Below are 72,089 nucleotides of genomic sequence, written 5' to 3' on the forward strand. Positions count from 1 at the left end.
GGGATTAGCATCAAAGTTAATAATTCTGAGATAGTAAGGCAGAGAATGGTGGATTTTGAAGTGGAGAAGAATAAAACGGAACCAGAAGAATCAATGTGTGTTTGCTTAGAGTTCCTGGATAGCTTTGATGCACATCAAAGACCATTTGTGGCTACTTTAAACAATATTAATTTTTATTTTATTAGAATAATACTTTTTACATTCCGTTTTTTTAAGCCTAGTTGAACTTTTTTTTTAGTTGAACTTAAGCTGTTAATTCATTTTTATTGTCCCATTTATAAATATAATGAATTGAGCAATCACTCTTAAGAAGGCTTTTGATTACCATTTAATCAACTCATAAAAAAAAAATGAAATATCCTAAATAATCAATCTGATTTACAACTTAATTATAATATTACAAACATATTAAGCTTCATGAATAAGTGTAATATACTTAAATTTCTTTTTAAGAATTTTGAACGGCTAACCTACAAAGCAAGCCTTCCCTTTTACCTAGTCACTTTACTAAATCAGAGTATATTAATCTTATAAATATAGTGAATCCCAAGTTCCCTTAAACATGCTAATTTGTTTACAAACTTGTTCTCTTATGCCTTTCAACTAAAGGTCTCAAGCCAAAATAAATCACTAATTACACATTTTAAACTAGAATCACAAAGTGAATCAGATACACAAACATGCCAAATTCTCTTAACATGCGCTTTAAACACAAAATACATAGATATAATTTAGCCTAAAATTATTACTGTTTGGTTTATTATCTCTACATACAAAATTTTAAGCCTTCCCAGGATTCAACAGTTTACTAATCCAAGAAAATTGCTGGTACTATTCTTGCAAAACCGAGGTGCTTACCGACAAGAGACATTGAGCCAAGACAAGAAATCTGGTGAGATAGGCAATTTCCAAAGATAGCCCCCTCAATGAATCATACTTCTGGGTAGTCACACCTTGTGCAGCCTCTCCTCTCTGAATCTGGACTGGCCCTTTGACTCGCTTAAAACCAAAAGAACTTGGCAGAAGTGAAAGTTTTCTTGTTTCTCCCCTTGCTCTGTCTCTTTGAGTGCTTGCTCGGAGGGAAGCCAGCTGCCACGTAAGACGTATGACCACCCTGAGTCCACCATGCTGTCAGGAAGACAAATCAGCCACGTGGAGCTGCCATGAGCAGAGAGAGAGATCCTGGCCAGCCCCAAGCTGTGCCAGTTCTCTTTCTTTGTCAGACACCACAACCACAACCCTCTAAAGTCAGGATCAATGCACGTTTGCTTAGACAAGGAAGCACTCCCTGTCTGGTACTTTGTCATACTGTCATACTGTGGCTTGCATGTTGCTATGATGCTGGAAGCTATGCCACCGAAATTTCAAATACCATCAAGGTCACCCATGGTGGACAGGTTTCAGTGGAGCTTCCAGACCAAGACAGGCTAGAAATAAAGGCCTGGCAATCTACTTCTGAAAATTAGCCAATGAAAACATGGATCGCAATAGAACATTATCTGATATAGTTCTAGAAGATCAGCCACCTAGGTTAGAAGGTACTAAAAAGGCACAGGGGTAGCAACAATGGACTGGAGCATACCAATGATCGTAACAGTGGAGCAGGGCTGGGAAACGTTTAGGTCTATTGTACCTAAGGTCTCCATTAGTTGGAGCCAACTCAATGGAAAACTAACAACAACAGCGACAAGGAGACTTGCGTCTCTGACAGAGTGTAGGATCCTTTAAGTCAACAGCTTAGGGAAAATAAATTCCCCTGAGGTGGATAGCTTTTGCCTCGATCCCTTTTGGCTCCTGCCAGGAGACCAGGCAGCAGGAAGGCTGCTTTGCCCAAAAGGCATTAGAGCTACAGAGCTTAGAGACTTTAAGCTTCTTAAGGTCTAAGAACCAAAAGATGTATTATTGGCTTCAAAATATGCCAAGAAAGCTAACAAATAGAAAAATATTTCATTGAATGTTCAGTAGTATGTGTTAACTTCATTAAAAGCTGACTTTAATTCTTAAAAAATTTCATTACATTTAAAGAGATTTCAGGTTAGATTATTTTTCACTTTACAAGAATTCCTGAGAATGCATTGTAAGTGCCAAAATATCAGAGCCAATTATAAAGTTAATAACTCACACTCGCAAAACAAAAAATAAGGATATAAAAATACTTTCAATTTTAAATAAAAATTATATTTAATGTAGATTAAGGTATGTTAGATGTTCTTATGATGTGGGATGAAATTTCCACAAATAAGGATACTTTGGTCCTGTTGTTGCTGTTTGCTGCGGCCTAGTCAGCCCCCGATTTATGGTGACCCTGTGCACAATTAATATTGCCCAGCCCTGTGCTGTCCCCATGACGGGTTGTGGATCAGGCCATTGTAATCCACAGGGTTTTTTATATTTACTTATTGTGTCCTAGGTCCTAGTTTTGATATGCCCAAATAGGCTGGTCATGTGAGCTACTTTGATTATTGGCATATCTGACACTCTCACATACTGTCACCAGTTGGTTAGCGCTGTTACTAGGTATGTGAGCCCAGGAGTCTATTTACTTTTCTTGTGTGGATTCAGCTCAGGTGTCTGGGTCACCGGTCACTGACAGTGTGGTGAAGGCTCTCACCTACAGTCCTAGATGGGCAGAGCTACTTAGCGGTGATTGGAGTAGGCCCAGGTATTTGGCTACAGTAGGGGGTTATGTGCTGAGCAAGGCAGGGGGCTGACAGCTGCCCCTGAGTGCTTGGGTGGAAGGCATGTCCTTGTTCCCTAGAGCATATAGGTGGGTGGACTTTGGGCACCCAAGGCCGTTGGCTGTAAGGTCCGGGAGGTATCACTTATTCACAGACTCCTGTCATAGGTGGCTAGGTGGAGGGGGTGGAGCCACCAGTCCTCAGGCCCCTGATGTAGGTAAAGGAGGACTCTGCTTAATTGGTAGGGTGATATCAAATGTCATGAATCTGCCACTTCCCCTTAGCTGCTGCAGTTGAAAATAGGCTTCAGGTATACACCCTGTTGTACTGTGCTAATGAGGGCCTATACTCTTGAAATGGGCCCACACAGGTCTAGGCAGGGGTGAAAGGTGTTTAATGTCCATGAACCCCTTATGCCTGTGCCTAGGCAAAGGGGCTGTGCCTGCCCTGAGTTCCTAGTTTTGGGGAGCTGGCAGATTATTTTTTCCTATTTGTTAATTTGTTCCTTCTTCAAAGCTGGGAGAATGGCTCAGGCGTGACGGGGTTCCCCTTCTGCCTCAGGGGGCATGACGATTGCTGAAGCCTGACCGGGACTGGAGGAGAGTGGGGAGGGGATGGGTAAATGGGACAGAGGTACTTCCCAGAGGGGGAAGGGTTTTTTTGAGCCTTTGAGGTAGATTAGATGCTTCCACTTAACTTTCACAGAATCAGTGCAGCTTCTCCTGGTTCTGGAGGCTTGAGCAGACTCTCCATTGGCCAGTTTCTCCTGGTGTGGAAAATGTGTCCCGGGTGCTACCGCTTACCTCAGCCCTCGCACAGGAGTCGATCCAGCCTGCAGGGTGCCGGCTGGTCAGGGCTGGCAAATCCTTGCTGCTTCTGAACTGTCTCTCCCTCACCCCATGGCTCAGTCCGACTCCTCAACTTTATCTTTGAAGTTCAGGGCCCCTAGGTTGTCATATATAATCAATTCACTTATTTTTTCTGGTCTTTGTTGTAAGAGGGACTACAGGAAGCGTCTGACTACTCGGCCATCTTGGCCCCACCTCCCACAGGGTTTTTATTGGCTAATTTTTAGAAGTGGATCACAAGGCCTTTCTTCCTAATCTTAGTCTGGAAGTTCTGCTGAAACCTGTTCAGCATCATAGTAACACGCAAGCCTCCACTGACAGAAGGGTGGTGGCTGGGCATGAGGTACATCGGCCAGGAATCAAATCCGGGTCTACTTCATGGAAGGTGAGAATTCTACCACTGAACCACCACTGCCCCCACTATAAGGGCCTACTAGGTTCTAAAATAGTCTTAGGGAACCATCATTTTTGCTTTAAAAACAACCCAGGTCCATTTTATATATATAGTCACTCCCGTTCCAGCCCCTCAATTCTCCTCAGCTGTAGGTTATCCTTTCACTACATCTTACAGAATTAGGTCTTAAAAGATGCTGATGAGATTTAGTCCTACCCTTAGGCAGTTAGTATACTATTGCCAGTTTCAGAAATAAGCACAGAGAAGTTGACTGATTTGCCTGTGATCCACAGCTAGGATATGGAAGAGGGACAAGACTGGAAGCCATGTTTCCTGACTCCAACTATCTTCTTCTCCACTTATTTTTCCCTTCAAAGCTCATCGTAATGTTCATTTGACTCACATGCTTAACACTATTGTTGGTGGCAGGAAAGGTCCACGACACAATTGTCCCATTTTCCTGGGACATGGTTCTATACCAGATGGCCAAGAAAGTACCCGCAAAGCCATTTTTTGTTAAAAAAAAAAAAAAAAAAATAGGGAGGACGAAAGCCTACACAGGGAGGATGGAGAAGAGTTTGAGTAAAGAGGTCCAAATGAAAACAAACAAACAAAAAAAAAACTACTTCCTTGTGTTGTCTTGGTTGGCACTCCTAAAGCACATTCTAGTTGGGGTTCAAGTCAGAGGTCAGAGGTCAGAGTAATTTCTGTGATTGGATCCTGGGTGGTAGGAGACAAGGACAGAATATTAGAGACAGGCTAGGCGGTCTTTGGATAATTTGTGTCCTTTCTTCCTTCAAACAAAGCCAGGTTCCCAGAAAAGGCTCTGCTCTTGGTTACTTACACAAACCAAGTCATTAAATTACTTCCTCTGGGATGTTCGCATTTCAGCTGACTTATGTTGGCTGCATGGAAACAGAGCTGAATTTTAGCTCACTGTTACTAATCATGTAAGGCCTCATGTCACGTCTTTGTATTTATTCACACTCCCTTGCATGTTAAAATCTGGCCTTCCCCCCTGCACCAATTCTTTATTGCAAGAATATTTATATTTTAAGGTACCACAAAACCTTTTTGTTAGTGTTGTTGTCGTGTGCTGTCGACTCGATTCCGACTCATAGTGACCCTACATGATACAGTAGAACTGCCCCATAGGGTTTCCTAGGCTGTAATCTTTATGGGAGCAGAGTGCTGGGTCTTTTCTCCTACAGATCCACCAGTGGGTTTGAACTGCCAGCAGCCTGTTATTTGACCACTGCTCTACCAGAGCTCCTTTTCTGTTATTAGCCAGGGTAAAACTTATTAAGTTGAGAAATAAATATGTTCCCAGTAACCGAGCAGTGCTTATTTTCCCAAAGGCACTCTCACCTCTTAAATCATACCATGTAGTCATTTAGTCCTGGCCGGTACCACCAACAGCAGCGAGTTGACTTCCCGCCTCTAGCTTACCCATGGGAAATCTTTTCTGGAGCTCTAAGCAAAAGACAGAAAACCTGTGTGGTCCATGTTTTACGAAGCTAAGAGAAAGTCACACCAAGAAACAGGAAAATAAGAAACAAGCCCTTAAAAGCACTTAAAGGTAAGTAAAAGTCTCCTCCTTTTTGATATTTTGACAGGCAAGACTTAAATTATCCCAGATACCAAGATGAGGTTGGTTTACTTTGCCTTCATGCGCCTTCTTTGATGGCTCTGCCAACCCTCCCTTCTCTCCTTCCCCTTCTGTTGAGAGAGTTCTATTAGTTTCTCCCACCCATCCAGTGCTACCCCTGAGTCTGCCTCTCCCACGTTTCTCAATCTAGCCCACTGGAAGAGCATCCGAAGTGGCTTCCCAATCTGGACTTCCTTCCTTGAACGTGACTTCCACGTGCAGGCCATTATCACTGGAACAGAAGTGCTGAATCCTACCCAGTCATGAGAGCAAGGCTGCCAATTCCCCTTTCCCTGAAGTAACCAGTCAGGCTCCCCATTCTTCACTGCCCTGCAATAACCCCGGGTAGCACTCTTGTGTCAGGCAGAAATAAGACTGGCCATGAAACAATCATTTGTTGTGAGTTTAGTGAAGATGGCACAGATAGGATAGTGAAGAGGCCATTAGGCAACTCTCCTAGATGGAAGCCCGGTCCAGTGACCTAATTTGGGAGCTCAGGCCAGGAGCCTGGAGCACTTTAACAACTCCAGATTTCATAATTCTAGTCCCTTCTGCCCTATTTCCTCCTGTTCCAGGCTCAGCCGATGTGAAACACAGCTGGTCATCATTATTTTCTCCAACAGCAACTCTTCGCGTAGTTGAAAACAGCTCCAGACTTCCCTTCCCGAGATGAAATAATGTCAGATTCTTAAACATTTCCTCCATGTTCTGTTTTCCAACTTTAATCATTCTCAACTCTAAAATCTGATTTGGGGACTTGCTGCTGAATCCATGTCTTTCTTCAGAGACAAATATTCAAATTAGGTAATTTTTAAATTCTTTTTTTTTTTTCTTCTTATTTATTTTTTAACAAGTAAAAAAGAGGTCCCTCTCACCTCTGTCTCTCAGCAGCTCAGCTCCCTGCCCTGGAAGCAGCAACTGGTACTAGTTTCTGGGGGCCCTTTCAAAATGATCGATGCATTTAAAAAATATATCCTCCCAAATGATAGCATATGCATACTGTAATATATGTGTACATTTATAATTTATTTCTTTCACTTAATATATTTTAAGATCTTCCCATATCACTACATACAGAGCTACTTTTAAATAACAGCAAATTGCAATCTATCGGTGTGCCATAATTTATTTAACTCATATATTAAAATTGTTCCCAATATTTTGCTATTACGAACAATGCTGTAATTAATATCCTGTGCATTCGTCACCTTTTGCTTCTAAAAACGTATGTGTAGAATAAATTCTTAGATGCGTTGCTGGGCCAAAGCGTATACTCATTTTTAATTTTGAAAGATACACCATATTGCCCAATTTCCCTCCAGGGAATTGTACCAATACATCCTCCTACCTGAAGCATAAAAGCTAGTTTCCTCACATTCCCATCAGTACTGTTTTCTGATAATGGAACAATGGTACTTCATTGTAGCTTTAGTAGGCATTTCTGTTGCTATGACTGAATCTGAGCTCGAATATCTTTGCATAAGGTTTAAAGCCATATTTCTTCGGACTGTTTGGTCCTATCTTGGTCCATTTTTCTACAGATAATGAAATAATGGTACCTCATAGTTTCATTGTAGCTTTAGTAGGCATTTCTGTTGCTATGACTGAATCTGAGCTCGAATATCTTTGGTTTAAAGGCTTAAAGCCGTATTTGCTGGGACTATCTGGTCCTATCTTTGTCCATTTTTCTAACAGTTTACTAGACTCTTTTATTGCTTTACAGGTGTTCTTTATATACTAAGAAAATTAGCTCTTTGCTCAAAATGTAAGAGAAACAACTTGCTTCCTGGCTTTTCATTTTTATTACGATGGGTTTTGTTTTGTTTCATTTTTGTCACACAGAAATGTTTTAATTTGATGTGGTTGCAGTTTTCAATCTTTTTTGTGTGTGTGACTTCTGGATTCTGTATTATACTCAAATATGCCTTACCAACTCTAAGAAAATTAAAAAAATTAAACAATCCCCCCTTTTTAAAGCATTTTTATGGTTTTATTTTTTATGTTTAAAGTTTTAAACCATGTGGTATTTATTTTGGGATAAGATATGAAAAAGTAATCAATTTTGTTTATTTTTTCCAGGTGTTAACTCAGTTGTTTCAACACCATTTATTACATAATCCAATTCTTTTCCGATGATTTGAAGTATATATATGTACATATATTTATGTATGTATGTATATAAACTTGGCAGCTAACCAAAAGGTTGGCAGTTTGAATCCACCAGCTCCTTGAAAACTCTATGGAGCAGTTCTACTCTGTCCTATGGAGTCCCTATGAGTTGGAATTCACTGGATGACGGCAACTGGTTTGGTTTTTGGTTTTATATATATATATATACACATATAAAACCCATTTGGTTTGTATATATATAAAACAGATTGCTGTCCAGTCAACTCTGACTCACAGGGACCCTATAGGACAGAGTGAAATGACCCCATAAGGCTTCCAAGGAGCAGCTGGTGGATTCGAACTTCTCACCTTTTGGTTAGCAGCTGAGCTCTTAACCACTGCATCACCAGGCCTCTGTGTGTGTATGTGTGTGTGTGTGTGTGTGTACACATGCGCTAAATATACTAAATGTAGATATGTTGTTGTTGTTGTGTGCCATCAAGTTGTCAAGGACAGCCTAGAACTGCCCCATAGAATTTCTTAGGCAGTAATCTTTACAGGAGTGGATTGCCAGGTCTTTTCTCCTGCAGAGCGACTGGTGGGTTCAAATCACCTACCTTTTGGTTATAGCTGAGTGCTTAACTATTGCATCACTAGGGCTCTTAAATCTATATACACACATTCTAAATATATATATATACACACACACTAAAAAATATGCATGCACACACATGTACATGCATACTAAAATTGTATATGTGTATGTATTTTTTTTTATGTATTTGTGTCTATTTTTGTTCCATAGATCTGTCTTTTCATGTCCTAGGCAACACTGTTTTAATTACAGGCAGTTCCTGGATTATGAACTAGTTCCATTCCTAAATCTTTCTTTAAGTCAAATTTGTATATAAATTGGAACAGTTAGGTACAGTTCGTATCCAACGTCAGTTGGTCAAATATATATCTTAGTATACAGTATATAGTGTACCTTTCTATGCATAAAAACATTAAAGAAAACCTTTCAAATACACTAAAACATCTTTAACATAATCATACAGTAATAATAATAATGACATTTTGATGTGTGTTGAAAAGTAGTGCCGTTTGTTATGAACCATTGTATGTTGTATGTATCTTGGATTTTTAATATGATAAGCTTTTCAGGGGTTGCTTTGTAACTGCAGGTTTTATGTAAGTCCAGTAAGTTGTTTGTGACCCAGGGACTGCCTGTACTATAGCTGTATAATGTATTTTAATATCTGGCACAGTTTGTTCTCACACACTGTTCTTCTTTTGCAAGGATCTTCCTTGTCATTCGTGGTTGTTTTTCATGTGACTTTTAGAAGCATGTGAATATTTTTCTTGTTAAAAATGTTTTATTGCTATATTTGTTAGTTTCATGTAAAATGCTGTCTTAGGCTGGGTTTTCTAGAGAAGCAAAACCAGTGAAGCGTATATATATGTGTGTGCGTGTGTATATATATACACACGTGATTTATCCTTAAGATAAATCTCTCTCTCTGTCTCTCTTTCTCTCTATATATATGTAGAGAGAGAGAACGAGAGAGATTTATCATAACGAAATGGCTTATGCAGTTGTAAAGGCTGGCAAGTCCCAAGTCCATAGGTCAGGCATCAGGCTGGAGGCTTCTCCTGACTCACATAGCTGCAAGGGCAGACAAACCCAAGATCAGCAGGTCAGATGGCAGGCCACTGGCTCATGTACTGCAGAGGCTGACGAATCCAAGATCCAAGATCACTGGCTCACAGGCTGCAGAGGCCAATGAATCCCAAAATCAGCAGGCAATATGGGAGGCCACTGGCTCAAGTCCCAAGAATCAGAGGTCAGATGTTAATGGGCTGGATTCAAAATCCAAAGCAAGTGAGTGAGGTTTGCCAGAACAATCATATATGTATATAGGCCACACCCCCAAGGAAACTCTCCTTGCAACTGATTGGCTTATCACATTAGATCACATCATGGAGGATGACCACATCATTACATAACTGCCAAACTACATCATTACATAAGTGCCAAACCACTGAGAACCATGGCCCAGCCAAGCTGACAGAAAACCTTAGCTATCACAATACATTGATTAATTTAGGGATAATAGACATTTTAAGATTTTAAATCATTAATCCTAATCAAGATCATGGTATTCAATTCCATTTGCTCATCTTCTGTTGTGTTGAAAATATAGCTTTAAAGTTTTATACTTATTTGTTGTTAAACTAATTCCTAGATACATGATCGTTTTTGTTGCTGTTTTAAATGGAGGTTTTTTTTTTTTTAATGCTATATTCTAACTCATTGTACATATGAAGGCTGTAGTTTTTTTTGTATACATATTTTTCTCATTCAAAAATTTATACACATATTGTTTTGTGATATGGGTTGCAATCCCCACTATGTGACAACACTCTCCCCTTTCCATCCTGGGTTCCCTGTGACCATTCATCTAGCTCTTGTCCCTTCCTGCCGTCTCGTCTTATTTTTGGGTAGGAGTTGCCCATTTGGTCTTATATATTTGATTGAACTAGGAAGCAGGTTCCTCATGTGTGTTATTGTTTGTTTTATCAACCTGTCTATATCTTTGGCTGAAAAGTAGACTTCAGGAGTGGTTTCAGTTCTGAGTGAGCAGAATGTATGGGGGCCATAGCATAGTTTCGGAGGTTCTTCCAGTCTGTGTTTCCAATAAGGCTGGTCTTTTTTTGTGAATTTAATTTTTTTCTACGTGTTTCTCCCGCTCTGTCTGGGACTCTGTCATGATCTCTGTCAGAGTGGTCGATGGTGATAGCTGTTAGTTCTTCTAGGCTCAGGCTGGGGGAGGCTCTGATTCATGTGGTCTTTTAGTCTTTTGTGATATATTCCTTGTGTCTTTGGTTTTCTTCCTTCTCCTTTGCTCCAGATGGGATGGCACCAATAGATATACCTTAAATGGCTGCTCACAAGCTTTTAAGACCTCAGATACTACTCACCAAAGTGGCATGCAGAACGTTTTCTTTTCAAACTATTTTATGCCAATTAGATTTTTTTGGATATTAATTTCACTGCCAGCCAACATACTGAATTTTGTATTAGTAATAATAAAATTTTAGTTGATCATATTAGGGCTTCGAATAAGTAATCTAGTTTTCATGTAATCATAATTTTCTTCTCCTTCCTAATGTTTATATAACCTTACTTTGTATTTTTTTCTAATTGCGTTGTCTGGAACCACCGGAGAAATGTAATAGTGTAAGAAAAGTAACTGTATGCTCGTATTTTATTAAGAGGCATTTTAAAATAAGAGAGTAAATCCTGCATTTTATTAATTAATTTTTTAGCATTTATGGGGACAATCAGGTGGTTCTTTACTTTTGATCCATTATTGTGAAGTTTATTAAGATTTCCTGATATCGAGCCCATCGTGATATAAACCCATGAAACCATCTGGGCTTGGTGTTTTGAAGGAGGTACCTCTTTAAAAATTATTTCTGCTATGGAAATTGTGTTAGGTTTGGAGTGTCTATCTCTTGTGGGAATTTCTAATTTGTATTTTTTTCTAGAAAAGCATTAGTTTCTTCCAGGTTCTCAAATTTCTGTATATAGAGTTCAACCAAGTAGTCTCTTTGATTATTTATGATGATTTTAATTCCCTCTATATCTGTGATTATTTCCCTAACATCCTTTCTTATTTTATGGATTTATGAATTTTCCTTTTATATGATTAAATTAATCTCTTTAAAGAGCTAAATTTTGGGTTTATTTATTAGTTCTGTTATATTTTTTTTCTTCCTTCCAGACTCATTTTCTGCTTTTATATCTGTGGTTTTCTTGTTTCTCTGTCCCTTAGATTTATATTGTTATTATTGACTAGATGTCTAATTTATTTTCATTATTCCTTGTTTATTAAGATAAATGTTTGACACTATAAAATTTCTTCTGAGCATTGTTTTTTAATGAATTCCCTAAGCTTTGATATGTAGTATTTCATTATTGTTGTTTTCTTGATTCTGTCATTTGGGTTTTTATTTTTCTTTTAGATTCAAGAGTTCTGTGAGACAGTTTTTATTTGTCATCAAACTGTGTGGTTTTGCTTGTTTGTTTCCTAACTTAGTTATTCATTGCTGGTTTATTGTGCTGTGGTCAGAGAATGTTATCTGTGCCATGTTTACTCTTTGGAATTCATTGAGATTTTTTTTGGTGGCCTAGCATTTATGCTCTATTTCTTAACAGTATTCCACGGTGCCATGGGTTGAATTATGTCCTCCCAAAATATCTGTCAACTTGACTAGGTCCTGATTCCCAGTACTGTATGACTGCCTTCCATTTTGTTATCTGATGTGATTTCCCTTTGTATTGTAAATCCTATCACTATGACATAATGTGATGGATTAGTGGCAGTTATATTGATGAGGTCTACGAGATTAGATAGTGTCTTAAGCCAATCTCTATTGAGACGTGGAAGAAAGAAGCAAGCAGAGAGACAGGGGGACCTCATTCCACCAAGAAAGCAGTGCTGGGAGCACAGCACATCCTTTGGACCTGAGGTTCCTGTGCTGAGATGCTCCCAGACCAAGGAATGACTGATGACAAAGACCTTCCTCCAGAGCCGACGGAGAGAGAAAGCCTTCCCCTGGAGCCAGTGCTCTGAATCAGACTTCTAGCCTACTGGATTCTGACAGAATAAACTTCTCTTTTGTTAAAGCCATCCACTTGTGGTATTTCTCTTAGAGCAGCACTAGATAACTATAACACATGGGCACTTGAAAAGATGTTTTCTCTATTTTCAAAAAGAAAATTACAGAGGTAACAAGAAGAATTGTTATTTGTTCATTGTTTAGATCTTCTACACAATTACTGTTGGCACAGTGGTTAGGAGCTCGGCAGCTAACTAAAAGATCGGCAGTTCAACTCCACCAACTGCTCCTTAGAAACCCTATAGGGCAGTTTCTGCTCTGTCCTATATGGTCACTATGAGTCGGATTCAACTCAAGGGCAACGGCTTTTTTGGTTGTATACCATTACCTAATTTTTGGCCACTTGAGTGGCCATATGCTGGAATTAAAATCTTTGACAATCTCTTTTATTTCCTATGGAGTTTGCTTTGTGAATATTGAAGCTATACAGTTTCATGCGTTAATAACTATTAGGTTTTTATTATATATAAAAATGGCATAGGGACAGAGTCTTACCTCCTTTAACTTCACAAGGGAGAAGGAGAATCAAGATCAGTAGCCCAAGGCTGATTCCTGTGAGACAGAGGTCAAACATACCTCCTCTCTCTGCCATCTTTATGAATTCTGACACCAACTACCTCTCCCATGGCACTCTCTACTTCTGTGCTGGGTTTGATAATTCATTGCAATGGCCACACCGAACTCACACAGAGACAGTGCTCATGATTATGGGGTTTATTAGGGAAGTAACAGGTTACAGTTCAGGCTCAGGAACAGTCAGGATACAATTCTTGCATCAGGACAGCCTCTTCCCAGTTGTGCCACAGGCATACCTCTCTCTGACCTCTTGGCCTCAGCCCTGCTCAGGCAAGTGTTACAGAGCTCTTTTAGCTCTGCCGATAAGTGCCTAGGCACCCCACTCCACCAGTATGCCTCAGCCTGAAGACACTTAGCTCTAGCTCCGTGGGTCAGCAAACCTAGTACCACAAAGTGCCCACAGGCACCCTACTTCTCCAGCAAGCCTCCTGCCCAAAGGCACTCAGCTTACTCACTCTGTGGGTCAGGAAGCCCACCTTTCTCTCTCCTGCTGCTGACCTTTCCCACCACTGTTTCTCTGCTACCACTTCTCTGCTGTCTTGTGTTACAGCTCTCTCTCTCTCAGTCTCGTGGTTCCGGGAGCTTCTCAGGGCAGGGATCTGGGGTCCAAAGGACACACTCTGCTCTTGGCTCTCCTTCCTTGGTGGTGCCGAGATCTTTTCTCTCCCATCTCTGGGATGGCTCATTTCAAGCCCAGCGAAATGGCAAAACTGACAAATCCCCTTGTTGGGCCATGATTACCCTATTTGCATGGTTGCTCCCAATCACTTCGGTGGGAGTTACAAGACCATGGTGAGAAAGGTCATGCATTGTGGATTGTACATTTTATTATTAAAAGGTGTCTTTGTCTTATTGAATACTTTTGGCACTGAAAAAAATTTTGTCTGGTATTAAGACTTCACTCTTGTTTTTAGTTTTTAATTGCTTGGCATGCCAACCCTTTTATTCTCAACATTACTGAGTTCCTTTGTTTTAGATATTCCTCTAGTATACTGCACGAAATTGGATTTTTCTTTGTGACAACAGCCAAGAATCATTTGTTTTTATAGGTAAGACATTCACACTTACTGAAATTATAACATGTAGGATGGAATTCCACTTGACTAAAAAACAGTTTCTGGAAAAATATTCAAACTTTTACAATGTATAAGGTATGACAGGTCATAAGGTTTTTTATTCATGAATCTATCCATCAGTTGCTGTCATGTCAATTTGGACTCATATGGACCCTACAGGGCAGAGTAGCACTGTCTCATAGGGTTTCCAAGGATATAAATCTTTAGGGAAGCAGATTACTTCATCTTTTTCCTGTGGAATGGCTGGTGGGTTCGAACCACTGATCTTTTGGTTAGCAGCTGAGTGCTTAACCACTGTACCACCAGGGCTTCTTTTACTCAAGAGTAAAAACCAAAAAAAAAAAAACCAAACCTAGTGCTATCGAGTCAATTCCGACTCATAGCGACCCTATAGGACAGAGTAGAACTGCCCCTTAGGGTTTCCAAGGAGCACCTGGCGGATTCAAACTGCTGACCCTTTGGTTAGCAGCCGTAGAGCTTAACTACTATGCCACCAGGGTTTCCTACTCAAGAGTAGTGAAGAACAATTTTGACGTATTGAACACAAGAATTCTGAGCCGTAATGACTGCTCAGTTTTCTCATGGTTAAAACAAGGCTAATGAATCCCACCTCATAGATTAAATGAGATGTGCAAGTGTTTGACTTAGATATATAGCTACCTTTGTATCAATGGCAATGAAATTATTTTTGACCCATTTAAATTCCCCATTTTTTTTTCTTTTAAATCAAGTATAACATGAATTTGGTTTAAAAATCAAATAGAAGAGAGAAGGACTTATCAAGAAAAATAATTCTCTGCCCCAGTGGTAGCCATTTTGAATCATTTCTAATTTTAGTTCTTTTAGTAATTATCTCCAAATTTCTAAACAATATCTTTACTAAGGTTTTTTTTTTTTTTTTTTTAAGTTAACTTTACACATTATCTATTGACTTTCTGCTGTGGCGGATGGAGGTTTTGCTCACTTACATACACATTCTCTCCCACTCTTTATGCAATCAATGTAGTTATTTCACTTTTTTTGTTACTCTTATTAAAGACCTTAAATCTCTGGTATTAGTTGTCTTTTGCCAAATAACAACTTACCCTAAAATTTAGTGACTTACAACAGCGATAAGCATTTATCTCACACAGTTTCTGTGAGTCAGGTGGATTTGAACTGCCAGCTTTTTGGTTAGCAGCCGTAGCTTTTAACCACTGTGCCACCAGAGTTTCTTGGAATCCAGAAGCAAATTAGCTGGGTGGTTCTTGCCTAAGGTCCCTCTCTTTTATGAGGTGGTAGCCAAGACGTCAACTAGGGCTGCAGTCATCTAAAGACTTGACTGCGGTTTGAGAATTTGCTTCCAAGGTGGCTCACTCACATAGTTGGTGCTGACTGCTGGCAGGAGGCTTCAGTTTTTTGGCATGTGAACTTCTCTGTAGGGCTACTTGAGTGTCTTCTTTACAAGATATTGGCTTCCCTCAGAACAGGTAATCCACGATAGAGCCAGGTGGGAACCTCAGTATCTTTTACCATGTAGTCTTGGAAATCACACACCATCATTTCTGTAAGATCCTCTTGGTTATACAGGTCAGTCCTCTTCAGTGTGGGAAAGAACTACACACGGTCATAAATACCAGAAGTGGGGATTACTAGGGGCCATTTGGGAGGCTGGATTCCACAGACGGCCTTCTGGCCCCCAACGATTCACATTCTTCCCACATGAAAAATACACTCATCCTAAGATGCATCCAAAGTCTGTGTGAGAGTTCCAAAATTGAGGTGTCTGATTGACCCCATCTTCCAAATCAAAAAACCCATCACCGTCGAGAGGAGTCCAACTCATAGCAACCCTATAGCTTTTACTTATTTCCCCTGCAAACATGGAACCCTTAGATGGCCATAAGAACATAACAACGAAAATATTTTTCTCTGTTGTTAAACTAAAGATATGAAAAGAATGTTCCTAAGAGATGCTCTTGACACAAGACCCTTATCAGGAATCCCTTCCCCAGCCCTCAGGAAATGTTTTAAGATAATTACTGGTTTGAGTTGTCTCTCCTCGTGCTTACCTAACCGTGCAAATTTCAATCAGAATGTTGTATTTTACCTCATGAATATGCCCCTGTGACTCCACCATTTTGGAGCATTTGGTTTTGGTTTGTGAGATCAGACATGTCCTTGGTTGAAACTGTCTTGAACCTTCAATAAACCTGTTTGCTTTTATTTTTAACGGAGTACCCGGAGTATGCGTTCTAACTCGCTGACGGTCTTATACCTTTAAATCTCTACTCAAAGACCAGGATCACACCATCTAAATAAGATATAGTTGTAGATATGGTCCCTTGAGTACAAGTACTAGAATGTTGTTTCTCCTAATCTGAAGGCCTGTGAACTAAAGAGATAAGTTATCTGTCCCCACATACTCAACATACAATGGTGGAATAGACATAGAATAACCTCTATATACAGTCTCGTTTTAAAAGGGAGGAGGAGTCCATAAAAATTCTGAAATCCAGTTGGAACTTCTTTATTGGAAACCTCCTTGACTCAGTCCTACTCCTTCCCTGGAATGATTCTCCATGGCTCTTGGTTCTGCCTTCTGGGCTCTTATTGCCACCCTTTGAGTTAGCCTACCTTTTTACTGAAAAGTAGAAAGGTAACCTGTGTTTGCAGATGAATAGTTTCTCTGCTTGCTTCCTGCCTGAAAAGTTTTTTTTTTTGGCGGGGGGAGGAGTGGGGGTGGAATGGGGTCCAATGTTTCTTTTCATTTTGTATTGTTTCTTTTCTGTCTACTCCAATATACTTCCACTATAATTTTCTTATAGAAGGTTCACTGCATTAGACAAAACCAGGCACCCAGGAATTTCTTTGTGATAAGCCCTTTTTTTTCCCTGGCCTGCCAAGACAGTTGAGGGAAAGCACCTTTAAGTTTTTAAGAAAGATCTATTGTTTAAACACCACTTTAGATCTTTCCGAGTTCTTAACCAAAGGGTAACAAAGTGAAGCCATACCCTTTGATTTATCTTCCCTGACAGTGTCCAAGATTGAATCTTTTCCCAGAAGCCATATCTTAATTTTAGCATTGTTTTTCATCTGGAGAGGCTAGAAATTTTCAAAACCATCAAGTCTTGGTTTCTTTTTGTTTAAAGTGCTTTCTCTAGCTTATCTCTTTCTTCTTGCAGTTTACGCTGAACAGTAAGAAAAAAAAAAACTAGGAGACATTTCCAACACTCTACATGGAAATCTCCTTCTCTAGATTATCCACTTTATTAAGTACGTTTTCTGTTTTTCATATTACTGCAGGCAGCAGTGTTGCTATACTTTCTGTCACTACATAACAAGGATTTCCTTTCTTCCAGTTTTCAGCTTCCTTTAAGTCCTTACCTGCGGTCTCCTCCAAGGCCAGCTGAATTCTACTAAAAGTCACTTCAAGGCACTTAGGTTTTCACTAACACTCTTTTAAGTCCTTTCAGCTCCTTCCCATTGCCTGGTTCCCAACCCATTCCCATATTTTAGGTTTTGTTATAGGAGCACCTCAATCCCAGTACCAAAATCTAAATTAGTTATCCATTGTGGCCTAACAAATTGCTCTAAAATTTAGGGGCTAAAAACATCAATAAACCTTTATTATCTCACAGAGCTTTTGTAGATAAGGAATTTGGGAAAGGCTTCACCAGGTGATTCTGGCTTGGATTCTACATGAAGTTGCAGACAAGAAGCCAGCTGAGGCTATAGTCATCTGCAGGTATCTACCCCCAAGATGGCACACTCACATGGATTACAAGTTGGTGTTAGCTGTTGGCAGGAAGCCTCAATTCCTCACCATATAGATTTCTCCATAGGGCTACTTGAGTGTACTTGCTACCTGGCAAATGGCTTCCCCCAATACAAGGGATCCAAGAAAAGCCCTGTAGAAACTGCAGTGTCTTTTCTGACCTATGCTTGGAAGTCACACACCATCATTTCTGCAAGATCCTCTTTATAGATACAGATCAGTGCTATTCAATATAGGAAAGGACCATAGGAAAGGACATGAATCTGGCAGGGATCATTGAAGCAGTCTTAAAAGTTGCTTACTACAACTCGCTTTCTTATTTCTCCAATTATAAGCAACATGTCCTAGGCTACCAATACTAAAATGAAGATACTTGCTTTCCCACACTTCTCTCTGCTGTCATGGACCCTTTCCATCATCAAACTGTTGCCAGTCATCATTTACTTATTCATTGTTAAGGTTAAGAATATTTACATTCTATTCTGAAACCATAATTCACTTCCATGCTTTGTTTATATGTTAATTCTAAAAATAATTTTAAAAAACCCAGTAACTAGCATTTACATTTTTATAACTCTGTAAAAAATGATTACTACAGAGCCACATAGTAAGCAATTATATTCTTTCTTTCCCTTTGGTTCCAATGTCACAATTGCCATGCCATACAAAGGGTAATGTTTAAATTAGTTCTACTTCCTTTTACCCAACAGCTGCTCAAAATTATGCCATTATTAATTTCCTTTTTTATTTAAACCATGACTTTCTTGTACAGTTTTTATTTCCCTAGAGCTTGTCTCATTTTTATCATTGGCAGAAGAAACTTATTCCTTCTTTACCATGTCCTTAAACACTTCCTTGTTCTTACCTTTTCTGTTTATTAATTATCTATTAAGTCAATCTGATTCTTGTGCTATTATGGCTGTATCTATTCAGATGCTTTCAGCCTCAAAAAACAAAAACACGACTCAAACTGAGTTAAATAATACCTGAAAATCTAAGGTAGGATGGCTTTTAGAGTTGGTTAATCCAGTTGCTGAATGAATCAAGTACCTACAGAGATAGTTTCGTGTTCAAGAGGGTTTCCTCATGATTGTAGGGTGGCTGTCTTTGCTTGAGGTACCTGTTACTTATTCACAGCCAATGGAAATAGAGCCACTACCAGAAATCTTTCCAGAAGAACAAGAAGGGGCGTTCCCAGACACCACCCTCTGCCCCGCACCAAACCTTTCTTACTGTCTCAATAGCCTGGATTATTGCTCTGCATGCCCATTCTAGAGCTGGTCACTTAGCAGGAAGATAAGATTATGTTGATAGGCTTATAACAATCAAATCTGCTCCTGATGCTGGAGATTGGCCAGAGTCTCCTAAGTCATATGAGATGAAAAGAAGTCTGAAAAACTGAATAATATCAGGTTACTCTTAGGAACGTGACGGGGTCTATAACTGCTGGACAGGCAACTAATTATAAATATTAGAATAGATGGCTTTTTATTGTCTGTGGAGGTTTTATGTTTGGAAATTTTACAATGATGTCTTAGGACTAGTCCTTTTTCCTTTATCTTACTTGGCACTTTGAATATACCATCACTGCGAGAAGAATGAAGAAGTCTGTCTAGGAAGAAATATAGCCAGAACGCTCCTTGGAAGCAAGAATGGCTAAACTTTGCTTTCATACACTTTGGACATGTTATCAAGAGGGACCAGTTCCTGGAGAAGGACACCATGCTTGGTAAGGTAGAGTTTTGGCAAAAAAGAGGAAGACCCTTGATGAAATGGATCGACACAGTGGCTGCAAAAACGGGCTCAAACATAACAATGATCGTGAGGCTCATGCAGGACCAGGCAGTGTTTCCTTCTGTTGTACATAAGATTGCTGTGGGTCTGAACCAACTTGATGGCATCTAACAACAACAACTTGGCACTTGCAGGAGGAAGATGTGACAGCCTGCTTCTGTAAAGATGTACAGCCTTGGAAACCCTATGGGGCAGTTCTATTCTGTCCTGTAGGGTCACTGTGAGTCAGAATTGACTCAATGACAGTGGGTTTTTGAGTTTTACTTGGCACTTTATAGGTTGTTTCAATTTGAAGTTGTGTGTGTTCCTTCAGCTGCAAAATTTTTTCATTTATTATTTCTTGATTGGAGCCCTGGTGGTGCAGTAGTTAAGTGTTCACTTGCTAACTAAAAGGTCAGCAGTTCAAATCCACCAGCTGTTCCTTGGAAACCCTATGGGACAGTTCTACTCTGTCCTGTCAGGTCACTATGAGTTAGAATCAACTCGATGCCAATTTTTTTTTCCCTTGGTAATTTTTCTCCCATGGTTTTCTCTGTTTTGCCTTTAGGTCAGTTGTCTGATTTGTCTACATCTTTGAGAAGTAAATGACAGTATTATCAAATTCCTAGTTTCAACCCATGTATTCACTTACTGATTCAATCATTTATTAAAATTTCATTAAAATACTACTACATGACAGGTACTGAGCTATGTGTTAATGATAAAAATACAAATAAGATCTTATCCTTGACCTCAGAAGGCATATAGTCTAGTGGGGAAGAAATGCTTTTAAATAAACAAGTGCAATGTTATATATCAAAACCAAAAAACCAAACCTGTTGCCATGGGATAGATTATGACTCATAGCAACCCTATGCTATATATGGAGAATAGAGTGCAGAATAGAGTTGGAATACAGAGGAGGGTGTAGACTATTCAATCAGGCAATGGACAGAAAAGACTTCATAGAGTGATGCCTAAGCTGCATCTTGAAAGATGAACAGGCGCTCACCAGGTGGATGGTGTGCAAGGGATCAGGGCATTCCAGGCTGGAAGAACATAGCGAACATGAGGGAACCACAAGAAGTTTGAGATGGGTTGAGTGTAGCGTATGATAGTGGTGGTGGTATGGAATAAGGATGGAGAACTAAGTGGGAACCAAATCGTGGAGGGCTAAAGAGTTTTGACTTTACTCAGTAGGTAATGGGATGCCATCAAAAGGTTTTAATCAGGAGAGTAGCATGATCATGATTCTGCCACACAGGGGATAGTCCAGAAGGTGTATTGAGACATTAGAGTCCAGGAAACCACTTACAGCACTATCATTACATTTCAAGTGAAATAACAATTACATGATCTAAAGTCACAGAAAAGGGAATAAAGAACTATGAATGATGTGAAGGAGGTCACATTAATAGAACTTAATTAGATATGGAATGAGTGGACGGGATAAGAAAATATCCAGAAAGACAATCAAGTTTTTGGCTAAATGGTTGGACTTTAAGGCCATTCACAGAAGTATTACACACAGAAGAAGGAACAAATTTCCTGGGAGAAGATAGGTCTTTTTGGTGTTGTGTTGAATTTCAGATGCCTGTGAGACATCCAATAGGAGATGTCTAATGGACAGTTGTATATGTTGTATACACACACACACACACACATACCCCTAAAGCACTGGAAAGGCCACAGGGCTACAGATACAGATTTTAGGTGAATCTAGTATATAAATGGTAGGGGGAAGACAAGAGAGTTGATAGGATTGCCCAGGGATTACATATAGAGTTAGGAAAGAAAAAGACCAAGGACAGACTTCTGGGAGCACTAGCATAGTAGTTGCTTGATAAACATATTTTCAGTAAATGAATTTTAACTTTATGTCTTGCTTGACCTGTTTGAAGTATAAACACAGGTATATCACTTTTATTTTTTCAGATAATTATTGAGTTTTCACATGTCTTTATGAGCAGCAAGTCTAGTATTCATTCCAGAAAAATGCCTCTAACATCTAAGTAATCACTTTTCTTTTAGCAGGCACTTTGGCCCCAGTGGTAACAGCATCCATCCAGTTGCTCAAAGCAAAAAAAAAAAATCTCAGAGTCATTTTTAATTCCTCTTTTTACTTTACTTATCTCTATATACCCAGTCCAACAGCAAGTCCTATTGACTCTACCTCTAAAATATACCTTGAATATATTCACTTTTCTCCATTGCCAACTACCACCCAAGTCTAAGTTATGGCTCTTGTCTGGACAGTTGTAATGACCTACAAACTTCCTACTTTTATTCTTGCCTATCTACAATGCACTAAAATGATCTTTAAAAAAATCTTAATTAAGTCCTGTCATTTCCTCTGTTTAAATGCCTCTAGTGGCTTTCCACTGCACTTTGAATAAAGTCTAATGTTCTAGCCACGTGTTTTAAGAACTTCACAATCATTCTTCTCCTTAACTCTTTTTCTGAACTTCGTCTACTACCACTGAACCATGCCCGGCCCCCACCCACCTCCACCTCACTATGCTCCAGGCTTCTGGAAAACACCAAGTTTCTTCTTGGGTTAGGATATTTGCACTGGCTACTCCCAAACCTCACTCTGTCCTTCCTGTCATTTAGGTCTCAGTTTAAATGTTGTCTCTCTGAGTGGCCTTTCTTGACCACCTAAATTAAAATAGCACCTTGTATCATTTCTTCATAGCACACATCACTACCTGCCATCTATCTATGGTCAAAGACAAAATATACCAGACAATTGAGGAGATGCTCTCATTCAAACTATTGCAATAGAGACAATGTTCATTAATTAGGAACGTAAAGAAAAGGAAGGAAGCCTGAGGTTTTAGAGAGGCAGGCAAACCAGGAGGTCATCATGAAGTCTTACGGGAGTCATGAGGAAGAATGGGGACAGGTCTTACCTGAGTCTTTGAGTAAGGGTGGAGGTGAATATGTGAGAGCAAGGTAGTCCTTTGTGGTCAGTCATTTCTCAGAAGGATTACTCAAATATTCTGCTTGGGAGCTTAGGGCTCCAATAAAATTTAACATTGTTTTTCTATCTATCTATCTGTCTGTCTGTCTGTCTGCCTGTCTGCCTGTCTCTCTCTCTCTGTCTATCTATCTCTCTAATCTGTGTCTGTCTTAGTCTATCTAGTGCTACTCTAACAGAAATACCACAAGTGGATGGCTTTAACAAAGAGAAATTTGTTATCTCACAGTCTGGTAGGCTACAACTCCAAATTCATGGCGTCAGCTCCAGGGGAATGCTTTCTCTCTCTGTTAGCTCTGGAGAAATGCCCTTATTATCAATCTTTCCCTGGTCAAGAAGCTTCTCAGTGCAGGGACCCTGAGTCCGAAAGGACATACTATTCTCCTGGCTCTTGTTTCTTGGTGGTATGAGGTCCCCATGTCTCTCTGCTCTCTTCTTTCTTTTATATCTCAAAAGAAATTGGCTCAAGACAAAATCTAACCCTGTAGGTTGAGTCCTGCCTCGTTAACATAATTGTCTCTAATCCCATTTTATCAATATGGTAGAGATAGGATTTCCAACACATACGAAAATCACATCAGATGACAAAATGGTGGATAATCACATAATACTGGGAATCATGGTTTCCCAAACTGACACACATATTTTTAGGAGGCACAATTCAATCTATGACAGTATCTATCTATCATCTATCAATCTCTTTACCGCCTGCCTCCCACTCTGGAATGAGAGTTTCAGGAAATTAGGTCCACATTAGTCTTGTTCACTGCTATAACCCCAGCATCTAGGTCAGTTAAGATGAGAACTGAAAAGAAAAAATTCTATCGGGCTGGTCAATTCAAAATTTTTAATGAGCTTTGCAGCAGCAATTTTAGTGAAGTGGTAGAAATAGAAGACTGAAGGCAGAGTATTGAAAGGAATGGAAATGAAAGAGGTGGCAAACAGCATTTTATTGAAGCGCTTATCATTAAAAAAAAAAAAGACATATGGTAACAAGGAATTCAGGCTCAAGGAAGGGCTTTCCTTTTTTCATTTCTCTCTCTTTTAAGATAGATGATACTCAGGAGAGACTAAGCTAGAGTCCAGAAAGTTGAGCAGAGCAGCCCATGGAGCGGAATGTTACTTTGCATTTAGAAAATACAGTTATCAAAAATTAGAAAAAGACTTTTGCAAAACACATTTAATTGGAGAGTCTTACTTTGACCTCAAAGGGACTAGTATTTACTTGAGCAAAAGTTAAAATGTGCGTGTGTGTTTTATAGCAGGGACTGAGGTAAAACAGGACTTTGCTGGGGGTCAGCAGATCTAAGTAGAGATGAGAAGAGTAGTCTTGGTTAAGTTATTTAGCCTCTCTGAATCACAAGTTCTTCAGCTGTAAGATAGAGGGAATAAGATCCACCTCAAGGGAGTTTTTATGAAGATTCAATGAGCAACATATGAAAAAGTTTACCTAAAGAATGTTTATTGACTAAATGCCATACGTAACTTTAAAACATTCTCTTAAGTAGAACTCAAGGGTCTTTTCTTCTGATCCAATATTTTTTGTTTTATTCTTGACTAGAGTAAGCCAATACTTCTATTCACCTGGGATAAACCAATGAAGAATTGCTGGAGGTCCCAGATAGAGATACTTCCTAGAACTGTCTGGGACAGTCTGAAGGAGCAGATCATGCTGTTCTTCCAAGAAAACATCCAGGAAGAAAAGAACCCTTTCCTGGAAAAGATTGTATATTCATTTTCATTTTTACTCCGATGTGAAGGAGACCTCCTTTTTTAGCCAGCTACATATCAAAGGAGGTAAACCTGTAAAAATTCTATGGCACATTTCCATGATGTTCAAAGTTTCAAACTGGATGCATTACAATTTGCTCAGTGTGAGATGTGAATTTGTCAGAGAGGCTATTCCCCTTCACCTTCCGATTTGCAGGCTACGAGACCCCAATCCATTACAGCTCAAGGATGAGGACCATACACTCCATCCTCCTTATCCACATTTATTCCGAACTGGACGCCTAGCAATTTAATCTCAACTGGGCCACTTTCTTGCTTGCTTATTTACATCTATGTGAAATGAAACTCTCAGGACAGTTTTAGCAAAATTAGACTAGATGCCGAAGAGGTCCCTTTTTCTGGCTTAAAAATCAGTTTTTGGAATACTTATATGGCTATCCTTTTATCATTTACTTTGAGTTGTGTCTTACCTACATGTCACAGGCCTTTAGATTAGTATGCCATCCTGAGACTGTTCTATGATAGACCCAGAGATTAGTCTTAACTCTGGATATTGAAAGCGGTACATAGACTCAAATCTGAAAGGCTGAAGCCTTCTAAGACCCTAATTTGGTAGGAAGTCAGATTTACAAAACAATATATGTATACTAATTTCAAAAAATCACAGAGCGTTAAAACTATTGGAATCCTCAACTAGTCCAAACCCCTAATTTTACAAATGAGGAAACTGAGGCCCAGAGAAATAAAGCGACTTGTACGAAGTCGCTTATGGTGGAGAGAAATCTGGAACCAAGTAACCAAGTCTCCTGATTTCTAGTTCAGTGTTTTCAGTATACCATCTCTTTACTAATTTAAACACAGAAACAGAAACCAAGGAGATTATTTTATGGGCGACTTCTTCTCAAAGAAAACTAAGTTCAATCATAGTTGTTTTCTTCCTGGAGAAAAAGCCAAAAAAATAAAATAAATAAATAAACAAAAAGGTGAGAATTCTTTCTGTGACTCTTATTGTATTTCAAACTCTGAGAGATTTAGGCCAGGTTGTTCAAATAAAGTTTCTTAAATTTGGGGGTTCTGTTACTCATTTATGACTCTTTGTTTTAGTTTCTTAGTGCTGCTGTAACAGAAATACCCCCAAGTGGGTAACTTTAAAGAGCCAAAATATGTTTTCTAGTAGTCGGGAAGCTAGAAGTCTGAATTCAGATCACCAGCTCTGAGGAAGGCTGTCTTTCTGTCCGCTCTGGGGGAAGATTGTGGTCTCAGCTTCTGTAGCCCTGGCCTTCCTTGGTTCCTTCATTATCTTCATGTAGCATCTATCTTCCCCTATTTGTGCTTGCTTATCTCAGTGTCTATGCTGCTCCTTTTAACTCAGAAGTTTTAGGTTTAGGACACATCCTACACTGATAGGGCCTCATTAACATAAAAATTTACAGGCAGAATTCCATCCAGCACATATAAAACACTAAGCCAATTGTCTTCTAGTTGATTCTGACTCATGGCCATCCCCTGCATACGGAGTAGAGCTGCATTCCATAGGGTTTTAAAGACTTTGACCTTTCAGAAACATTGTTAGGCCTGTCTTCCAAGGTGTCTCTGGGTTGGTTTGAACCTCCAGCCTTTCAGTTAGTAGCCAAGCACTTAACAGTTGGCACCACCCAGGGACTGCTCCATTGGTATAGGAGTTAGGATTCCAACACATATTTTGGGGGGACACAATTCAATCTATAACACTCCTGACATTGCAGATGCCTCCTTGGGCAAATCATTCTGAGAGCCCATGATCCTGATCAAGTCTTTGTCTTGCTGGCATCCCTATTTTAGATAGGCAATGGTCCTGCTTTACAGAAATATTTAGGGACTTGTATCCCCGGGGAAATCCTGGTGGCATAGTGATTAAGGGCTAAGGCTGCTAAGCAAAAGGTCAGAAGTTCAAATCTACCAGGTGCTCCTTGGAAACTCTATGGGGCAGTTCTACTCTGTCCTGTAGGGTTGTTTCTGAGTCAGAATCCACTCGACAGTAATGGGTTTGGCTATTTTGTTTTTGGTGTATCCCTGGGTGGTGCAAATGGTTAACCCATGCTCAGCAGCTAACAAAAGGTTGGAGGTTCAAATCCACCCAGAGTTGCCTTAGAAGAAAGGCCTGGTGCTCTAATTCTGAAAAATCAGCCATTGGAAACCCTATAGAGCACAGTTCTACTCTGACGCACATGTGGTCACCATGAGTCAGGATCAACTTAATGGCAACTGTTTTTTACTTTGTAAGTGTCTAAGTAAGATTGTTTTTAATTAGCACATCAGTTCTTTTTTAAAATATTGCTCTGAAGAAGTTATAAGTATGATACTTATAAACAAATTTGTTAAATAGAGAACTGCTTAACTTACTTTAAACAACTTCCCTAAGATGTTAGTTGAAATAGTAACAAATATTCTCTGTGTGTATTTAGATAAGATGCTTCAGCCCATGTTCCTCCTCCGCTCCTCACCATTGGAAGTATCAAAATATCAAAAGTAGGAGTACAAATTAATGAGCTTTTACTCTCCTTTCAATATGTGATCTACATCATCCCTGACATTTTTTTAAAGAAGCAAATTCGAATATGCCAAGTACTAGACATGTTGTTGACATTTAATAAATGTCACAGAGAATAAGATTCTTTCCTAGTTAAAAGAATAATTTATATTGTAACCTTTTTACAGTATTGCCCTCTTCCCAAAATATGCTCACGAAAGCCTAAGATTTCTTTAGGAGATTTGACCTTAAAACTCTTAAGAAAACAAGAAATTCAAGTTTTATTTTATTTTTAATAATTTTTATTGTGCTTTAAGTGAAAGTTTACAAATCAAGTCAGTCTCTCACACAAGAACCCATACACACCTTGCTACATACTCCCAATTATTCTCCCCCTAAAGAGACAGCCCGCTCTCTCCCTCCACTCTCACTTTTTGTGTCCTTTTCGCCAGCTTCTAACCCCCTCCACCCTTTCACCTCCCATCCAGGCAGGAGGTGCCAACCTAGTCTCAAGTGTCCACCTGATCCAAGAAGCTCACTCCTCACCAGCATCCCTCTCCAACCCATTGTCCAGTCCAATCCATGTCTGAAGAGTTGGCTTCAGGAATGGTTCCTGTCCTGGGCCAACAGAAGGTCTGGGGGCCATGACCACCGGGGTCCTTCTAGTCTCAGTCAGACCATTAAGTCTGGTCTTATGAGAATTTGGGGTCTGCCTCCCACTGCTCTCCTGATCCCTCAGGGGTTCTCTGTTGTGTTCCCCGTCAGGGCAGTGATTGGTTGTAGCCGGGCACCATCTAGTTCTTCCGGTCTCAGGATGATGTAGTCACTGGTTTGTGTGGCCCTTTCTGTCTCTTGGGCTCGTAATCACCTTGTTTCTTTGGTGTTCTTCATTCTCCTTTGATCCAGGTGGGTTGAGACCAATTGATGCATCTTAGATGGCTGCTTGCTAATGTTTAAGACCCCAGATGCCACTCTTCAAAGTGGGATGCAGAATGTTTTGTTAATAGATTTTATTATGCCAATTGACTTAGATGCCCCCTGAAACCATGGTCCCCAGACCCCTGCCCCTGCTACACTGGCCTTCAAAGCTTTCATTTTATTTGGGAAACTTCTTTGCTTTTGGTTTAGTCCAATTGTGCTGACCTCCCCTGTATTGTGTGCTGTCTTTCCCTTCACCTAAAGTAGTTCTTATCTACTATCTAATTAGTGAATACCCCTCTCCCACCCCCACCCTCCCCTCCTTGTAACCACGAAAGAATGTTTTCTTCTCAGTTTAAACTAAGAAATTCAAATTTTAGTTTGTATCCTTAAAAGGGATGGATCAGAAAGAACTCTCTTTATAAAAACATGGTCCAAACAATTAGTGTATCTTGAACTTTAACTATCCACAAAGGATCCTTAGGCAAAAGAGATGAAGAAGCTGGGCAGATACACCTGAAACAGAGTTCCTACCTTCAAGAAGCTTGTGATGCACTAGAAGAGATAAGCTATATCTAGGAATATCTTTAGTGCAAAGTAATGTGTAATGGAGAGACAAAAACAAAAGGATATGATGTTTTAGAAATAAATACTGGGAACACGGCAGTGAACAAATCTAAGTTCCTATCCTCAAGAAGATTACATTCTATTGGGAAAGACAAACCACATATAAACAACAGCTGTATATCTGTATCCATATTTCTTTATATGTATATGACATATTGCATTGGGCAAATCTGCTGCAAAAGACCTGTTTAAAGTATTAAAAAGCAAAGATGTCACTCTGAAGACTAAGGTGTGCCTGACCCAAGCCATAGTATTTTTAATTGCCTCATAAGCATGTGAAAGTTGGGGAATGAATAAGGAAGACAGAAGAAGAATTGATGCCTTTGAATTACGGTGTTTCGAAGAATATTGAATATACCATGGACTGCTAGAATAATGAAGAAGTCAGTTTTGGAAGAAGTACAGCCAGAGTGCTCCTTGGAAGTGAGGGTGGTGAGACTTCACCTCAGGTACTTTGGACATGTTATCAGGAGGGACCTGTTCCTGGAGAAGGAAGGACATCACGCTTGGTAAGGCAGAGGGTCACTGAAAAAGAGGAAGACCCTCAATGTGATGGATTGACACCGTGTCTGCAACAATGAGCTCAAACACAGAGCAATGATTGTGAGGATGGCACAGGACTGGGCAGTGTTTTGTTCTTTTGTACATAGGGTCGTTATGAGTCGAAACTGACTCAATGACACCTAAGAACAACAACATAGGATGTTAGGTGCAGAGTAAGGGGATTAAGAGAGAAGGGTGACACTATTTTAGATAGCGTGACATGAGAAGGCCTCTCTGATACTGTAATATATGACCAGAGACCTGAAAGAAGTCTGGAAATGAGCCAAAGGAATATCTGGGGAAAGAGCTTTCCAGGCAGGTGGAACCAAGTTCCAGGAACAATTCAGTGGGGCTAGAGCTGAGCAAGGAGCCCTGATGGTGCAGTGGTTAAGATCTCAGCTGCTAGCCAAAAGTCTGGGAGTTCAAATCCACCAGCCACTCCTTGGAAATCCTATGGGGTCAGTTCTTCACTGTCCTATAGGGTCAATATGAGTTTGAATCAACTAGACAGTAACAGGTTTTTTTTTTGGTTTGAAAGCTGAGCATTCAGAGAGGGGATGAGAGGATTTGGTGAGAGATAGGACAGGAGAGATAACTGGGGCCAGGAAGAACCTTGGCTTTTGTCCTGAGTGAGATGGGAGCCACTGGAGGGATCTAGAAGAGCAGTGGCATGATCTGACATGGGTTCCAGCTTTGGCTGTTGTGGGGGACAAGCTCAGAGGAAGTCCAGTTAGGAGGAAGTTTGAGCAATTCAGACCCAGGGCTTAGAGTGAGATGTGAAGAAGTCAGAATCTAAAGTCCTTGACCCATCAGTTGCCACTGAGTCGACCCTAACTATGGCGACCCCATGTGGTTCAGAGTAGAACTGTGCTCCACAGGGTTTTCAATAGCTGACTTTTCAGAAGCAGATTACCATGTCTTTCTCCTGAGGCACTCTGGGTGGACTTGAACTTCCAACCTTCCAGTTAGTAGCCGAGCTTGCAAACTGTACCACCCAGAAATTTCAAGCTCCTTGAAGGCAGGGACTTTAATCTGTTTTGTTCACTTTGTTGACATGTCGTGGGGCTGGCAACCAATGTCACAAAACAATATGCATATTGCTTTTTTTTTTAAATTTTTATTGTGCTTTAAGTGAAAGTTTACAAATCAAGTCAGTCTCTCATACAAAAATTTATATACACCTTGCTATATACTCCTAATTGCTCTCCAGCTAATGAGACAGCACACTCCTTCCCTCCACTCTCTCTTTTCGTGTCCATTCAGCCAGCTCCTGACCAACCTCTGCCCTTTGATCTCCCCTCCATACAGTAGATGCCAACATAGTCTCATGTGTCTACTTGATCCAAGAAGCTCATTCTTCACCAATATCATTTTCTATCCCACAGTCCAGTCCAATCACTGTCTGAAGAGTTGGCTTTGGGAATGGTTCCTGTCCTGGAGTAACAGAAGGTCTGGGGACCATGACCACCGGGGTCCTTCTAGTCTCAGTCAGACCATTAAGTCTGGTCTTTTTTGTGTATTACTTGTTTAATGAGAAACTCATTTGCTGTGTAAACCTTCACCTAAAGCATTAAAAAAAAAAAAAAAAAAAAAAACTTAAACATAGAATTAACGTATGACTCTGCAATTTTGCTCCAGGATATATACTCAAAAGAATTGAAAGCAAGGATGAAAACAGGTGATTGTATATCAATGTTCACTGCAGCACTATTCACAGTAGCCAAAAAGTGGAAACAACCCAAGTGCCCATCAATAGATGAAGAGAAAAACAAAATGTGGTATATGCATACAATGGAATATTACCCAGTCATAAAGAGAAATGGAATTCTGATACATGTTACATGGATAAACCTCAAAAACATTATACTGAGTGAAATAAGTCAGACAAAAGGACAAATATCACAACATGATAAACATAATTAATGTTACCGAATTTTACATGTAAAAAATGTTGAAATCACAAATGTTTTGTTATATACGTGTTTACCACAATACAAAAAGGACAAATATAGTGTGATCCTACTTATATGAAATACTTCGAACAGGCAAATCCATAGAGATAAAAGTTTATTAGCGGTTACCAGGGACTTGAGGGAGAAGGGAATGGGGACTTCTTGCTTAAGGGGTACTGAGTTTCTGTTTGGGGGGATAAAAACCATTTGAAAATGGATAGTGTTGATGGTTACACAACATAAAACCAAAACACCCACTGCCGTTGAGTCAATTCTGACTCACAGTGACCCTATCGGGCAGAGTAGAACTGCCCTGTAGGGTTTCCAAGGAGCGTCTGGTGAATTTGAACCGCTGAACTTTTGGTTAGTAACTGTAGCTTTTAACTACTATGCTACCAGGGTTTCCTTACACCACACAGTGAATGTAATTAATGTCGCTGAATGGTACACTCGAAAATGGTTAAAACGGCAAATATTTTGTTCTATAAAACAAAAAACACAAACCCGTTGCGGTCGAGTCGATTCTGACTCATAGCAACCCTACAGGACAGAGTAGAACTGCCCCATAGAGTTTCCAAGGAGCACCTGGTGGATTCAAACTGGCGACCTTTTGGTTAGCAGCTGTAGCTCTTAACCACTACGCCACCAGGATTTCCTTGTTCTGTATACTTTACCACAATAAAAACAAAGAAATGAAAAAATACCGGTGCCAAGGTCTAACGTGGAGATTTTAATGCATATGGGGTGTGGCTAGGCACTTTTCCAAGTTCCCCAGGTGATTCTCATATGCAATGATGTTTGTGACTCGCTGTCTTGGTGGAGGGATAGGATAAGGCTTCAGCTGACATCAGTTATTGATTTGGTAGGGCCTTCGCCTATCTCTGCACTCTTTGTGTTAAAAAGCAGTCAGCTAGTTAAGCCTGCAGGGAACTTCCCAGCGCCAAGCCCACAAGTTGCTTTAGGACCAGCTGTAGTCACATGCGAATTACAGCCAGGAATTTGCCCCAGAGTAACCTTCCTCCCCCATTCCCTTGGAATTTTATTGTTTTACCAGTATTCTTCATGCTTTGTCTACAATAAGTGACTTTATCAGCGTTTTCAGGAGAGACAGCCAATACAAGAGTTAAAGTAGCATGACAATATTTTTCCCTTCAGGAATGTTATAGGAAAATAAGACAGCCCTTCTAAAATTCATTTTTGGTTTTTAGACCAAGGACTAGCTGGCTCTTCTGACCGTGATCCGTTTCCACTTTCCCCCAAACCCTAAAATGTAATGGCTTCCAGCGTTACGCTAAGAATTTCTGTGTTCTGGGAAAACTTCTGACTTTGTTACGCAGAGGAAAGGAGGGATGATGTGGGAAGCATTGGCCTAGGTCTACCAGGGGAATCCTGAGACCCAGCAGCAGGACATGGGATGCTAATGTCGGGACTTCATAGTTTCAAGATTCCTAGGGATTATGAATTGCCCTCATGTACAAAACATTCTTGCCAGCTGTTGCTTTCTATTAATGGTTCTGTTGTTAGCTGCCACTGAGTCTGCCCTCACCCCCACGCACAATGGAACAAAACGCTACCCAGTCCTGGCCATCCCCGTGATCAGTTGCAGATTGCACTGTTGTCATCCACAGGGTTTTCATTTGCTGATCTTCAGAAGTAGACCACCAGGCCATTTTTCCTAGTCCTTCTGAGACTGGAAGCTCTTCTGAAACCTGTTCACCATCATAGCAACATGGCAAGCCTCCATTGACAGATGAGTGGTGGCTGCACATGACCTGCATTGGCTGGGAATCAAACCCTGGTCACCCACGTCAAAATCTGTTGCTGTCGAGTCGATTCCGACTCATACTGACAGTATATGACAGAGTAGAACTGCCCCATAGGGTTTCCAAGGAGCACCTGGCAGACTCAAACTGCTGACCTTTTGGTTAGCGCTGTAACTCTTAACCACTACGCCACCAGGGTTTCCATGTAGAAGGTGAGAATTCTACCACTGAACCATTGCCACCCATTTATAATTCTACTTAGGTAAAATTACACACAAATTGACTAACCAAACTAAACTTCAGCAATTTTTAAATATTTCTGGATATTTTAAATTATTGGAAAAAGTATTCCGTACCAATCCCCAGTCTCGGTCAGTCTCTCTCTTTCTCTCTCTCCATGACTTCCAGTGACTCTGCCAGGCACACGAAGGCCCTCTGTCCTCAGCATGGGAGATGCTATGCCTTTAAAAGTTTTTTTTTTTTTTTTTTTAAAAGGAATCACTTCAGGAGGTGCCTATGTTTCTCACCACCTTTGGAGTATCTGTGATGGAGGAGAGGGTGGAAACTACCCACAAGAATTCTCATGTGCTGTGGGAAAAATGATAAATTCCTTTATCTTCCATGGTTGCTTGCTTGTTCTGCAGCTCCCATTCTCATTAATGACAAAGGAAACACAAAGGTTAATTTGCCAGTTAATGTTAACTGAGTCTATTTAAAGTCCTAACTCCCTCTCACATCAATTCTCTCCTTCAGAGTGTCTTCCCACCCCTTCCCAGGATGGGTGTAAAGAGACCCTTACTCATTCTCATGGCATGGGAGGGAGTCCCTGGCTATGTGTTGGCCTCTCCTGCTTGCTGGCTGCTGCTGACCTCAGGTGGAGGTGTCCCTCATGTCACCTGGTTCCTGAGCACCAGCCTTTGTTGTCACTACATTTGCCTCTGAAGAATTGTCCAAGGGTGGTGTAACTTGTGATCCCTACTACTGTCAGTCTTGGACGGTCTGCTTTGGGGACTTGGCCTTACCTCCACTCTCTCAGGCGCCCTCTATCCTCTGGGCCTCAGCTGTGCTTCCAGACACTTCCTGGTCTAGGCTGTTCACCCAAAGCCTCTGCTAAGGGCCATCGTCCTGTGACTCGCTTTGGTGACCCATTTTAAATAGTGAAATCATCAATAAAAAGCATAAAAATGTAAAAACATGTGGCATTACATAAAGCACAGAAAGGATACTTGTTTACAGTATGAGAGCTAAAACAGGAAGGCAGAGGATCGTCTTGTTCCACCTCAACTGGGAACATTCACGTAGGGCTAATGAATTTTTTTGCTACTCTGGGCAGGTATGTGAATGAGTGTGAAATGCCATTGAGTATTGATTTTGGGGTTACGAGTACATTTTAGTAAGTAGGTAAATTCGCAATATGAAATCTGCAAATAGTGTGGATTGACTGGATATCCACACATTTAAAAACAAGAGGCAGAATTATATCTTGGGAATTCTGGAGAGATGGCAGCAGCGGTAGAAGCATTCTTTTTGGATATTCCTGAATCACTACAACAAATAGAGCAACTGGATTGTAAAAACAAAAACCCATGGATAATATTTACAACAAAATTATGTGAAAACTATCCCACCTCAACCCACAAAGACAAATGAGTAGGGACAATCTGCCAGCAATTAGAAAACATACAAGATATCAGGATCCGTACCAAAAAAAAAAAAAACCAGAGAAAATAATGGAGCAACCGAAGTTTCTTGGACTAGAAGAACCTTACAATAGCCAGCAGTCTTCACTGGAAAGTGCAGCTGGCCAATCTGAGAACAGCAGCTGAAACAGGCAAGAGCTTTCCCCTCTTCAGTAGGAACAAGGGTAAGAAATTCCGGGTAAGATATGAAGAGGATGGAACAGTCTAGCCCTGTGAATTTTTGAAACTGATTGACAAAGCTCGCTTTCAAAATAGGAGCTCGCTCCTCTCAGAGCGAGCTCCTATTTTGAAAGCGACTGCCTGAAGTGGAATCAAATGCGATCAGGAAAATAGAAACAAAGGAAAGAGAACATCCCAAGTAAAGTGGGAGAGAGGAACAGAGACAGGAAATCTCAAAAGAAGCAGCTAAACTTTTTGTATTTTTTTTAATTGAAGTTTTTATTGAGTTAAACACAGATTCATACGTCGTTGTAAGAGATAAATAGAAATTCTACGTAAACTTTACTCAGTTTCTCCCAGTGGTAAGACTTTGCAAAACTATAATATTGAAACTAGTTATTGGCATTGATGCAATCCACAGAGCTTACTTGGATTTTCCCAGTTTTACTTGTTTATGTGTGTGAATTCCGTTATTGACAATTTTATCACATGTGGAGATTTGTGTATTCACCACCCCAGTCAAGATACTGAACAGTTGTAATACCATGAGGATTCGTTATGTCTCCCTTTTATAACCACACCTATCTCCTTCTCCTAAGAAGTATGACTCTAACCAAAACGCCAGCAGTCTGAATCCACCAGGCGCTCCTTGGAAACTCCATGGGGCAGTTCTACTCTGTCCTGTAGGGTCACTATGAGTCAGAATCAACTCCACGGCAACGGATTTCATTTTTTACTGGTATCCCCATCTCCTCCCTACATTCCTTCCCGAAACCACTAATCCTTTTTCCATTTCTGGAATTTTGTCATATCAAAAATGGTATATAAATAGAATCATATAGTAACCATTGGTGATTGACTTTTTTCATTCAGCAGAATTCCCTGGAGATTTACCCAAGTTGTTGCATGCCAATAGGCCATTCTTTTTTTTTTTTTTTTTTGGCTGAGTAGTATCCCATGGTATGGATGTACTATCATTTAACTCTGTTGGGGGTATTACACATGAAGCTGCTATGAGCATTCATGTAGAAGTTCTTGTGTGAATATAAGCCTTTATTTCTCTGGAATAAATGCCCAGGAGTGCAATTGCTAGGTTGCATGGTAGATGCATATGTAGTTTTATAAGAAACTACTAAACTGTTTTCCAGAGTAGCTGTACCATCTTACCTTTCCACCAGCAGTATATGAGTGATTCCATGTCTTTACGCATTTGCCAGCATTTCCTATTGTCCAAAATTTTTAAAACTATGCACACAACAGCAAAATAAGCTCTGTGAACCTAGCTTCCTTCTAAAAGTTTTTTTTTCTTTAAAAGAGGAAAAACAAATCTCATATAAAACTTTAAATGCTAATTTTACATAAAAACTCATATAAAACTTTAAACAGTAATTTTGCATAAAAATCAGTAAAGGAAAAGCATCGAGATCATATTTCATACAAAGTCATTACAGGAATCAAAGAGAATAAGAAGCAGAACAATATTCATACAAATAATGAAAGTATACCAGAGAATGCCCATAAAATAGATTAAAACTCTAAGCTACTATTTTAAAAATGAGCTAAAATGCATTAAGAGAATGATTAAAGACATAAAAGAAGAACATAGGAAACTCATAAATGATATGACAGAATTCAAAGAAGAATTAGAAATGTAAGAAAAGTCATTTTAAAACAGAAAAATAAACTAGTAGAAACACAAGCTCTGTTCATTGAAAAGATCTTATGGTAGATATTACTTTGGTGGCCTCCAATAAACCAGGTCCCCCAAGGGTCATGCCTTTGTGTAATTTCCTCCCACATTGACTCTGGGCTTTGGCAATATTACCAGCCAATGGTAAAATGGCAAGTGGGATGGGCCTTAGTAAAAAAAAAAACATAGGGGAAAATTAACCCTAGATTAAATGCTACATTGGCTCTGCCTAACAAAGCTTAAAAGAAAGATCCAGAAGGATCAGACTAGATACAAGTAACTAAGCTGCATTCTAGAGGAATGCTCAAGATTATTTTTTAGGAATACAAAATGTCCAGCACCCCCCTCCCCCGCCAAAAAAAGGTAAAATTCACGATGTTTTGCATCAGTTAAAACTTAATAAGCATTCAAAGAAGCAGGAAAATATGACTCATTAAAAAAAATCAATTAGTCAAAACTGACCCAAAATGACAGAGAAGATAGAATTAATAAGGACATTAAAATAGTTATTATAACCCTATTTCATATATCTAAAAAACTACAGGAAATATTGAATGCGTTAAGTATATATCTAGAGATAAAAGCTACAGTGTCAGAGATTAAAAAAAAATTGATAGGATTAACTGCAGATTAGACGTTGCAGAAAAAAAAAAGATTAGTGAATTTGAAGACATTAGAAACTACCCAAAATTAAATGGAGAAGAAAAACTGGGAAAAAGTGAACAGCACCTAGGAACTCTGTGACAAATTCAAGTTTCCAAATACATGTGTAATCAGAATTCCCAATAAACTCACCAACCCCCAAGCACAAGACACATGAAGAAAAATACATCAAGACACAATAATTAAATTGCTTAAAACACAGTGATGAGAAAGGAACCTGAAAAGCGTGCACTGACCAAAGAGGAACAAATATAATGATAACAATAGATTCCTTGTCAGAAAAGATGCAAAAAAGAAGATAGTAGAGCTAATATTTTTAAAGTACTGGAAGAAAAAAATCCACCAAACTAGAATTCTTCTTTGTTGTTGTTAGGTGCTGTCAAGTTGGTTCTGATTCAAAGCTACACGTGCACAATAAAATGAAATGCTGCCCGGACTTGTGTCATCCTCACAATCGTTTTTTGAGCCTATTGTTGCAGCCACTGGGTCAATCCATCTCGTCGAGGGTCTTTCTCTTTTTTCCTGACACTCTACTTTATCAAGCATGATGTCCTTCTCCACGGACTGGTCCCTTCTGATGACATGTCCAAAGTATGTGAGATGAAGTCACACCTTCCTCACTTCCAAGGAGCACTCTGGCTATACTTCTCCAAGACAGGCTTGTTTGCTCTTCCATGGTCAGTATTCTTAGCCTACACCATAAATCGAAGGCATCAATTCTTCTTTGGTCTTCCTTATGCACTGTACAGCTTTCACATGCGTATGAGACAATTGAAAATACCGTGGCTTGAGTCAAGTGTACCTCAGTCCTTAAAGTGACATCTTTGCTTTTGAGCACTTGAGAGAGGTCTTTTGCAGCAGATTTACCCAATACTATACGTTGTTTGATTTCTTGACTGCTGCTTCCGTGAACGTTGATTGTGGATCCAAATAAAATGAGATTCTTGACAACTTCAATCTTTTCTCTGTTTATCATGATGTTGCTTAGGATTGTGAGGATTTTTGTTTTCTTTATGTTGAGGCGCGATCCACACTGAAGGCTATGGTCTTTGATCTTCATCAGTAAATGCTTCAAGTCTTCTTCACTTTCGGTAAGCAAGATTGTGTCATCTGCACATCGCAGGTTATTAATGAGTCTTCCTCCAATCCCGATGCCACATTCTTCTTCATATAGTTTAGCTTCTTGGATTTTTACAGATTGAGTAATTATTGTGAAAGAATGCAATCGTAATGCACGAATTTTTTAATTTTAACCCAGGCAGTATCCCCTTGTTCTGTTCAAACGACTGCCTCTTGGTCTATGTACAAGTTCCTCATGAGCACAATTAAGTGTTCTGGAATTCCCATTCTTCACAATGTTATACATAATTTGTTATGATCCACACAGCCGAGTGCCTTTGCATAGTCAGTAAAACACAGGTAAAAATCTTTCTGGTATTATCTGCTTTCATCCAAGATCCATATGACACTGGCAATGATATCCTTTGTTCCATGTCCTCTTCTGAATTCCGAATGAATTTCTGGCAGTTCCCTGTTGATCTATCACTACAACCATTTTTGAATTATCGTCAGCAAAATTTTACTTGCATGTGATGTTGACGTTGTTTAATTATTTCCTCGTTCTGTTGGATCACCTTTCTTTGGAATGAGCGTATATATGGATCTCTTCCAGTAGTTGGCCAGGCAGCTGTCTTCCAAATTTCTTGGCATAGATGAGCGAGCGCTTCCACTGTTGCAACTGCTTGTTGAAACATCTAAATTGGTATTCTATCAATTCCTCATTTTTTCACCAATGCCTTTAGTGCAGCTTGGACTTCTTCCTTTAGTACCGTCAATTTTTTTTTTTTTTTAATAATTTTTATTGTGCTTTAAGTGAAAGTTTACAAATCAAGTCAGTCTCCCACACAAAAACCCATATACACCTTGCTACACGTTCCCAATTACTCTCCCCCTAATGAGACAGCCCGCTCTCTCCCTCCACTCTCTCATTTCATGTCCTTTTTCCCAGCTTCTAACCCCTCCACCCTCTCGTCTCCCCTCCAGGCAGGAGATGCCAACATAGTCTCAAGTGTCCACCTGATCCAAGAAGCTCACTCCTCACCAGCATCCCTCTCCAACCCATTGTCCCGTCTAATCCATGTCTGAAGAGTTGGCTTCGGGAATGGTTCCTGTCCTGGGCCAACAGAAGGTCTGGGGGCCATGACCACCGGAGTCCTTCTAGTCTCAGTCAGACCATTAAGTCTGGTCTTATGAGAATTTGGGGTCTGCATCCCACTGCTGTCCTGCTCCCTCAGGGGTTCTCTGTTGGTTCCCTGTCAGGCAAGTCATCGGTTGTAGACGGGCACCATCTAGTTCTTCTGGTCTCAGGATAATGTAGTCGCTGGTTCGTGTGGCCCTTTCTGTCTCTTAAGCTCTTAATCACCTTGTGTCCTTGGTGTTCTTCATTCTCCTTTGATCCAGGTGGGTTGAGACCAATTGATGCATCTTAGATGGCTGCTTGCTAGCATTTAAGACCCCAGATGCCACTCTTCAAAGTGGGATGCAGAATGTTTTGTTAATAGATTTTATTATGCCAATTGACTTAGGTGTCCCCTGAAACCGTGGTGCCCAGACCCCTGCCCCTGATACGCTGACCTTCGAAGCATTCAGTTTATTCAGGAAATTTCTTTGCTTTTGGTTTAGTCCAATTGTGCTGACCTCCCCTGTATTGTGTGCTGTATTTCCCTTCACCTAAAGTAGTTCTTATCTACTATGTAATTAGTGAGTACCCCTCTCCCACCCTCCCTCCCTTCCCCCTCTCGTAACCCCAGAAGAATGTTTTCTTCTCAGTTTAAACTATTTCTCAGCTTCTTATAATAGTGGTCTTATACAATATTTGTCCTTTTGCAACTGACTAATTTCACTCAGCATAATGCCTTCCAGGTTCCTCCATGTTATGAAATGTTTCAGATTCCTCACTGTTCTTTGTCCATGCGTAGTATTCCATTGTGTGAATATACCGTAATTTATTTATCCATTCATCCATTGATGGGCACCTTGGTTGCTTCCATGTTTTTGCTATTGTAAACAGTGCTGCAATAAACATGGGTGTGCATATATCTGTTCGTGTAAAGGCTCTTATTTCTCTAGGATGTACTCCAAGGAGTGGGATTGCTGGATCATATGGTAGTTCTATTTCTAACTTTTTAAGGAAGTGCCAAATCGATTTCCAAAGTGGTTGTACCATTTGACATTCCCACCAGCAGTGTAGAAGTGTTCCAATCTCTCCACAACCTCTCCTACATCTATTATTTTGTGTTTTTTGGATTAATGCCAGCCTTGCTGGATTGAGATGAAATCTCATTGTAGTTTTGATCTGCATTTCTCTAATGGCTAATGATTGTGAACCTTTCCTCATGTACCTGTTAGCTACCTGAATGTCTTCTTTAGTGAAGTGTCTATTCATATCTTTTGCCCGTTTTTTAATTGGGTTATTTGTCCTTTTGCAGTTGAGTTTTTGCAGTATCATATAGATTTTAGAGATCAGGCACTGATCACAAATGTCATAGCTAAAAACTTTTTCCCAGTCTGTAGGTAGTCTTTTTACTCTTTTGGTGAAGTCTTTGGATGAGCAGAAGTGTTTGACTTTTTGGAGCTCCCAGTTATCTAGTTTTTCTTCTACATACTTTACAATGTTTTATATATTGTTTATGCCATGTTTTAGGACTCCTAACGTTGTCCCTATTTTTTCTTCCATGATCTTTATCGTTTTAGATTTTATATTTAGGTCTTTGATCCATTTTGAGTTAGTTTTTGTGCATGGAGTGAGGTATGGGTCTTGTTTCATTTTTTTGCAGATGGATATCCAGTTATGCCAGCACCATTTGTTAAAAAAACTGTCTTTTCACCATTTCACTGTTTTGGGGCCTTTGTCAAATATTAGCTGCTCACATGTGGATGGATTTATGTCTGGATTCTCAATTCTGTTCCATTGGTCCATGTATCTGTTGTTGTACCAGTACCAGCCTGTTTTGACTACTGTGGCAATATAATAGGCTCTAAAATCAGGTAAAGTAAGGCCTCCCACTTTGTTCTTCTTTTTCAGTAATGCCTTATTTATCCGGGGCCTCTTTCCCTTCCATATGAAGTTAGTGATTTGCTTCTCCATCTCATTAAAGAATGTCCTTGGGATTCGGATCGGAATTACATTAAATGTATAGATCGCTTTTGGTAGAATAGACATTTTTACAATGTTAAGTCTTCTATCCATGAGCAAGGTATGTTCTTCCACTTATGTAAGTCTCTTTTGGTTTCTTGCAGAAGTGTACTGTAGTTTTCTTTGCATAAGTCCTTCACATCTCTGGTAAGATTTATTCCTAAGTATTTTATCTTCTTGGGACTACTGTAAATGGCATTGATTTGGTGATTTCCTCTTTGATGTTCTTTTTGTTGGTATAGAGGAATCCAACTCATTTTTGTATGTTTATCTTGTATTCCGATACTCTGCTGAACTCTTCTATTAGTTTCAGCAGTTTTCTGAAGGATTCCTTAGGGTTTTCTGTATATAAGACCATGTCATCTGCAAATAGAGATACTTTGACTTCTTCCTTGCCAACCTGGATGCCCTTTATTTCTTTATCTAGCCTAATTGCTCTGGATAGGACTTCCAGCACAATGTTGAATAAGAGTGGTGATAAAGGGCATCCTTGTCTGGTTTCTGATATCAGTGGGAGTGTTTTTGGGCTCTCTCCACATTTAGGGTGATGTTGGCTCTTGGCTTTGTTTAAATGCCCTTTATTATGTTGAGAAATTTTCCTTCTATTCCTATTTTTCTGAGAGTTTTTATCATGAATGAGTGTTGAACTTTGTCAAATGTCTTTTCTGCATCAATTAATAAAATCATGCGATTCTTGTCTTTTGTTTTATTTATGTGGTGGATTACATTAATTGTTTTTCTAATGTTGAAACATCCCTGCATAAACCAAAACCACCCACTGCCTTCGAGTTGATTCCGACACATAGTGACCTATAGGACAGAGTAGAACTGCCCCACAGAGTTTCCAAGGAGCGTCTGGCAGATTTGAACTGCCACCTCTTGGTTAACAGCTGTAGCACTTAACCACTACGCCACATCCCTGCATACCTGGTATGAATCCCACTTGGTCATGGTGAATTATTTTTTTGATATGTTGTTGAAATCTATTGGCTAGAATTTTGTTGAGGATTTTTGCATCTACATTCATGAGGGGTAAACCCATGAGGGATATAGGTCTATAATTTTCTTTTCTTGTGGTGTCTTTACCTGGTTTTGGTATCAGGGATATGGTGGTTTCATACAATGACTTTGGTAGTATTCCATCCTTTTCTATGCTCTGAAATACCTTTAGTAGTAGTGGTGTTAACTCTTCTCTAAAAGTTTGGTAGAACTCTGCAGTGAAGCCGTCTGGGCTAGGGCTTTTTCTTGTTGGGAGTTTTTTTTTTTTATTACCTTTTCAATCTCTTCTTTTGTTATGGGTCTATTTAGTTGTTCTACCTCTGTTTGTGTTTGTTTAGGTAGGTAGTGTGTTTCTAGGAATTCATCCGTTTCTTCTAGTTTTTCAAATTTGTTTGAGTATAGTTTTTCATAGTAATCTGATATGATTCTTTTAATTTCAGTTGGGTGCGTTGTAATATCGCCCATCTCAGTTCTTATTCGGGTTATTTCCTTCCTCTCCTGTTTTTCTTTTGTCAGTTTGGCCAATGGTTTATCAATTTTGTTGAGTTTTTTAAAAAACCAGCTTCTGGTCTTGTTAATTCTTTCAATTGTTTTTCTGTTTTCTATTTCATTTAGTTCAGCTATAATTTTTATTATTTGTTTTCTTCTGGTGCCTGTGGGTTTCTTTTGTTGCTCTCTTTCTATTTGTTCAAGGGAATAGTTCTTTGATTTTGGCCCTTTCTTCTTTTTGGATGTGTGCATTTATTGATACAAATTGGCCTCTGAGCACCGCTTTTGCTGTGTCCCAAAGGTTCTTATAGGAAGTGTTTTTGTTCTCATTGGATTCTATGAATTTCTTTATTCCATCCTTAATGTCTTCTATAATCCAGTCTTTTTTGAGCAGGGTATTGTTCAGTTTACAAGTGTTTGATTTCTTTTCCCTGCTTTTCCTGTTCTTGATTTCCACTTTTATGGCCTTATGGTCAAAGAAGATACTTTGTAATGTTTCAATGTTTTGGATTCTGCTAAGGCTTGCTTTATGACCTAATATGTGGTCTATTCTAGAGAATGTTCCATGTGCACTAGAAAAGAAAGTATACTTGGTTGCTGTTGGGTGGAGTGTTCTGTATATGTCTACGAGGTCAAGTTGGTTGATTGTGGCATTTAGATCTTCTGTGTCTTTATTGAACTTCTTTCTGGATGTCCTGTCCTTCACCGAAAGTGGTGTGTTGAAGTCTCCTACTATTATTGTGGAGCTGTCTATCTCACTTTTCATTGCTGATAGAGTTTGTTTTATGTATCTTGCAGCCCTGTCATTGGGTGCATAAATATTTAATATGGTTATATCTTCTTGGTGTATTGTCCCTTTAATCATTACATAATGTCCTTCCTTACCCTTTCTGATGGATTTAACTTTAAAGTCTATTTTGTGAGAAATTAATATTGCCACTCCTGGTCTTTTTTGATTGTTGTTTGCTTGATATATTTTTTTCCATCCTTTGAGTTTTTGTTTGTGTCTCTAAGTCTAAGGTGTGTCTCTTGTAGGCAGCATATAGACGGATCTTGTTTTTTAATCCGTTCTGCCACTCTCTGTCTCTTTATTGGTGCATTTAGACCATTTACATTCAGGGTAGTTATGGATAGGTATGAAGTTAGTGCTATCATTTTGATGTCTTTTTTTATGTGTTGACAGCTGCTTTTTCCAACTTGATTTTATGTGCTGAGCAGATTTTCTTTATATATTGTCCTTTCTTCATATTTGTTGTTGTTGATTTTATTTCTGCTGAGTCTCTATTTTTCCCTTGTATTTTATTTTGATGTGTAGGATAGTTTGTCTCCTTTGTGGTTACCTTATTATTTACCCCTATATTTCAAAATTTATAACTAACTTTTATTTCTTTGTATCGCCATATCTTCCTCTCCATATGGAAGGTGTATGAGTACATTTTCTTAATCCCTCTTTATTATTTTAATGTTGTCTTCTTTTATATAATAACATCGCTGTTACCCTGTGTTGGGCTTCTTTTTTTTTTTTTTTAATCTTGCTTTGTTTTTATTTTTTGGATTTCCCTGTCTGGGTTGACTTCTGGTTGCTCTGCCCAGTGTTCTAGTCTTGGTTCCATACCTGATATTATTGATTTTCTAACCAAAGAACTCCCCTTAGTATTTCTTGTAGTTCTGGTTTGGTTTTTATGAATTCCCTCGACTTGTGTTTATCTGGAAATGTCTTAATTTCACCTTCATATTTAAGAGAGTTTTGATAGATATATGATTCTTGGCAAGCAGTTCTTTTCCTTCAATTTTTTAAATATGTCATCCCATTGCCTTCTTTCCTGCATGGTTTCTGCCAAGTAGTCCAAACTTATTCTTATTGGTTCTCCCTTGTAGGTGACTTTTCTTTTATCCCTCACTGGTCTTATAATTGTCTCTTTATCTTTGGTTTTGGCAAGCTTGATTATAATATGCCTTGGTGACTTTCTTTTAAGATCTACCTTATGTGGAGTTTGATGAGCACCTTGGATAGATATCTTCTCATCTTTCACAATATCAGGGAAGTTTTCTGCCAACAAATCCTCACCAATTTTCTCTGTATTTTCTGTTATCCCTCCCTGTTCTGGTACTCCAATCACTTATAGGTTATTTCTCTTGATAGAGTCCCACATGATTCTTAAGGTTTCATCATTTATTAAAATTCTTTTATCTGATTTTTCTTCAAATATATTAGTGCCAAGTGATTTACATTCGAGTTCAGAAATTCTAGCTTCTACTTGCTCAATTCTGCTCCTCTGACTTTTTATTGAGTTATCTAATTCTGTAATTTTATTGTTAATCTCCTGAATTTCTGATTGTTGTCTGTCTATGGATTTTTCCAGCTTATTAAACTTTTCTTTATGTTCCTGAATAATCTTTCTGATTTCTTCAGTTGCTTTGTCTGTGTGTTCCTTGGCTTGTTCTGTGTTTTGCCTCATTTCCTTCCTGATGTCTTGAATGGTTCTGTATGTTAAACTTTTGTATTCTGCATCTGGTAATTCCAGGAATGCACTTTCATCTAAAAGATCCCTGGATTCTTTGTTTTGAGAGCCTGTTGAGGTGATCATGGCCTGTTTCTTTATATGGCTTGATATTGACTGTTGTCTCTGAGCCTTCAATAAGTTATTGTATTAGTTTATGCTTGCTTACTGTGTCACAGCTGTTTGCTTTGTTTTGTTTTGGTATATCCCTATGGGTTGCTTGAGTGAGCTAGCTTGATTATTTTCACCTTTGGAGCTCTGGTGTCCTGTCCCCAGCTGGCTAGAGCTGTTATCAGGTATATCAGTATAGGAGTCCATTCAGTTTTCTTGTATGAATTCAGCTCAGGTTTCCAGGTAGCTGATATCAAGTGTGTGGTACAGGCTCTGTCCTACAGTCTTAGAGGGGCAGGGTTGATTGACGTATATACCTGTATCTGATTGCAGCAGGGGGTCACGCTCTGAACAAGGCAGGGGGCAGAGAACCAGCCCTCAAGTGTCTCTGAGGAAAATGCGTCTCTGTTCCCTAGAGCGTGCTGGTGAGTGGGGTCTGCAGAGGGACCATGGGCACCCAAAGTTTTTGTTGCAAGTACTGGGAGGTACCAGTTATCCCTGGACCCCTGTCACGGGTGGCTGGGCGACCCAAGTGGAGCCACCAGTCCTTAGCTCCCTGTTGTGTGTAGGTGAGGACCTTGTTTAATAGGCAAAGCAATGTCAAACTTCAAACAGCCACCTCTCCACTGCACAGCTGAAATGCTTGGAGTTTGCCACCAAGGGCCTATTCTCGTGAAATAGGCCCACACAGGTCCATGCAGAAGGGAAAGGTGCTCAAGGTCCACGGATGGTTTATGCCTGGACAGGAGCCGCTTCTGTCCTGAGCTCCCGCAGTTAATGGAGCTAGCAAATTATCTTTTCACCCCAGTTGGAAATTCTTTCCTTCCCCAAGGCCGGGAGGATGACTCCAGGTGCTCACCAGGGTCTATCTCAGGCCCAGGGATTCAGCCGCTGAAGCCGGCTTGGTGGGGTGGGAGGTGCGGTAAAGTATACGCAAGTACTTAGCTTTTGCCGAGAGCGCCCTTCTCCTCAGGTTCTGTAGGTGTGAGTGGGCTGTGCTGCTGGCTGCTCCTCCCTGAGGAAACTGCGGCTGAACGCTAGGACCAGCCCGCCACAGCTGCTGCCGCTCCGGGAACAGTGCCTGAGGGCCCCCCGTGATTCAGGTCCCGTAACTCCTCTCCACTTCTGAACGGTCTCTTCCTTCCCCTGCCCCTGAGTTCGTTGTCTAAGCTTGCCTTTGATGCTCAGGGCTCCCAGCTTGTCACAAATATACTCGTTTCACTTGTTTTTTTGGGTCTTTGTTGTAAAGAGTGCTAGACGGAAACGTCTGTCTATTCCGCCATCTTGGCTCTGCCCTCAGTACCGTCAATTCTTCATCAAATATTCCTCCTGAAATGGTTGAATGGTGATCAAGTCTTTTTGGCACAGTGGCTCTGTGTGTTCCTTCCATCTTCTTTTGATGCTTCCAGCATCATTCAATATTTTGCCATAGAATCCTTCAATATTGCAATTCAAGTCTTGAATTTTTTCTTAAGTTCTTTTTTGCTTGAGAAATTGTTTACCCAGTGAAAATATCTTTCAAAGTGATGGTGAAATAAAGATATTTTCGTACTTCTACATGCTGAAAGAATTTATCAGCATACCAGCACAACAAGGAATGTTCAAGGAAGCTCTGCAGGCAGAAGAAAAATGAAACAGTTAGAAACCTGGATCTTCACAAAGGAATAAAGAAAACTAGTAATGCTAACTACATGGGCAAATATAAAGACTTATTAAAAGGTTACAGTAATCAATACAATGTTATGTTAGTCTCAAGACAAACAGATCAATGAAGAAAAAATGGTGTCAAGAAAGAGACCACACTTATGTGGTCCATTAATTTTTGACAAAAGTGAAAAAGCAATTCAGTATAGAATGGGTAGTTTTTTCAAAGAATGGTAATGGAACAGTCAGACGTACATATGCACAAAACATGATTTTTTCCCACATATTTTAGAACAAAATCAACTCAAAATGTGTCATAGACCTAAACGTAAAATGAAAGACTATAAAATTTTTAGAATAATGCATAGGAAAAAGTCTTTATGACGTTGGCTTAGGCAGAGATTTCTTATATACAACACTGAAGGACAATGCTTGGAGAAAAACATTGAACAATTGGACTTCTTCAAAATGGAGAATTACGGTTCATCAAAAGACATTGTGGAGAGAATGAAGACCAGCCACAGACTGGGAGAAATTCTGTATGTCATAAAGGATTTGTATCCAGAGACATAATGAACTCTAAAAACTTTGTAGGAAGAAAATAAACAACCAATTTAAAAATGGACAAAAGATTTGAACAGGCACTTCTCGGAAGAATATATACAAAAGGCAAATAAGCCCATAAAATGGTGCTCAACATCATTAGTTATTTGGAGATGGTGGATATTTTTATTATACTGGTTATTTCAATAGTTTCACAGGTGTGTGTACAGACAGGAATATACATACATACACATACAGATATATATATACACATATGTATATATCTCAAAACTTATCAAATTATACATTTTAAACATGTACAGTTTATTGTATGCCAGTTATAGCTGGATAGCATGGTAAAGGGGATAGCTGCCAAACACTGGAGGCTTTAACCCACCCAGTTCCTGGTACAAAAATTCTCTGAAGCCCTTTGCTTTTCATTGTCATGTTTTTACTCAAGAGAAAGTAGTTTTGTTTTTTTTTTTTGCTGGAAGGGGAAAAGTTCTCAGCATCTAGTCTAGTATAATTTTATAAGCTGAATGAACTTGAAGCAACTTAATTTGCTTTTTTATCAATCATACAACTGGTACTTCTTGAACACCTATGTTATACTCCATTTTGAGGGGAATTCCCAAGAAGTGTCAAACTTCTCCCTTCTTGAGCTTTAGTGTCTGAGCAAACAAGCCCTACAAGCAAGTGTTTTGAAACAATGAGAAGCAGTTATGTTCAGGGCTGAATGAGTGGTGGAACAATAATATCTGTTTGAGCTTATGAAAAGCAAGAATCTGGCCTGGGTCTGAAGCCCAAGGGAGGAGATATTCTCCAATCAAGGCCTTACATACTGAGTAGGATTTTTTGGCTGGAAAAGCCTAGAAGGCAGGGCATTCAAGGTAAGGGGAGGTTTGGAATCAGAAATACACAAGCTGGCCAGAACAGAGATTTCATGCTTGGGAATTACGTTTATGCTGTCCAAGTTTCTTGATGAGTCTCTCTTGCCACAGTATTGCCAACACACACACACACACACACACGAGGGGAAAAAGAAAGGGGTGTTAGGGAGGAAGAGAGTAATGCCCTTCTTTCAAGATATTTAATTGTCTCTTAGCTATATTCTCAGTGAACATATACTGATTTGTATAGAAGTAAAAGGAAGTCATCACATTAATTTGTTCATCTGCGAGCTCTTTCCAGTACCTTCCACAGGCCAAATAACTTGAAAACAAATATACAGGTCAAGTTGTGCTCAATTCAGCGCTGCTTTGCCTTCAAAAAGGAACAGGTGCCATACTTTCTACTGTACATTCCTCCTTTGCACACTACTTGGCAGATTCTAATTTTAAGGGGAAAGGTGTGTGTTTTTCACCTCTCCAAAACACTTCCAACTTGTGGCAACTAGCCTAGCTTTTGCCAGGCTTGATGTTGCTGTCTTCCAAAAGTGGGGACTGTTAACATGGGTTGACTGCTGTCAACTTTAGGAGAAAGTCAAGCTGAGACTTGAGCATCCCAGGGATTACCTTGCCAGCAAGAGAAGTAGACAGAGAGTGAGCAAATACATTTTAAGCAATAATATATTGTTTTAAGGGATCTTGAGACAAATTATAGATTCCTGAAAAGAAATAACAAAACTCAAAATTGATTTGTTATAGCTCTGTCCATTTGCCTCCTCTACTTCACTCCTTTCGTCATGGGTTTTCAAGACCAGTGGGCTGGGAGAAGACTCCCTACCATTGAACATTTGTAAAACTATTTAGCGGCTTCCATTGATCTTTGGATAAAGTCTAAATGGAACCCAAGTTTGTCCGTGGCTTTGCCCTTGCCCTGCGCTCCAACCTTCTCTTGTACCTCTCTTCCCTCCAGCCACACTGACCTTCTCTTTTTTCTTCATTATCCAAAGAAATTCCTTTCTGTCTCAGTCCATTGCACATGCTATTCTCACTACCTAGAATGCTCTCTCCCTTCCCCACCACACTTTTTGCCTGAATGACTCCTATTTATCTTTCAAGTCTCCATTTAAACCAACCTTCCTTGGGGAAGTCTTTCCTGATCCTGAAAAGGGGCTGGCATTCCTGTTAAACACTCTGAGGTCACACTATACTTTTTTTATTCTTGGCACATTATCTATGATCATAATTCATTTAATGTGTTTCTTCATTAGGACATCAGCTTCTTGGGAGGCAGAGACCATGTCTGCTTCCTTTCCATTATAACCCCAGCATGCAATGTAGAATTTGGCCCATAGAAGGGATTCAAATACCTGTTATATAAGTGAATGAATAAATAATTTAATGAAAGAAATTTGAAATATGCCTCCAGCAAAAACACAGGGTGCTGTTTTACATTAACTGAGAAGGCAATGATAAAACAGTTGTTTTTCTAGTAAGCTTTTGATTCCTTATTAGCAGTGTTTGTTATATTTTTAAAAACTGTTTTAGTCGTCAGTAGGCAGAGATAGTATATATTAAAAACAAAAAATCTGTTGCCATCAAATCGATTCCGACTTATAGCGGCCCTATAGGACAGAGTAGAATTGCCCCATAGGGTTTCCAAAGAGCACCTGGTGAATTCGAACTGTCAACCTTTTGGTTAGCAGCCATAGCTCTTAACCACTACGCCACCAAGGTTTCTGAGATAGTATATAGTATTGCTAAATCAAATAAACAATGTATGAGTCCTGAATTCTGGATCGTACGCTTTTCTAAGGTGACTGAACCAAGCTAGTTTCATATTTCACAAGCAACTATTACAAACGGTATGCACTGTTTGCCATCCATCCTGATTCCAAATTCTTACGTGCATATCGTATGAGGAGAGAATGATGCCATCCCGCCTTTGGGAAAAGTACAACTGCCCCAAACTACTACTTGCTGGATCCACACCTCCTCTCATCCCGTATTCTCTGGGGCTGCCACAACTAACACAGCTCACCTGGCAAGTCTATGAGGAAGAAGCTGTGATGTGCGGCTGCCCAGGGCTTTAAGAGCCTTCACCTTGAGGTGACAAGTGGCTTCACTGAGATTCAAAGGAGTGTCAGCGTTCAGTAAGACAGTCTCAGTCTTGCCATGCTTTCTTGTGTTTAGGGTATGATTTCTTTCTTCAAAGCTCCCTTCAATGGTCATTTTAACCAGGCTTCTCCCAGATAAACCATTTAAGGAGAAGTATATTGTTTTTCGCCACTTGTCTGTCAATTTGTCATACTATGATAGCTTCTGTGTTGCTGTGATGCTGGAAGCTATGCCACTGGTATTAAAATACCAGCAGTGTCACCCATGGTGGACAGGTTTCAGTGGACCTTCCAGACTAAGACAGGCTAGGAAGAAGGATTTGGCAGTCCACTTCTGAAAAATTGGCCACTGAAATCCTTATTAATAGCAGTGGAACACTGTTTCATATAGTGTCAGGAGATGAGGCCCTCAGGTTGGAAGGCACTCAAAATACAACTAGGGAAGAGCTCCTTCCTCAAAGTAGAGTAGATCTTAATGATGTAGATGGAGTAAAGCTTTTGGGGCCTTCAATTACTAAGATTTCATGACTCAAAATGAAAAGAAACAGCTGCAAACATCCATTAATAATTGGAACATGGAAAGAACAAAGTATGAATCTAGGAAAATTAGAAGTTGTTAAAAATGCAATAGAACGCATAAAGATTGATATCCCAAGCATTAGTGAGCTGAAATGGACTGGTACTGGCCAGTTTGAATCAGACAATCACATGGTCTACTATTCTGGGAATGACAAGTTGAAGAGAAATGGCATTGCATTCATTGTCAAAAAGAACATTTCAAGATCTATCCTGAAGTACAATACTGTCAGTGATAGGGTAATATCCACATATCTGTAAGTAAAACCAGTTAATATGACTATTTTTCAAATTTACACACTAACCACTAAGCCCGAAGATGAAGAAATTGAAGATTTTTATCAACTTCTGTAGTCTGAAATTGATCAAACATACAATCAAAATGCATTGATAATTACTGGTGATTGGAATGCTAAAGTTGGAAACAATGAAGAAGGATCAATAGTTGGAAAATATGGCCTTGGTGATAGAAATGACACCAGAGATTCTGTGATAGAATTTGCAAGACGAATGACTTATTTGTTGCAAATACCTGTTTTCAACAACATAAATGGCGATTATACACGTGGACCTCACCAAATGGAATACGCAGGAATCAAATCAATACGTGGAAAGAAATGATAGAAAAGCTTAATATCATCAGTCAGAACAAGGCCAGGAGTTGACTGGGAACAGACCATTAGTTGCTCATATGCAAGTTCAAGCTGAAGCTGAAGAAAATCTGAATTTAAAGGCAATCACAAGAATAGATTTGACACATTGAACGCAAATGACCAAAGACCAGATGAGTTATAGAATGGCATCAAGGACATCATACATGAAGAAAGCAAGAGGTCATTAAAAAGACAGGAAAGAAAGAAAAGGCCAAAATGGTTGTCAGAAGAGACTCTGAAACTTGCTCTTGAATGTAGAGTAGCTAAAGCGAATGGAAAAAAACAACGAAGCAAAAGAGCTGAACGGAAGATTTCAAAGGGTGGCTCGAGAAGACAAAGTAAAGTATTCTAATGAAATGTGCAAAGACATGGGGTTAGAAACCCAAAAGTGAAGAACACACTCGGCATTTATCAAGCTGGAAGAAATTCAAGCCTCAAGTTGCAATAGTGAAGGATTTTATAGGCAGCGCTGGAGATGCTAACTTGTCTATGCCAAGAAATTTGGAAGACAGCTACTTGGCCAACTGACAGGAAGAGATCCATATTTGTGCCTGTTCCAAAGAAAAGTGACCCATTGGAAGGCAGAAATTATCAGACAATATCATTAATATAACAGCAAGTAAAATTTTACTGAAGGTAATACAAAAATGGTTGCAGCAGTACATCAACAGGGAACTGCCAGAAGAGGACGTGGAATGAGTGATGTCATTACTGATGTCAGATGGATCTTGGCTGAAAGCAGAGAATACCATAAAGATGTTTCCCTGAGTTTTATTGACTATGCAAAGGCATTCGCTGTGTGGATCATAACAAATTATGGATAACATTGCAAAGAATAGGAATTCCAGAATACTTCATCGTGCTCCTGAGTAACCTGTACATAGAGCAAGAGGCAATGCTCGAACAAAACAAGGCGATACTGCATGGTTTAAAATCAGGAAAGGTTTGTGTCAGGGTAGTATCATTTCACCTTAATTATTCAATCTGTATGTTGAGCAAATAATCTGAACAGCTGGACTATATGAAGAAGAAGGCGGCATCAGGATTGGAGGAAGACTCACTAACAGCCTGTGATATGCAGATGACATAGCCTTGCTGGTTGAAAGCAAAGAGGGCTTAAAGCACCTACTGATGAAGATCAAATACTACACCTCAACATAGAAAAAAAAAAAATGAAAATCCTCACAAGTGGGCTATTAAGCAACATCATGATGAATGGAGAAAACATTGACGTTTTCAAGGATTTCATTTTACTTGGACCCACAATCAATGCTCATGAAAGCAGCAATCAAGAAATCAAACGACATATTGTATTGGGCTAATCTGCTCCAAAAGACCTCTTTCAAGTGTTCAAAAGCAAAGATGTCACTTCGAGGACTAAGGTACACCTCACCGGAGCTGTGGTATTTTCAGTCACCTGATACGCATGTGAAAGCTGCACAATGAATAAGAAAGACGGAAGAAGAATTGATGAATTTGAATCATGGTGTTGGAGAAGAATATTGGATACACCTTGGATTGCCAGAAAAATGAACCAATCTGTCTTGGACAAAATACAGCCCGAGCTCTCCTTAGAAGGGAGGGTTGTGAGACTTCATCTCATGTACTTGGGACATGTTATCAGGAGGGACCAGTCCCTGGAGAAGGACACTATGCTTGATAAAGCAGAAGATCAGTGAAAAAGAGGAAGACCCTTGATGTGATGGATCAACACAGTGGCTGCAACAATGGGCTCAAACACAGCAATGATTTTGAGGATGGCACAGGACTGGACAGTATTTGTTCTGTGTACATAGGGTCTCTCTGAGTTGGAACTTACTCGATGTTACCTAACACAACAACAACATATTGTTGTTTGGAGTCTCTGGGTGATCCAAATGGTTAGCGGTTGGCTGCTAACCAAAATATTAACAGTGTGAGTCCACCTAGCTCCTCTGAAGAAAGAACTGGCTCTCTACTTCCAGAAAATTAACCATTAAAAACCTTGTGGAGCACAATTCTACTCTGACACGTGGGGTTGCCAGGACTCAGGTCCTCTCAGTGGCAACTGGGTACATTGTTATTATATGCCATAGGAATCTAATTTCTTAATAATGATCCAATCTCAAACCTCAAGGAACAATTTATATGGCCAACTTTTAGGTTATTAGTTGAGTGCAAACTCTTTGCACCACCCAGGGACTCCAAACAACAATGTACTTCTCCTTAAATGAGTTATTAATTAATGGTTCATTAATTAGGATCCTGCTTAAGCTTCTGTTATAAAGGATGGTGGTTCGTTTTACCCAGGGTGTTATATTTTAATGAAAGGGTAATGAGGTAATAAAAAAAAAATTGGATTTTTGCATTTTATTTTATTTTTACTTTACTCTGTAAATAAGTAACATAGTACAATAACTAAAAATAAAACTGTATTGTTGCTAGGTGCAGTTGAGTTGGTTCTAACTCATAGAAACCCTATGTACAACAGAAGGAAACACTGCCTGGTCCTGCGTCTTCCTCACAATTGTTGCTATGCTTGAGCCGATTGTTGCAGCCACTATATCAATCCATCTCATCGAGGGCCTCCCTCTTTCACTGATCCTCTTTACCAAACATGATGTCCTTCTCAGGGGACTGGTCCTTCCTGATAATATGTCCAAAGTATGTGAGATGAATTTATATTGTATCCTATATAAATTTCACAGGAGAGGCAAATATTCTGTCCAGTCTTTATAAACTGAGCACTATATTAGGTCCTTGGGTGGCACAAACAGTTTGTTCTTGACTTCTAACGGAAAGGTTGGCAGTTTGAATCCACCCAGTAATGCCATGAAAGAAAGGCCTGATGAACTACTGTAAGATTAAAGCAAAACCAAACCTGTCGCCTAGAGTAGATTCTGACTTATAGCAACCCCATAGGACAGAGTAGAACTGGGTTGCCCAGGAGTGACTGGTAGATTCGAACTGCTGATCTTTTGGTTAACAGCTGAGCTTTTAACCACTGCGCAACCAGGGCTTCTCCATAAGATTACAGTCACTGAAAATTCTGTGGAGTGTAGGTCTACTCTGACACACGTGAGAATCGACTTGATGGCAACAGGCCTGGCTTTGTAGTTAAATCACAAGGGTTAAGTTAAACTATAAATGATTGTTTTTCATAAGAACATTGCCACAGTAAGCTTTATGCGGTATGATTTATTAGTTTTCTTCTCTTATACTAAATGTAATTGGTATTTAGTTTTTAAAAAATTAGCAGACTTTATTTTTTAGAACAGTTTTAGACTTATAGGAAAATAAAGCGATAATATGGAGAGTTCCTATATATCAGCCCACAACACACATGCACACAGTTTTCCCTATTATTAACATCTTACATTCATATGATGCTTTTGTTACAATTAATGGACCAATATTGGTACATTATTATTAGCTTAAGTCCATAATTTATTCATATTTCCTTAGTTTTTTTTTACCTAATTTTTTTTTTCTGCTTTAGGATCCCATCCAGGATAATGCATTATATTGCATTGTCGTGTCTCCTAGTTTGCTTCAAAAAAAAAAAAAAAAAAAAGTTTGCTTTAGGCTGGAACAAATTTTTCAGGTTTTCCTTGTTTTTGATGACCTTGACAGTTTTGAGGAGTTGTTGTTGTTAGGTGCCACTGAGTCAGCTCTGACTCATAGTGACTATGTATAACAGACTGAAACATTGCCCTGTCTTCATGATCATTGGTGTGTTCGAGGTCTATTGTTTCGGCTATTGTGTCAATCTATCTCTTTGAGAGTTTCCCTCATTTTTTCTGATTCTCTACTTTACCAGCCATGATGTCCTTTTCTATGGATTGGTTTTTCGTGATGCTGTGTCCAATGTAAGTGAGCTGAAGTGTTGTCATTCTCACTTCTAAGGATCGTCCTCATTGTATTTCTTCTAAGACTCATTTGCTCATTCTGGTAGTCCAGAGTATACTCAATATTCCTCGCCTCTGGTCAGGTGGGTTTTTTGGGCTGGTCAGGTTTTTATAGGATGCCCCTCTAATGGAATTTGTCTGATGTTTTTCTCATAATGAGACTTGGACTATGGGTGTTGGGGAGGAAGACCACAGAGCTAAAGTGCCATTTCCATCACATTGTATCAAAAGCACATGCTATCAACATGATTGATCACTGTTGATGTTGACTTGGATCATTTGGCTGAAGTAATGTTTGTGGGGTTTCTCACTATAAAGTTATTCATTTTTTTTCTCCATTTCCATATTGTAGTCTTGTGAAGGAATTCACTATTTGCAGCTCACACTTAAGGAGTAGATAGTTATGCCACTCTTCTTTATGGTGGAATATCTACATAATTTATTTGGAATTCTTCTGCATAGGAGATTTGCCTCTTCTCTCTCTTTTACTAATCTGTCCAACTATTTATTTAAATTCCTATGGATTCATGGATCTTTGTTTTATACTTTAGGCTATAATCCATTGTTACTTGGTTTTGTTGCTCAAATTGTTCCAGCTGTGGCCATTCAGAGGACATACTGTTGACCTCTGTGTTCCTTTGACATACCCACCATCATAGTTGGTTTTGTTTTGGGGGTTTGTTTGGTTGAGCACTTCTTTACTTTCTGGCACTACTAGATGTTCCGAGCTCGTCTTATATCTTTTCTACCCGGTCCTAGAATTAGCCATTTCTACAAGGAGTCCTAGTTCCTTTTATTAGAGAATGGTATTAGAAACCAAGATCCAGGTTCTAGGTGCACTTGTTGCTACTGTTTTTAGACCCTCTCAGCTGACAAAAAAAAATAACAGCTGACAAAGCAAAGAAATATATGTGTATATACTAACCCTTTTATACACACATTAGGGCCCTGGTGGCACAGTGGTTAAGAGTTCGGCTGCTAACCAAAAGGTCAGCAGTTCGAATCCACCAGTTGCTCCTTGAAAATCCTATGGGGCAGTTCTACCCTGTCCTATAAGGTCTCTATGAGTCAGAATTGACTGAACAGCAACAGATTTTGGTTTGGTATTTACACATACCCATAAATATTTCTATATGTAACTGTCTATTAGTTTCCTAGGAATGCCATAACAAGTTGTCATAAACATGACAGCTTAAAACAACAAATTTATTCTGTCACAATTCTGGAAGCCAGAAGTCTGAATGAAGTTGTCAGCAAGGCCTTGCTCCCTCTGAAGGCTCTAGGGGAGCATTTTCCTAGCTTCTAGTGGCTCCTGGCATTCTTTGGCTTGTGTCAGCATAACTCCAATCTCCACCTCTGCATTTAAATGGTCTTTGTTCCTGGGTGTCTCTCTTATTTTTGTAAGAACACCAGTCATTGAATTTAGAGCCTACCATAAATCCAGGATGACTTTATCTTGAGATCTTTAACTAATTACACCTGCCATCAATGGCCTCTCTGTTTCCCCTATGTGAGAGCAATGGACAATTCTTCCTCTAGCTTTTAGAAGCAGCAATAATCTGTGCAGGGTTTCCAAATAAGGTTGCATTCTGAGGTTGCAGGTAGACATAAATTTTGGGGAGACAATATTTAACCTACAACATCATCTATGACTATGTTAAGTAAAACATAAGTTCTTATTGATGTCTCCAACTCTAATCTATTACCATATGGATCGTTCTAGCCTCACCCACCTCCCTTGCTTATCTGTAAATTCCTACTTCAACAATGAGAAGTCTGATCCTTGCTATCCTCCATCCATTTATGTAATTGTTCATTTCCAGTATACATATACAGCAGTATCAGAACTGTTACCTTTTATATGCAAGGATGGCTCAACATTAGAAAATCAATCAAAGTAATCCACCATATAAATAAAAGAATAACATGATCATCTCAGTTGAAGCAGAAAAGGCATTCCACAAAGTCCAACACCCATTCCTGATAAAAACTCTCAATAAAATAGGTATAGAAGGGAAATTTCTCAATATAATAAAGGGCATCTATACAAAACCAACAGCCAACATCATTCTTAATGGAGAGAGGCTGAAAACATTTCGCTTAAGAACAGGAACAAGACAAGGATGCCCTTTATCACCGCTCTTATTTAATATAGTGTTGGAAGTCCTAGCTAGAGCAATAAGGCAAGAAAAAGAAATAAAGAGCATTTAAACTGGTAAGAAAGAAGTAAAACTGTCCCTATTTGTAGATGACATGATACTATACACAGAAAACCCAAAAGATTCCACAGGAAAACTACTGGAACTAATAGAAGATTCAGCAAAGTAGCAGGCTATAAGATAAACATACAAAAATCAGTTGGATTCCTGTATAAGTAAAGAGAATGACAAAAATGAAATCAGGAAACAGCACCATTTATACTAGCCCCTAAAAAAATAAAATACTTAGGAATAAATTTAACCAGGGATGTAAAAGACCTATACAAAGAAAACTACAAAACACTACAGCAAGAAACCAAAAGAGATCTATATAAGTGGAAAAACATACCATGCTCATGGATAGACTCAACATTGTGAAAATGTCAATTCCACTCAAAGCAATCTACAAATATAATTCAATCCCGATCCAAATACCAACAGCATTCTTTAAAGAGATGGAAATACTAATCATTAACTTTATATGGAAAAGGAAAAAGGCCCTGGATAAGTAAAGCACTATTGAAGAAGAAGAATAAAGTAGGAAGACTTGCAGTACCTGACCTCAGAACCTACTATACAGCTACCATAGTTAAAACAGCCTGGCACTGGTACAACAATAAACATATTGAACAATGGAACAGAATTGAGAACTCAGATGTAAACCCATTCACCTATGGTCACCTGATCTTTGACAAGGGTCCAAAGTCCATCAAATGGGGAAAAGACAGCCTTTTTAACAAATGGTGCTGGCAAAACTGGATGTCCATCTGTAAAAAAATGAAACAGCACCCATACCTCACACCATGCAGAAAAACTAATTCAAAATGGATCAAAGACCTAAATATAAAATCAAAAACTATAAATATCATAGAAGAAAAAATAGGGTCAATGCTAGAGGCCCTAATGCTAGAGGCCCTAATACATGACATTAAAAGGATAAAAACCATAACTAACAACACACAAACTCCAGAAGATAAGCTAGATAATGGGGATCTTCTAAAAATTAAACACTTATGCTCATCAAAAGACTTCACCAAAAGAGTAAAAAGAGAACCTACATACTGGGAAAAACATTCCAGTTATGACAAATCCAACAAAGGTCCAATGTCTAAAATCTACAGGAAAATCCAACACCTCTACAACAAAAAGGCAAACAATCCAATTAAAAAATGGGTAAAGGAAATGAAGAGACACTTCACCAAGAAGACATTCAAGCACCTAACAGACACATGAGGAAATCAGAGAAATGCAAATCAAAACCACAATGAGACACCAACTTACCCTGGCATTACTGGCACAAATCAAAAAAACAGAAAATAGTAAATGTTGGAGGGGCTATGGGAATATTGGAACTCTTATGTGCTGCTGGTGGGAATTCAAAATGATACAACCATTTTGGAAAATGATATGTCTCTTTCTTAAAAAGGTAGAAATAGAAATGTCGTATGATCTAGCAATCCCACTCCTAAGAATATATCCTAGAGAAATAAGAGCTGTCACATGAACAGACATATGCACACCCAAGTTTATTGCAGCATTGTTCACAATAGCAAAAACACGGAAACAACCTAGATGCATGTTAACAGATGATTGAATAAACAAACTATGGTACATACACACAATGGAATACTACATAATGATCAAGAACAATGATGACTCCGTGAAGCACCTCACACTGTGAATGAATGTGGAGGGCATCATGCTGAGTGAAATAAGTTAATCAAAAAAGGAGAAATGTTGTATGGGACCAATACTATAAAAACTTATGAAAATGTTTACACAGAAAAAGAGACAATCTCCTATGGTTACAAGGGAGGGGAGGGGTAGGAAGGGGAAAACACTAACTAGACAATGATAAAGGGTAAGATAGTACACAATACTGCGGAAGTCAGTGCAACTTGTCCAAGGCAAGGTCATGGAAGCTTGATAGACACAGCCAAAGTCCCTGAGGGACCAAATTACTGGGCTGAGGGCTATAGGGACCGTGGTCTTGGGGAACATCTAGCTCAACTGGCGTAACATAGTTTATAAAGAAAATACTCTACATTTTTCTTTGGTGAGTAGCATCTGGAGTCTTAAAAGCCTGAGAGTGGCCATCTAAGATACTCCACTGGTCTCACCCTGTCTCTAACAAAGGAGCATGAAGAAAACCAAAGATGCAAGGGAAAGATTAGTCTAAATTACTAATGGACCACAAGTACTACAGCCTCCACCAGACTGAGTCTGTAACTGAACAAGGGTTCTTATTCTGTCCTATTAGCCAATCAAAATAAAACGGATGCCACACCACCAGTTGCAAGGGAAACAGAAAGTGGAAATTTATTGTTTAAACAAGCAAGGAGCAACGTGGGGCCCAGCAGCCGAAAGAACATGTGCTCCCTGTCTGAGGTGGTTGGGTTTGGTGCCTGGAACTCTCTGCTCTTAGCCCCCTCCATGTCCACATTTGGAGGTCAGGATGTTGAATCATGTCGGTGATGTTCAGGTCCAAGGATAGATTGAGGGCGCAGCTCCTCAGGTCCTGTGCATGCACTAAAATCTTGGTTCATGCATGCATGGAATTCTGGTGCCAAATTCAAACTGTGGTTAGGATCCAAGTGTGGTCAGGCCAAACCTCAGTTAGAAGCTGTGGCTTGGCAGGCTTCGAGGGAGGGGGAGTAACTGCAGCTAAGCAGAGGGAAGTCTCAGTGGAGGCTTCAAGTCCAGCATAACTAGATGTTGCCGGGCTGCCACCACTGACTGCCCTGACACAATAGAGGGTCCCGGACAGAGCTGGAGAAAAAAGTAGAGCAAAATTCTAACTCACAAACAAACAAACAAACCCCTCAGATTTACTGGTCTGAGACTGGAGAAACCCTGAGAGTATGGCCCCTAGACACCCTGTTAGCTCAAATGAACTCACTTCTGAGGTTCACCCTTCAGCCAAAGATTAGACAGGCCCATAAAACAAACAGAGACTAAATGGGCACACCAGCCGAGGGGCAAGGGCAAGAAAGCAGGAGTGGACAGGAAAGCTGGTAATAGGGAATTCAAGGTCAAGAAGGGGAGAGTGTTGACATGTTGTGGGGTTGGCAACCAATGTCACAAAACAATATGTTTACTAATTGCTTAATGAGAAGTGAGTTTGTTCTGTAAACCTTCACCTAAAGTACAATTTAAAAAAGGATTTTTTTAATTGTAGGTGTGTGTGTGGTGTGGGGAATGATGGTAAATATCTTAACATAAATACAGTATATTTGTAGAATGAGTATAGGATCTGTTCACACTGATCCCCTGTCAAGGGATGGTCACTGGTAAGCAAACCACTGTGTCCTATTTCAATAGTTTTTGGGGAAAGCCACCTGAGGGATAAGAAGCCCTGAAGGCACAATAGTAGAGTGCTTGGCTGCTAACTGAAAGGTTGGCTTTTCTAACCAACCAGTGGCCCCATAGGAGAGGGACTTGGCAGTCTGCTTCCCTAAAGATTACAGCCTAGGAAACCCTATGGGGCAGTTTTACTCTGTCACATAGGGCTGCTATGAGTCTGAATGGACTCAACGGGTACATAACAACAACCTGAGGGATAAAGAGAAAGAATTTAGGTGAGAGATTGAGTCTTTCTCCTGTAATTTGTATTTAAATTCAAATGATGCCCCCTTTTATCTTTTACCACCGTTCTCCTTGAGCTAAAATGACCTCCTTCTCCACTAACTCCCCACCAGCAGCAGCGTTACAGGTTATCTTATTTCTCCCCAGTAAAGGTGTGTGTCTTTCCCAGGGGAAAGCAACTTCCCAGTGGTATTTCCAGGAGCCCCTGCTATGCCTCTCTATTCAAACTCAAATCTCTTTTTTTCAGCTGTCTTAAAAAAAAAATTTTTTTTTTGATATATGTTAAAAAAGGGTTTCACAGATTTTCCAACTTTACCCTCTTTGGCAGCTACTTCTTTGCTGGGGTAGAGTCCCTGCAGTTGCTGTCAAAATTTCCAGGCTGTTCCTCCTTCCCTATCAGTGCCCACCCACACCCTCAGCAGTAACCCTGTTGGCTTCACCCACTGGCTACACCAGTGTGGGAGGGAGAAGAGCAGGACTGCAGACCTCACTGCACCACTTCCCAAACAAGTCATCTCAGGCTAGTTACTTAATTAACTTCTCTATGTCTTGATTTCCTCATTGATGTCTTTATTTCCTCATTGGTGGAATAAAGACAATAAAGGTACTTAATTCACAGGTTTGCTGTGAAGATTAAATAAACCAATGTACAGAAAGAATTTAGCACAGTCCCTGGCAGACAGTAAAGAATAGGTAGATGTGAGATATTATTATAGTCATTACTGTTATGTGTCTGTGCACACCTCAAAGGCAGGGTTTGCAGGCAATACAAGCATTTCTACTCTCCCTGCAGCTGTCAAAACAATTTACTGAAAAGTTGAAAATTTTGGTAAAAATGATTATTTTGCATTGTGTAAAAAGTCCTAGGTATCTCCCTTCAAAAACAGAAGTTGTTTGAATTTGTATATATTCTGTAATGCTAGATAATTGAACTCATCCTTGGTTATCACTAAACAGTGAATGTGATGTATTCTACCTAAATAAGGAAAATGAGAATAAAAAATAGAATTGATTTATTCTGAAGACCCTATCCAGACTGGCTGCCTGGAGACCAAAACAAACAAACAAACAAACAAACCTGTTGCCATCGAATTGATTCTGACTAATAGCAGCCCTATAGGACAGAATAGAACTGCCCCATACAGTTTTCAAGGAGCGCCTGGTGGATCCGAACTGCCGACTCTTTGGTTAGCAGCCACAGCACTTAACCACTATGCCACCAGGGTTTCCTGGCCTGGAGACCAGACAAGGTTTTTTTTTTTAAATGTAAAATTCAAGCAACCAATAGTTTTCTAAAAGAGTTGAATTCAAACACACTTCTGCTTTGCAAAGCAGTTACTAATAAAATAAAATAAAGCATCCTTTCAGCTGATTTACAACTTAAACAAATGGCTTTTTTGCCTTTGTACAAATTGTTTGTTTTTCAGAAGAGTGAATACTGAACAGCCTTAATGGGACTTCTAGTTCCACCCTTTAATTCTCAATAAAGACATGATAATGGGAATGATAGCGATAATAATAATAATTGCTATTATTATTATAGACATCAGCTACTGCACACTTATCATGCTAATTTATAAACAAGTTCCTATTTAATTCTGACAACTGCCCTGCGTGTCATGTATTATTAGCTTTATTTTACAGAAACAGAAACCAGGGCACAAAGAATTCAGTAATTATACGCGGCAGAGCCAGGAGTTGGATTCATGCCTGTCTGTTCCCAAGTTTGGACTGTTAACCACTGCACCAAAAAGACATCTCAAACTTAGGCCTTATGGGAAAGGATGTGTACCATTTGCCTTCTATACGATTATTTTTCTTTTATATTTTTATGATTTTCTTAGAACCAAGAAATCATGAAGAATTAATGCAGGGGACAGGAGCCCCAGTGACACAGTGCTTAAGAGCTCAGGCTACTAATCAAAAGGTTGGCAGTTGGAATCCACCAACTGTTCCTTGGAAACCTTATGGGGCAATTCTACTCTGTTCTATAGGGTCACTATGATTTGGAATCAACTCGGTGGCAACGGGGTGGTGCGGGGAGGGGAGAAAGGTGGTAAGTAGAGACAAAAGAGCTGCTGAATCAGGAAGCAGGAGACTCAGATGCATGAACTTGGACGAGTAACCAGATCTCTTCAGATGCCAGTTTTCTGTCCATAATGTGAGCAGATCGGTTGTGGCTCTAAAATGCACTCTGGTCTTTTCTGTCTTCACCTGTATCAGGTCTTCCAGTGTGAGAAGGTTGTAAGAGAATGGGGTCCAGGTGTCTCATATTTTGTTTCAATTGTATTGATGTACAAAAAAAAAAAAAACACAAACTCATTGTCGTCGAGTCAATTCTGGCTCATAGCGACCCCAAAGGACAGAGTAGAACTGCCCCATAGAATTTCCAAGGAGCTCCTGATGGATTGGAACCACTGACCTTTTTGGTTAGCAGCCGTAGCTCTTAACCACTCTGCCACCAGGGTTTCCATTGATGTACCACAGTTTGTTTACTCATTCATCAGTTAATAGGTCATTTGCGTAGTTTTCAGTTTTTAGAGGTAATAAATAAAGCTACTGAGGCTCCCCAAAGGTGTCCAGAGAAGACCTGGTGTTGCTGTGCTAAAGTGCCCTGCCACAAACCGAAAGGTCAGAAGTTTGAACCCACCAGCCACTTCTCAGGAGGAAGATGTGGCAATCTGCTTCTCCAAGGAGCAGCTGGTGGATTTGAACTGCCAATTTTTTGGTTAGCAGCTGTATCTCACCATAGCTTTAACCATTGTGCCACCAGGGCTCCTCCATAAAGATCACAGCCTTGGAAACCCTGTGGGCAGTTCTACTCTGCCCTATAGTGTCGCTGTGAGTCAGAATTGGCTCGATGGCAATGGGTTTAGTTTGTTTTTAAAGATGCCCCCGTTCTAACCCCCAGAAATGCTGAATATGTTAATGGAAAGGGACTTTGCAGATGTGATTAAGGATTTTGAGATATACCAAATTATCCAGATGGGCTCAATGTTACCACAAAGATCCTTATAAGAGGAAAAGGGAGGCAGGAGAGTCAGAGAAAGAGACGTGACTATGAAAGGAGAGGTAAGAGAATGAGAGAGAGATTGAAAGATGCTACACTGCTGGCTTTCAAAATGGAAGCGGGCCATGAGCCAGGAAAGCAGGTGGCCTCTAGAAGCTGGAAAGACAAGAATATGGATTCTCCCTTAGAGCCTCCAGAAGGAACACCCTGCCAACACCTTGGTTTTAGCCCAGGGAGAGTGATTTTGAACTTATGTCCTCAGAACTGTAAGATAATAAATCTGTGCTATTAAAGCCACGAAATATGTGATAATAATAGGAAACTAATTAATGCAGCTGTTATAAACATTCCCTACAGGCCTTTGTGCGGACATGTGTTTTTGTATCTTTTGGGTAAATTTCTAGAAGTGAAATTACTAGGGTGTGTGTAAATTTAACTTTATAACGAACTGCAGAATTGTTTTCTAAAGTGGTCGTACCATTGTACATTTCCAACAGTAGTGTATGAGAGTTCTAATTGTGCTACATTTTTGCCAGCACATAATAGTGTCAGTCTTTGTTTATTTTAACCATTTTACCAAGTGGCTCCGCAGGAGAAAGACCTGCCAATCTACTCTCGTAAGAATTACAGCTAGAAAACCTTATGGGGCCGTCCTACTTTGTCATATGGGGTTGTTATAAGGTGGAAATCGACTCTACAGCACCTACGAATAGCAATAGGACTAATGAAGTAAAGTATCTTTTCATATGTTTATTTCCCATTTGTGTTTTTCAGAGTTCTTTATAAATTCTGAACCCAAGTCCTTGACCAGACATTTATTTTGCAAATATTTTCTCCTAATTTGTGGCTTGTCTTTTCATCTTCTTAACAATGTCTTTGGAAAGCAGAAGTTTTAAATTTTGATGTCTTAGCTATCAATGTTTTCTTTTATGGTTGATACTTTTGGTGTCTTATCTGAGAAAGATTCGTCTAACCCAAGATCGAAAATCTTTTTTTCTAAAGGTTTTATAGTTGTAGTTTTATGTTTAGGTCAATTTTTAGTTTATTTTTGTATGTGGTACAAACTATGGCTAGAGGTGGTTTTGTTGTTGTTTTGTTTGTTTGCTTTTATTTTGGATAGGAATGTCCAATTGTTCTAGCACCATTTCTTGAAAAGACCATGCTTTCTCCATTGAATCACTTTGACAACGTTGTCAGAGATCAGTTGACTATATATGTGAAGGTTCATTTTATAACCCTCTATTTTATTCCATTCAAAGAGACATCTTGGCCTTTTAACACTTGAAAGAGGTCTTTTGCAGCAGATTTGCCCAATGCAATGTGTCTTTTGATTTCTTGACTGCTGCTTCCATGGGCATTGATTGTAGATCCAAGTAAAATGAAATCTTTGACAACTTCAATATTTTCTCCATTTATCATAATGTTGCTTATTGGTCCAGTTGTGAGGATTTTTGTTTTCTTTATGTTGAGGTGTAACCCATACTGAAGGCTGTATGTAGTCTTTGATCTTCATCAGTAAGTGCTTCAAGTCCTCTTCACTTTCAGGAACCAAGTCTGCGTCATCTGCATTACACAAGTTGTTATAGAGTCTTCTTCCAATCCTGAATAGGTATTCTTCTTCATACAGTCTAGCTTCTCAGATTATTTGCTCAGCCATACAGATTGAATAAGTATGGTGAAAGGATACAACTCTAATGCACAGCTTTTCTGATTTTAAACCACTAAGTATCCCCTACAGTGTCGCTATGAGTGAGAATCTACTTGACAGCAGTGAAGGGTCAGTATCCCCTTGTTCTGTTCAAACGAGTGCCTCATGGTCTATGTACAGGTTCTGCATGAGCACAATTAAATGTTTTGAAATTCCCATTCTTTGCAATATTATCTATAATTTGTTATGATCCACATAGTCAAACGCCTGACCCAAACCATAGTATTTCCAGTTGCCTCATATGCATGCAAAAGCTGGACAATAAATAAGAAAGAAGAATTGATGCCTTTAAATTGTGGTGTTGGTGAAGAATATTGAATAAACGATGGACTGCCAGAAGAAGGAACAAATCTGTCTTGGAAGAAATATAGCCAGAATGCCCCTTAGAAATGAGGATGGCGAGACTTCATCTCACGTACTTTGGGACATGTTATCAGGAGAGACCAGTCCCTGGAAAAGGACATTATGCTTGGTAAAGCAGAAGGTCTTTGAAATAGAGAAAGACCCTAAATGAGATGGATTGACACAGTAGCTGCAAAAATGGGCTCAAACATAGCAATGATTACGAGGTTGGCACAGGACTGGACTGTGTTTTTTTCTGTTGTACATAAGGTCACTATCAGTCGTAATGGACCCAACGGCATCTAACAACAATGCTCTATTCCATTAATCTATTTGATTATCCTTTCTTCAATACTGCACTATTTTGATTACTGTAATTTTATAGTAAATCTTGAAAACAGTTCATGTGAATCTTCCAACTTTGTATTTTTTCCAGGTTGTTTTGACTATTCTAAGTTTTGTGCTTTTCTATATAAATTTTAAAATAGTTTGTTGATTGTTAGGATTTTGATTGGGATTATATTACATTTATGAATCAATTTGGGGAGAATTGACAGCTTAACGATATTAAGTCTTCTAATCCAAGAACACAGTTTATCATTTATTTAGCTCTTCTTTGATTTCTCTCATCATTCTTTTATAATTTTGAGCATAAAAATCTTGTAAACATTTTTTATAGATTTATCCCTAAGTGTTTCATGGTTGAGATGCTATTTTAAATGGTACTATATTTTAAGATTTCAATTCCTACTTGTTCGTTTGCTCATTGCTAGTATGTAAACCTGGTGGCACAGTGGTTAAGAGCTCAGCAGCTAACCAAAAGGTCAGCAGTTCAAACCCACCAACCACTCTTTGTAAACCCTATAGGACAGCTCTACTCTGCCCTATAGGGCTGCTGTGAGTCAAAATTGACTCCCTGGCAACGTTTTTTTTGTTCTTTTGTTGCTAGTATATGGAAATAAAATTGATTTTTGTGTGTTGAGCTAGCATCTTTGTGACTTACTATACTCATTTGATTTTATATATATTTTTGTAGATAACACTGGATTATCTTCATAAGGATCATGTTGTCTACAACATGTCTAACCTGGATATCTTTTCCTTCTTTTTGTTGCCTTATGGTACTCACTGGAACCTCCAATATAACATTGAATAAGAGTGGTGTGATGGTTAAGATTGTGTGTCAACTCGATTGGCCCATGATTCTCTGTGGTTTGGCAGTCATGTGATGTTGTGATTACTTCCATGAGATATGATATAATGTGACCATTTCCATGATGAAATCTGCTGTGATTAGCCAATCAGTTGAAAGGGAGTTTCCTTGGGTGTGTGGCCTGCTTTGAATATAAGTGGACACTCTCACAAGGCTTATGGACTTTTGCTTGGTCTGGATCCTGGAGCTGGCTCCTGTTTGTCTGACTTTCAGTTCCTGAGACCTGAGCTAGCAGCTTACCTGTGGTCTTGCCTGCCAATCTTGGGATTCGTCAATCTTCACAGCCTATGACTGAGAGCCCTGCTCTATGACCTGCTGATCTTGGGTTTGCCAGCCCCTGCATGAATCAGGAGAAGGTTCTATCCTGACCCATGGACTTGGAACTTTCCAGCCTCTAAATCGCATGAGCCAATTACTTGATATAAATCCCTGTCTTTATATATTTATAGGCTTTACTGGTTTTGCTTCTCTAGAGAACCCAGCCTAAGACATTTTATACTGACAGTGGTTTTAGAGAAACAGAATTGTAAGGATGAGTTTCTAAATTGGTTCTCAAGTCTGTTCAGTCTTAAAGATGTTGATGACTCTGCTTCCAGTAGTAAAGAGGGCACTGCTAATCCATGGTGGGAGATGGGATCTCAAATATGAAAAATATCACCAACAATAGATCAGATATTGGTGAAAGGTGAGGCTGTGGGTGATTACATGTGTGATACCTTTCTACAATTTTGTCAGAATGGGAAGTATAAGAAAGCTTGTTGGTTGGCCCTACTTTCACTAGACAAACTGGTGAAAGAAAGACACAAGCTCAGGGCTTCAGAGTCAAAGCTCAAGTGCTGCATAAACAACCTTGAAGTTTCCACTTGTGCCTTGAAAGAAAGCCTTATTTCTTGTAGTAACAGAGCTGACATTGCTGAAAACAAACCCAGAGTCTTACTGTAAGAGTGGCTGAGTTACAATGTCAACTCAACTGAAACCTTGAAAAGTGTCTGAAGTAAAAGTGAGGGCATTGATTGGGAAAAAATGGGATCCCGAAATTTGGGATGGGGACATATGGGCAGATAATCAGGAGGCTAGAGATGTTGAGCCCCTGCCAACAGAGCCAGCCCTCTCACTCCTATCAGAAGAGATTACTCCATGTTTGTCTGGTAAACCACCCTCCCCAGTAAAACCATCAGCCGCTCCATACCCATCTAATTAGATAAACCCAGCTGCATACAAGTACCTTTGTCTGAGTCATTGCATGGGACATTGTCTGAGGCAGATGCCTTACAAGACAATGCTGAATGTTCTCAAAACATTTCCCCACTGATTTTGGCTTCTAGACTTATAACTAAACCTAAGTCCCAGCGACCCCCAAAAAGGTGAACTACAAAGTATGATCCAGGAGAAGGTACGCTACACTCCAAAAGAACTGCTTGAGTTTTCTAATATGTGCAAACAGAAACCTGGGGAATATGTGTGGGAATGGCTATTAAGGATGTGGAATAATGGTGCAGGAAACATAAAGATGGATCAGTCTGAGTTTATTGATATAGGCCCACGAAGCACAGATTCTTTATTCAATGTTTCAGGTTGAGAAGTTAGGAAAGAATATAATAGTTTATTTGGCTGGGTCACTGAAGCATGGATTATGTGGTGGCCTACACTAAATCAAGTTGAAATACCAGACCTTCCTTAGTATACTGTAGAAGGCATCCAAAAGCTTAGGAAAATTGGCATGTGTTATGGATTGAATTATGTTGCCCCAAAAACGTTTGCATCAATTTGGCTGGGCCATGATTCCCAGTATTGTGTGGTTGTCCTCCATTTTGTGATTGCAATTTAATGTTAAAGAGGATTAGGATGGGATTGTAACACTCTTACTAAGGTCACATCCGTGATGCAATGTAAAGGGAGTTTCCCTGGGGTGTGGTCTGAACAACCTTTTATCTTACAAGAGATAGAAAGGAAGTGAGCAGAGAGTGGGGGACCTCATACCACCAAGAAAACAGCGCTGGGAGTAGATCATGCCCTTTGGACCTGGGGTCCCTGTGCGAAGAAGCTCCTAGTCCGGGAAAAGATTGACTAGACGGCCAACAGAGAAAGCCTTCCCCTGGAGCCGATGCCCTGAATTTGGACTTTTAGGCTACTTTATCTTGAGGAAATAAACTTCTCTTTGTTAAAGCTATCCACTTTTAGTATTTCTGTTACAGTAGCACTAGATGACTAAGACAGCACGCTAGAATAGATTTATCAGATTAGACCCACAGACTCACACATGGAGTGCCCAGAAGACACACCTTTTTCTACAGCTGTGAGGAACAAATCTGTGAAGGGAGCCGCTTGAAGACTGCTGTGATTACTATTTTATGTAAGTCAGATTTGACAGTGGAAACTGCCCTAAATGAATTAAGACACCTAGCTACAGTGGGGCTGATTGAACCCATGGTGGTAGGGGCCAAGTGGCAGCACTCAATCGACAAAGACAAGGTGAACATGGTTATCGTAATGATTAATGGAGTCAAAGCAGTAATCAGAATAGTCTGACTCGTATGGACTTATGGTGTTGGCTACTTAGTCATGGTGTCCCTGTGAGTGTAATAGATAGGAATCTACTAAATATTTACTTGATCTGCTCAAGCAGATGAATTCTGGGTCAAGTGAACAGCAGTCTTACTCCAGTCACCAAAATAGAGAGTCACGGCCCCTCAATCAATTCCCAGAATTGGGTGAGTTTAAAGATCCACGACCCCTTGACTGAAGGGGAGATTGGGTCCCCTTGAGGAAGGCCTCTAATACACTGCCGAAAACTTATGCTGTTAATCTTTCTCCCAGACTTCCCTAAAGGATTCGACAGCATTTTATGAGAGTGACTGTTCATAGGGGAAGAGGAAATATCAGACTTTTTGAGGATTACTGGATACTAGCTCTGAACTGCCAGTAATTCTAGGAGACCCAAACTGTCACTGTGGCCCACCAGTCAGAGTGGGGGCATATGGAGGTCAGGTTATTAATGGAGCCTTAGCTTATGCCCATCTCACAGTAGGTTCAGTGGGTCCCTGAACTCATCCTGTAGTGATTTCCCCAGTTTCAGAATTCATAATTGGACTAGATATACTGGCAGAACCCCTACATCAAACCCCTGACAAATGGAGTAAGGGCTATTATGGTAGGAAAAGCCAAGTGGAAGCCAGTAGAACTGCCCCTATCTAGAAAAATAGTAAACCAAAAGCAATACCACATTCCTGGAGGGATTGCAGGGATTACTTCCACCAGCAAGGGCTTGAAGGGTGCAGGGGTGGTGATTTCCATTATTTCCTCAATCAACTCACCTATTTGGCCTGTGCAGAGAAAAAAAAAAAAAAGATGGATCTTGGAGATTTCCCCAGCTACTCCCGTAATAGCTCAACAGGCTTATGAACAAAGTGACCTTGGTGGCAGGGATGGGGGTTATGCATTGACTCAACATCATGGACTTCCACTCACCAGGGCCAACTTGGCTACAGCCACTGCTGACTGCCCAGTATGCCAGCAGCAGAGATCAACACTGAGTCCCTGATATGGCACCATTCCTTGAGGTGATCACCCAGCAACCTGGTGGCAAGTTGATTACCCTGGACCACTTCCATCATGGAAAGGAGAGCATTTTGTTCTTACTGGGATAGACACTCTGGGTATGGAATTTGCCTTCTCTGTGCACAATGCTTCTGCCAAAACTACCAATCATGGACTTTCAGAATGCCTTATCTACCATCGTAGTATGCCACACAGCATAGCCTTGGATTAAGGGACTCACTTCACAGCAAATTCAGTTTGGCAATGGGCCCAAGCTCAAGGAATTCACTAGTCTTACCATGTTCTCCATCATTCTGAAACAGCTAGCTCGATAGAACAAAGGAATGGCCTTCTAAAGACATAATTATGGTGCCAGTTAGGTGACTATAACTTGCAGGGTTGGGGCAATGTTCTCCAGGAGGCTGTATATGCTCTAAACCAGCAACCAATATATGGTGCTGTTTCTCCCATAACCAGGATTCATGGATCCAGGAATCAAGGGGTGGAAATATGAGTGGCACCACTCACTATTACCCCTAGTGACCCACTCACAAGATTTTTGCTCCCAGTCGCTGAGACCTTATGGTCTGAGGGTCTAGAGGTCTTAGTTCCAGAGGGAGGAATGCTCCCACATGGAGACACATCACTTGTTCCCTTGAACTGGAAGCCAAGAATGCCACTTGGCCACTTTGGTCTCCTTATGCCTCTGGAAAAACAGGCAAAGAAAGGAGTTACCACACTGGCTGGAGTGAGTCATCCTGATTACCATAAGGAAATTGGATTGATATTACATAATGAAAGTAAAGAAGAGTATGTCTGAAATGCAGGAGATCCTTTAGGGCATCTCTTAGTACTACCATACCCTGTAATTAAAGTCAATGGAAAACTACAGCAGCCCAATTCCGACATGACTACTAATGGCCCAGACCCTTCAGGAATGAAGATTTGAGTCACCCCACCAGCCAAAGAACCATGACCAGCTGAGGTGCTTGCTGAGGGGAAAAGGAATATGGAATGGGTGGTGGAGGAAGGTAGCTCTAAATATCCGTTACGACCATATGACCAGTTGCAGAAACGAGGGCTGTAATTGTTATGAGTATTTCTGCTTTGTACGTGT

The sequence above is a fragment of the Elephas maximus genome, chromosome 22, assembly GCF_024166365.1.
Source record: "Elephas maximus indicus isolate mEleMax1 chromosome 22, mEleMax1 primary haplotype, whole genome shotgun sequence".
Lineage (NCBI taxonomy): Eukaryota > Metazoa > Chordata > Mammalia > Proboscidea > Elephantidae > Elephas > Elephas maximus.